At 41.5% G+C, this 68685-nt stretch overlaps 1 protein-coding gene and 2 long non-coding RNA genes across 3 annotated transcripts; 2 read left to right on the top strand and 1 right to left on the bottom strand.

The window, feature by feature from the left end:
- Positions 1-13310: 13310 nt before the first annotated feature.
- On the bottom strand, positions 13311-14679 carry LOC144994001 (uncharacterized). Its single transcript, XR_013657340.1, has 4 exons — positions 14502-14679; positions 13845-13946; positions 13619-13715; positions 13311-13491 (listed from the first exon to the last, which is right to left on the bottom strand). It is a non-coding gene; the product is annotated as an uncharacterized LOC144994001 (long non-coding RNA).
- A 10191-nt stretch (positions 14680-24870) lies between these two features.
- LOC105353666 (uncharacterized) lies at positions 24871-62541 on the top strand. Its single transcript, XM_023956999.2, has 6 exons — positions 24871-25336; positions 49718-49956; positions 52385-52571; positions 57909-58004; positions 58173-58680; positions 59777-62541. The coding sequence occupies exons 1-6, from the start codon at positions 25310-25312 to the stop codon at positions 60730-60732; spliced, it is 2013 nt and encodes a 670-aa protein (XP_023812767.1). The 5' UTR covers positions 24871-25309; the 3' UTR covers positions 60733-62541.
- On the top strand, positions 42887-43539 carry LOC144994002 (uncharacterized). Its single transcript, XR_013657341.1, has 3 exons — positions 42887-43034; positions 43140-43236; positions 43407-43539. It is a non-coding gene; the product is annotated as an uncharacterized LOC144994002 (long non-coding RNA).
- Positions 62542-68685: the final 6144 nt, after the last annotated feature.

Here is a 68685-nt window from a genome sequence, read left to right as displayed (position 1 = left end):
CACTACTGAAAATGCTCTCACACACACTACTGCAAATGCTCTCACATACACATGTGAAAATGCTCTCACACACACATGTGAAAATGCTCTCACACACACTACTGAAAATGCTCTCACACACACTACTGAAAATGCTCTCACACACACTACTGAAAATGCTCTCACACACACTACTGATACTGAAAATGCTCTCACACACACTACTGAAAATGCTCTCACACACACTACTGAAAATGCTCTCACACACACTACTGAAAATGCTCTCACACACACTACTGAAAATGCTCTCACACACACTACTGAAAATGCTCTCAAACACACTACTGAAAATGCTCTCACACACACTACTGAAAATGCTCTCACATACACATGTGAAAATGCTCTCACACACACTACTGAAAATGCTCTCACACACACTACTGAAAATGCTCTCACACACACTACTGAAAATGCTCTCACATACACATGTGAAAATGCTCTCACACACACTACTGAAAATGCTCTCACACACACTACTGAAAATGCTCTCACACACACTACTGAAAATGCTCTCACACACACTACTGAAAATGCTCTCAGACACACTACTGAAAATGCTCTCACACACACTACTGAAAATGCTCTCACACACACTACTGAAAATGCTCTCACACACACTACTGAAAATGCTCTCACACACACTACTGAAAATACTCTCACATACACATGTGAAAATGCTCTCACACACACTACTGAAAATGCTCTCACACACACTACTGAAAATGCTCTCACACACACTACTGAAAATGCTCTTACACACACTACTGAAAATGCTCTCACACACACTACTGAAAATGCTCCCACACACACTACTGAAAATGCTCTCACACACACTACTGAAAATGCTCTCACACACACTACTGAAAATGCTCTCACACACACTACTGAAAATGCTCTCACACACACTACTGATACTGAAAATGCTCTCACACACACTACTGAAAATGCTCTCACACACACTACTGAAAATGCTCTCACACACACTACTGAAAATGCTCTCACATACACTACTGAAAATGCTCTCAGACACACTACTGAAAATGCTCTCACACACACTACTGAAAATGCTCTCACACACACATGTGAAAATGCTCTCACACACACTACCAAAATCCTTACACACATCCTACTGAAATTCTCAATAGAAACGGAAGGCATTTCAGTAGAAACAAAGTTTTTTTTAAAACTTTATTGTTTGAAACGAAGTTGGTCGACCGAAGGCATTTCAGTGGAAACGAACCTGCAAAAACAACTCTAAGCTACAGAGGATGTGAACAGGTGAACAGGTAGAGAGGAAAAGCAGGTAAAGAGGCGGGGGAGGGGCTTTGGCTTCAAACTCTGTCAGACAGATGAAAACACGGGCGTCAGATTCAGACGCAGCTTTTACTGCTGGGGGTTGAAGCAGAGACTTTCTCTGGTATGATTTTATGAACTCAAACATGGAAACATGATTACCAAGTAGAACTCTTCAAAATAATAAACCTGATCTCTCCACATTCTAAGTGTCTAGCATGCATTGATGCACACATCGCTCCATGTAGCGATCAGACCATAACCTGTAGCTGGTAGCTCCGCCCACACACGACCGCGGTATCAGGCTTTAAAGAACACACTAAGAGGTGGGGCGGGTTTTGCACACCCCCAACAACAGGTTAGATGACAGTGGCCATTAGGCGTCTCTACCTGGTGCCTTCATAGAGCTTCAGTACATAAGACTCCAACAGCCACACAGCCTAACGTAGTCCGCTAATATATATTTATGAGATATTCATGGGAACACTGATCCCGCGGGATTTTTTTTTCTGCCGCCCGCTCCCGCCCGCAGCACAATTCAAACCGCTCAATCCCGCGGGATTTGGATTGCAATCCCAATGCAGCCCTCTGCATCAATCCACACTGGTTTCCGTAGAGACTTCTGGGAAATTGCTAGTGCAGGCTGCCGACACACATCACCATAGCAATGCTTTTGACTGCTTTTGACAGCCAACTTCCGTTTCTTCTGAAATGCCTCCGTTTCTATAGAAATTTTCAGTAGTATGTGTGAGAGGATTTTGGTAGTGTGTGAGAGCATTTTCAGTAGTGTGTGTGAGAGCATTTTCGATACTGTATATGAGAGCATTTTCAGTAGTGTGTGTGAGAGCATTTTCAGTAGTGTGTGTGAGAAAATTTTCAGTAGTGTGTGTGAGAGGATTTTCACATGTGTACATGAGACCATTTTCAGTAGTGTGTGTAAGAGCATTTTCGATAGTGTGTGTGAGAGAGCGTTTTCAGTAGTGTGTGTGAGAGATTTCACATGTGTATGTGAGAGATTTCACATGTGTATGTGAATGAATATATTTTCAGTTGTATGTGTAAAAACATTTCACTAGTGTGTGTGAGAGATTTCATATGTGTTTATGAATGCTAATTCTGAATAATGTCCTACACGGCACCTCATAAAATAGACCCAGTTTTACACCTTGGTAAAGGTCGTTTACCTACTCATTGCATGCGGTGCCGTACGAGAACACACCTGGTTTTGCTAGCTAAAGCTGGACCTCGTGGCCTCTTAGCACAAACCAAAATTCCTAAACGGAAGCAGCGATATACATCTAAAACACAATTTCACACACTAAATATTTTAAAAATAAATTTAGATGAATATAAGATACAGAAAATGAAATAAAAAATTTGAAGAGGAACACATCAAACCCACCAAATGTTTCAGTAACTCAAAGCAAAAACACACCTGGTCATCACCGAGGCAAAAATCCAAAAACGAAGGATTTTCAAGGTCAAACATCGTTGGATATTTTTATAAAGAAATGGAAATAACGACAATAAAATACTCTACACGCTTTTTTCCGTCACTCCTTTTAGATTCTTTCTCCCCACAGAGCCTACTCACAAGCTGTATCATTCTTCTTTTTCATCTTGTAGTTAAAATGGCGAGAGGTACCAATGATGAGGTGCAACACCACCACCTACTGTGTAGGAGTGTGAGTTGGAGTGGTGGACTACCTAACTAGTCTGACTGTCTCATGACTGCTACTAAGGTCATTCTGAAAAGAAGAATATGAGTTGGACAATCACTCCTGTGATAAGTAAGAGTTAATTGCCATCGAAGTGTGCATTATCACATTTTAACGCATGCTTTGCGTCGGACGGTTCAGGCTTCCACGGAGTGCGTTAAAAAGGGATAATGCACACTTCGAAGGCCATTGACCCGCTTATACCATGGTCACTTACAAAAGAAATAAATATTAACCAGTTTTTAGTCCTTAATTCTTGTTTTTTCTGATTTGGATCGCTTTTTTCACGAAAAGCGAAAAAGCGCCAAACCGCCGCACCACCGCTGCAGTCAAGATTCGGCGATATAAAGCGATAAATATGCTGATCGTCCTGATGGGTTGAATAAACCATCAGTTTAGTGAGAAAGTTCACCTCTTACCGCTTGTTTTTGTCCAGATGGTGGAGCTAAAGGTTGTTTTAAAGAAGCTGGCGCAGTGATACAAAACATTTAGGATATGTGACAGGAACTTCTTTTTGAGGCGTGCGGCTATCACCGTGCGTTATCACTTTTTAATGCACACCCAGTAGCCAATCAGAATCAAATATTCACCCGGACCATGGTATAAGCTGTTTTAATACATTCACTCATTCATGAATTTGTCTTTCAGACGTGCGGGGCCTTGAGGTTGGAGCGGCCTATGGAGAAGCTACCAAAGTATAAAGATGGGGTAAACCTAATGACTGTATATGGGAACCTAGTGTGTTGTCGCCCACAGAAAATGGCTTACCTCCGGTTTCAACCAAATGATCCAGCCAGCAAGGCCAAGTGGGCCCTATATGATTAAAAAGTGGGAAGAAACTATGGGCCCCAAATGGGTTTGTCTGAAGTTTCCATGGTGGTCCCACTTGTGTTTGCCCACATTGGCTTAAGAGGACACTCAGTGCTGTCCATCGGCCTGGCATCCCCCCAGCTGTGGGGATGCTATCTTGCTACCGTAGTGAGGCAGCCCACTGATTGTTCACTTGAGCCAAAGCAGACAAACACTTCCCCCTTACTCTTTTGTTTTGGATAAGCATTCAATCTGACCTGGCGCTTACCCGATGAAAGAAATTAGCATGAACATTTTGACGACAGGCTCACCAAGTGAGTAAAGATTCGTGGCCCGTACAGATTTGCCATTTTTTCATCTGCAGACAGGCTGTATCTATGTATAAGGGCAGTTGTGACTGAGGCTTTAAATGCAGACAGCTGTGAATAACGGACAACCTGAACGGGGTGTGACTGTGACAGGGGGAACACAAAGAACTTAAAAACAGAACCAGGAATAAATAAATCAAACAAAATGGCTTCACACACACCATGAGGAAAGAAAGGTAAGTGTCAAGTTTAATCACCGAAAGGCTCACAAACACAACCGCTGTGACAGACACACATTCAGAGCATAACTATGTGTCAGTTTCCTTAAGTATGTCAGCTTTTTTGATCTGACTTTAGCTTTTTTTGGGAAAAAACGAACTGAAGGAGAATCTTTCACGCAAACCTACCGAAAGCTACGTCTAAAACTAATCTCACCGTGAAACTTTATCCCTTGGAGGCAGGTTAACGTTGGGAGTGGGGTCAGCTGGACCCCACTAGACAGTGCTCTGAACCTTTTTTCTTCAATGATTTGTGATCTTCACTGGTGTCCATGGATTACATAAAATCCTCTCCACCTTTATCCACCTTTGTCATGGTAGGAATAACACGTCAATGCAAGGATTGGGGTCATCTGGACCCCACAAGATAGCACAAGAGTTAAAACTCTGGCTCTGTGTATGTCACTAACAAGGTTTTGCACTGTTTCCTTTCATGTTACTGAAGATTGATGGAGAGGAAGAAGGAGGCGAGGGGTAGGGGGTGCACAGACCTGGGAGAACAACTGAAAGTTTAAAGAGATGGAAGTAGAAGGATGCAGCGGGTAGAGAGGTAGACATGGAAGATGGCTGAAATATTCATTGCTAACTGCTGTTAGTGCTCTCAGGTTATTTCTGGTGCTGCATGACTGGATGAGTGTGTGTTTGGGTGTGTGGGTGTTTGCCTGCAGCACTTTCAGCCTTTTTATAAACGATCCATCACTCCGTCTCTAATTTCGTTTTTTGCTTTTGTGCCTTTACATTCATTCTCACTCAGCTGTGTTCTCTCTATGGTTTTGACTGTTTTAATCTTTTTTTATTATTATTATTTTTGTCTTAAATTAAATTAAGAAGCCAAATATTTATTTTTTAAAAACTGAACGTTTTTCACAGGCAAAACGGAGTGGGAAGAAGGAAAAAGATAAAAACGGAATTCATATGCCATATGATATCTACTGATATTAATACATTTAGTAGGATTCTTTATGTTTTACACAGAAGCAGAGCTTGAGCACTGTATAGAGGGTAGGGGGCAGAAGATTTTGGAAGGGTGGCAAAACACCCATTACAATGGCCATTATAAATGAAAGGATCAAAAATATGTATTTCTAACTGTTTCACTATTGGGGCTCTTATTTCATATAAAAATGTTGCTTTTGTTAATTTTGAAATGCCCAAAGAAGCTTGTATTGATGATTTCTGACAAAAGTGAAGGCCTGCAGTACACGAGAAGAGTCAGAGGTTATGGAAACATTCCTTTCTGAGCACAATTTCCACTTTTTTATAGCTGTTGCAAACCCAGTGAGCTTATAAAATGTTCATATTTATCATAGTCATACTTTTAGCATCTGTAAACTAATCTGTGAACTCACTGTTTATCCAGTTTTCTGCAAATTACAGAAATCAACACATTCCTTTGTCTTGAGATGCGGATCTCAAAACATGGTCCACAAATGGAAACAATAGATTTATTTTTTATTTGAATGAAAAATCCTTTTAACAAATACATTCTTTTTTTTTTAATTTTGTACAGGTATATTTTTTATTTTTAAACAAAAACAAAATATTTTTGACACAACAGCTTCAGACATTCAAATCTGACGTTTTGTCTTTTAGACTGTTGTGTTCTTTTTGGTTAAATAAAGTGTATCTTTTTCTTTTTAAGGTATTGTTTGAAGCACTGTGAAAAAGGGTTTTCATATGTTGAGAGCACACAACACACATCCCTCACTGTGGTTCACCTTCAGCCAATTGGAATTGACCCAACAAGCTTCTGATTGGATGTCTTTTTGCATGCATCACTTGAACATAAAAAGGCAGACAGTAGAGACGCAACAGGAGGAGAAACTGACAAAGTTGCCAGAAACCGATTATTTACTTCCTGATCAATTTTATACCTTCTTACCAGCATAATCTTGTTCGTGCATCGAGCTCTGCTGTCACTCCAAGTGCTCCATTGATTTTTCTACATGTATCTGTTTTATTATGGCCCGCAGCAGCAGTCACTGACTGCAAGGACCATATTGTTTTCGCAGTTGGAACGACGACTTCGCCGCCTTTCAGCGAGAATGTGACCCCCGCCGCATGCTCGAAAAGTCACCAAAACGTGCACACACCTGGGATAAATTGCAAATGAATTTTCCACATAGTCAACGTCACCCCCCCCCGAAGACGATGACATCACGGCCAGCGATCCCGTCAAAAAAATGAATGGGCCGAAAATCGCGTATGGGGCCCAACAAAATGTACTTCAAAATACAGTCGCGAAACCAGAACACAGGTGTCGGGGATATCCCAAAGAAGTTTTGAAATCATTACGCCGCGGCCACATGACCTACGGCTTGGCGGCCATTTAGTGGCGAACTCTGAGAATTGGCGATTTTCGTGTTTTCCCACGATATGGGGAAACGACACTTTTGTTTGAGCGATTTTCACGCAATTGCACACACTTGCTGCCAGCTCCAGTCTACAAACACCACAGGAGTGTCGTTGACCTTTGACCTTGGGAAAAGGCCGCCATCTGTAATTTTCTCAAAAAAGCACCTTTAGCACCAGATACAAACGAAAACTCGTCGTTGGAATTTTCGTCAATCGTCTCGTAACTTTTCGGGCATCAACGGCCAGCTACCCTGGACAAAATGTTGGAATTAGAAGTTGTAGAATTTGAATGGCGTGGGCGTGGCGAGCTAGTAAAGTGGCGCACTGTTACAACTCCTATGTTTTTCAAAGGACTACTGTGAAATTTGAATGCATGCAATAATGCCTGAAACTGCATAAATTGAAAAACACTGGATATGGACATATAAGGAATGTGGGCGTGGTTAGCATAAAACCACTGTTGCTAAGGACGAAAAAAAGTTTACTTTTACCGATTTGCCCGAAACTGGTGTCAACCTGTTCGTCCTCCCGAGGGGACCAAAACATAAACTGGTTGCTATGGAGATAAAATAACAAGAAAAGCCGCCATTTTGAATTTACTAACTTATGATGTATAGCTCTCACCAATGGAGTAATGGGTTTTTCTGAGTCAGTTGATGATGCTGCTCGCTATGCTAGCACTTTTAGCCACATTAGCATAGCTGGCATAGTTAGCATAATTAGCATTTTAGGTAATGTGTTTTTCTGAGTCAGTTGATGATGCTGATCGCTATGCTAGCACTTTTAGCCACATTAGCATAGCTAGCATAATTAGCATAATTAGAATTTTAGGTAATGTGTTTTTCTGAGTCAGTTGATGATGCTGATCGCTATGCTAGCACTTTTAGCCATATTAGCATAGCTAGCATAGTTAGCATAATTAGCATTTTAGGTAATGTGTTTTTCTGAGAGAGTTGATGATGCTGATCGCTGTGCTAGCACTTTTAGCCAAATTAGCATAGTTAGCATAATTAGCAAAATCAGCCTTGACTAGCTGTTAATTTGTGGGCGGTGAGGGCGGTGAGGGCGGCGGTCGTGCGTAGAGTTGGGCGTAGAAGGCGGGTTGCGTCTGCGGGCCATACAACGCAGCTTGCGGCTTTAATTTTACATCTCCTTTCTTTTCTGTCCTTGCTGCAGCTTCTAACTTTCCTGTTTTGTCATACAAACTGGTGTTCTAGTATTTTTTTTCATTTGTCCCTCAGACTTTGGTCACAGTGAGCGGCTTTTCCTCAGTAAGTCTGATTCTGTTGGAGGGTTCTTTTTACTCCTACATTAATTTCCTTGGCTACTGTTGCCTTTTGGTTGTTCAGTAAAGAGATTGCACAGAAAACCCCTCTGGAGAATATGTTGCTTAATCATATAATTTGGCCACATTGTGGAATAGTCTGGATATTTTGGAACTTTTACTTCTCTATATAAATGTAAAATATTTTATATAAGTCAACAAAACGTTTAGTGCTGGGAGCTAAACTAAGAATGTCGCTTGCCTCTGAGTTTTCACTTCTGACTATCTTGAGATTTATTATCCTTCACATCCAATAGAATGTGAAGGATCCTTCAATGGATCTTTGAGAGTTTCCATGATTGATTTTAACTATACAGATTATATAACCAAGATAATCTGTTGAAGACTAAGGAAAATAAGGTCAGGACTTCAATAAGGCTTGGATTTTATTTTTATTTTTGCTAAACTAAAAAAGGTACAGTATTATAATTTGTGTTCTTTTATTAGGATTACATTGAAATTTTGGTCAAATGTGCATAAAAACATTTTGTAGCGTCCCGTACTGAACTTGTCTGTCTCCTGCTGCCAGAGTCCCATGATGCAGTGTAAAATCCGCCCCTGGATGACCACAACAGCACTGACCTTCCCTCCAGCGGATCATGTGCGTGTGCAATAAAAGAATGTCCTGAATACAGCAGAGGAAAAGGAGAAAAATGTGGATCAGCTAGAAGAGCAAGATAAAATTGGGTAAAGAGGATGAAAGAAGCGTTAACTAAAGCTGAAAACGATTTGCAGTGACGTGACCGCGTTTCATCTTCCACCCTACCCCATCCTCCTTTCATTTCCTCACGCCAATAATCCATCTTTTCTGGTTGTTCTTGATTTTTTTGTTTGTTAATTTACTTATTTGTTTCATCATTTCCTCATCACTTTACTTATTTGTCTCCCTGCATGGTTTTAACAATGGGAACAAATCCGGTTGACTTATAAGTAAGAATTTATAAAAATAAAAAAAAGGTTTGTAACAACAACAGAGAGCTCGAAAAGTTAATACTCCACGTCTGGAAGGATGGCTATGCTGATGTAGTGCCAGTTTTTTCAAAGCCTTCTTGTCTTTTCTCACATTGTCATTCTCCACTAGATGCTGATTGTAATGTCACTGTGAGCTGAGCTCGAGAGTCTTTGAATCGTCTGCTTTATAGGTGAGACCTTGCTTATTGTAGTATTCAGCTGTACTTTTAAGGAAGTGTGTAATTGGTTCAGTTCAAATATACTTTATCATTTACTGAGGGAAAATTAAAAGTTGTATTAGTTTAAGTTTTTGATGATTGGACGAGGACAGGTTGTTAAGTAGGAATGTTGATTATCCAACAGCGTGGTAATTCTGGCGAAGTGGCTGGGAGTAGTGCCGTGGGGTGGAGTTGTGGCGTGGCGTGTAGTCGTGGCATGGCTGGAGGCTTCGATCTCTGGTGATACTCAGTTGGCTCATGTGGAGATAGGACCCAGGTCGGCACTCGTGGAAAGCTGTCCTGTAGACGAGGTGGAGAACTTGATTTAATACATAGCACGGAAAGTGTAAACTAGAGATCGTAACTTGGGACCAGGTAATGCACCATAGAGGGGCAACGAACTACCAAAGAATGCTGGAGAAGGTTCCTCTAAAGTAGAGCAGGCAAGATGATGAGGTGATTGCCAGCTGGGTCCAATCTAGAAAGCAGAGAAGGGAGGGGGAGGAGAGGACTCCCAGAGGCACCATGACAGTGCCCCCCCCCCCCCCACACACACACCCCCCAACGACCGCCGCCGGGCGGTCCAGCATGTCTGTCCGGGTGAGCTCGGTAGATATCTTGATCAGGGATGGGTCCAGGATAAGGGAACGGGAGATCCATGACTGCTCCTCAGGACCATAACCCTCCCAGTCCACAAGGAACTTTAGACCCCGGCACCGAACGTCCAACACCCGGCTAACAGTGAAGGCCGGGGTGCCATCAATGATACGGGCGGGAGGTGGGGAAGTGGAAGGCGGGCAAAGAGGGCTCTCCTGGACAAGTTTGATTTGGGATACGTGGAAGGAAGGGTGGATCTTGAGGGCAGCCAGCCACCGGAGACGGACACAGGAGGGGTTGATGATCCTGTCGATGATGTAAGGTCCGATAAAATTGGGAGCGAGCTCACGAGAGGTGTACTGGATAGGGATGTTCTGGGATGAGAGCTAAACCTTTTGACCTGGTTGGTAAGAGGGCCCCACCACCCTGTGACGATTGCAGATCCGGCAGTTGCTCTCCTTGGTGCGCAGGAGAGCAGCCATGGTCTGGCGCCAGATGCGTTGGCACCATCAGAGACGGTGTTGGACCGAGGGTACCGCCAAATCGATCTCCTGAGAACGAAACAGAGGTTGTGAGTACTCAAGGGAGGCCTCAAACGGAGACACCCCGGTGGCAGATGAAGGGTGAGTATTGTGGGCATACTCAATCCACACCAGAAAATTGGACCAGTCCGTGTCATTTTGAGCTGCATGGCAACTGAGGGCTGCCTCCAACTATTGATTAGCCCTTTCAGGTTGACCCTTGGACTGGGGATGACAATCAGATGTGAGGCTGACTGTGGCTCCTAAGGCATTTTTAATCACTTTCGGATTCTTTGACCCTTCCTGACTTGTGTGTTTATCCGCACCAGCATCATGCAGCTCAATCAAGTCCCACAATCCACAAATCCTCTTGGAAATGTAATCAATCTTAACATTTAAAGTCTGAATCCTTTTTCACCGCAGTTCATTAAACAATGGATCTTCTTCTTTTCAGAATGACAGTGTGGTGTCATGTGGGATCTAAAATCTGTAGTATTGCTCTTGAATTGGTGTGGTTCTAGTGTTTGGTATCTGCACAGATTGAGCTCTATCAAAAGAACTCCTGGCTTGTATTTTTAGATCAGGATAGAGACTGAATCACAAACATCGGGCAGACAGGGAGCATTCAATGGGTGCTTAGTGAGTTGGGGGATTGGCCTAAAAGGTTTTTACAGTTGCAATAAAACTTTGATGGGCATTATTGGGGCTAAATGTTGGCTTATAGAGATGCATTTTAATCCTGCCGCATTTATTTAAAAAAACTCTACAAACATAGATAATTATGTCTCCATGTCATGAGATCAGTCAGAGACTCTCCCAGTACGGTGAGATTCGCCATATTATAGCAGGAGCTAACTCGGGGGTCGGCAACCCGCGGCTCAGGAGCCGCATGCGGCTCTTTAGCTCTGCCCTTGTGGCTACCAGGAGCATTTTCAAAAATGTTTGAAAATGTAAAAAGATGGTGGAGAGGAATATATTTTTTGTTTTAATATGGTTTCTATAGGAGGAAAAACAAGACACGAACATTCCGAACGTTTTTCCAATGCTGTAAGAATGTGTAGAATAAATATTGTAACGCCCAGCAGATACATCAGTTCCAGCGGGAGAAACGGGAGCCAAGCTGTCAATCAACTGGCTGCTGGAGAACTGTCCGTGTCCCACACACCACACGACTTTGAACAATCTCAGGATGTAAGAGACAGAAAGAGAAGCTGAGAGTGCATTCTCCTTTCTGGCACAACAAGTCCACTTATTTGAACACACACCACATTGAACATCGCACAGCCGTCATCAACCTCTCCCCCTCCCACACTCATGGTGCAACAGAAAGAAACAACATAACAGGAAGAATAAACTAAGGTGGAACAACAAAACTGCCACATGAAAAGAAACGTAGGCAAACAGAAACGCTCATTCTGAGCCCTAATAGACCTTTTTCACACTTCCGCATTTTTTGACCGGAAATACGTCAATGACGTGTAAAACAACTTCCTGTTAGCATAGCGGCACATATGAAGAATGGCAGAGTCGAAGAGTTGCAGTTTCTGTTGTGTTCCAGGCTGTTCGTCTTCCAACCAAAAACAGCCTGGCCTCTCATATCATTATTTTCCTGTGGATCCAAACCTGAAACCCAAATGGATATAGGCGATCTGAAGAGAGGAAGGGCATAGTTTTAATGTAAACACAGGTAGCACCCTCTGCTGCCGGCACTTACTAACTTCGCTCCGGATGTGTGGTGCGGCTGCGTCGTTCGTCGCCTGAAGAGTGGTGTCGTCCCGAGTATTTTCCCTTGGAAAAACTTTACTGCTCCTTTGAGAAGGGAGTCAGTATATGACAGAACCTCAAACGTCAGTCTATGCAGCTATGCTGTGAAGATAGCGACACGGTGGCTAAGCTAAGGCAGTAAAGATGGATCAGGACTACGTGACACACCCACCTGCAGGTAAGGTTGTTCATAATGTGTTTGGTTAACGTTAGTCAACTATGTGTACCGTTATTGGATAAATGCATTTCTACCTGAAAAAATTAATGTATATAATAAAAGCTGTTCACGCTCTCACCTATTTTAATTACATGTATTTAATTAATTTTGGGTATTTTGTCATTAACCAAAATAAATGAAATGTATTTGTAATTAAATACTTAACATACTTTTCAAAACATGATTACTGTGTTGTGTTGAAAGGTAGAATAAATATATCAAGACTGATTTTTAATTTCTTTATCTTCACAGGTGCTCTGGATGAGGCTTTGGATTACATCCATGACTTAGAAGCCAAGTTCCTTTGCTGCAGCCAGGAGACGATGTCATGGCGGACAAAAGTTCCTCATTGAAGACCTCCTTACTGACAATGGATCTGAGATCATGATTCCACCTTTTAAGCTTTCAGCTCCATCAGCAAGGAGGAAATAGAACAAACCCCAGCCATTACCCGCCTCAGAATTATAGTGGAAAGAGTGATCAGTAGGATAAAGTCCTTTCACATCAGGGACTCTCTGTGCCGCTCACACTGATGGGCAGTGTGAATCAGATCTGGCTTAAATGCCGTGTTTTGGCAAATTGTCAAGGACTTTTTTGTGTTGAAGAGTGAATTAATGTTTGGTATGTAAATAATGTATAATGTGCAAATAGTATGGAAAAATTTAGTGTTTCCACATATTCTTAAAATCTAGTTAAATATAATTGTTATATTCGTAATATTTTCCTGTTGAAATGTGACTTTGACTTCACAAAAATAATTAGATGAACAAATAAAACAATTTTGGTCAAAATTGTGCCTCATTTAATATTTTTAGGTATGCGTAACAACAACTGATTAATAACAACACAAATAACATCAAAGATTTAGAATAAAAAAGAACATTACAGATCATCAACAGTAAGACAGAAGGCTGAACTGATTTTTAAAGACAAGATAAGTGTAATTTAAGGTATGCATTCATGCATTTGCTATAATATCTATCCAAGTTCTCTTTCATTCCATCTCAGAAACCCCATCCAACACAGCCATGAGAGGTTGGGGCTGCACCTGGCATAATCTGCTTCCAGATGCCATCAGATATGGATCTGGCAGTGGTCCTACACAAGAGAAACACAACACACAAAAGTTAGACATAAGTGCATAACTACATTTAAATTTAATGTAATTTTTTTACATTTAAACTTAACTTGCTCTCACAAAGCAACAAAAAGTTAAATTATTCACCTGTATATGCCTTGTACAGTGTGGACCTCAGACCGTCTTAGCCAACTGTTTTGGGTTTTTGCACCACCAGCTCACTAACCGGTTCAGGATGGATTCCCTTATAAATAAAAGGCAAAAAGAAATTACAGTCTGTAATAACTACTGGGGGTGTTTTTATAATAATCTACAGTTGTTATGGATACACATCCGTTCTTAAATCATAATGATAATTTGATCACAAACCCACCTGTGTTCTTGGTCTGTGCCATCTTTGCAAGCCACTCGTGCAGGCCAGGGGGGGGGGGGGGGGTGGATCAGCCTGCTGACCCAGCTGTGAATAATGTGCGGTCTGGAAATTAAATAGGTTAAAATTAAGACATACTTATGTTGCTACATCAATGTAACATGAAACTATAACTGACAGTAGGGTGACCAGATTTGAGTTTGTAAAAAAGAGGAGTGAAGTGAGTTTGTGAGATATTTCATCGAGAGTAATTGGTGTTCAGAGCTGCATACATGAAGCAAATATGATTACATTTCATCTATGTTCAATGTTATTTTATCATATAAGTATCGAAAAATAGGACATGTCCAGGAAAAGAGGACGTGTGGTCACCCTACTTTCAGAAAAATAATACTAATAGTAAGTGAAGAAAGTGCCGCAACTGTCTGCAGCAAGAAGAATGAAGACGCAAACGGGCACCTTAACATTTCTTATTTACAGCTTCACCAAATTTTTGGGTGTTATGTTAATCTCATGCCTTTTCACTTAAACACACACACAACATATTAACTGCGATGTGTTATACCTTATATTACAAATAACACCAGGATTTACAGTTGACGTAAACAAACACACAGAGTTACCGGTGATGCGGCTATGGCTAAGCTAGCTGAAGCTTACCTTGGTAATGGTGGATAAACTCTTCATGGACGAATTTATATCCCTTGTCCAATTTGTTTCCTTTAGTGGACGAATGCATCTTCACACTCTTCATCGCATCGGCGCTGATGAACTTCGGAACACAACTCAGGCTCTTCGAAAACACTCTAGGCTCTGCCATTCTCCGCCAGCGAAGCACAAACCGGAACTAGGTTTACACGTTGCTGACGTGTTTCCGGTTTTTGCGAAAAAGGTCTATTAGATCAGGAGACCGCATCCCACAATCCCCTGCTGCTAACAGACCTAAAACGCACATGACCGCCACTACAAATTAAATTAACATTTATGTCAACGAAGATTTGCGTCATAGCCTGCGACACACGTTTCTACCAGCAGGGTTTTTTTTGTTTTTTTTTACTTTTAGCGGACCGCTAGGCAGGTGGCTGATGTAAATCAAACCACCGTCAGTTCCGTGCATTGCTTGATGAAGTTGAAAGCAAATATTCTGTTGTCCTGCTACACAACAAAGTCCGATGGCTGTCCAGAGGTGACGTTTTGCGTCACTTTGTCGTCTGTCCTTTACATACACGTGAAAACATTCCTGAAAAGCAAAGACCTGGGGCCTCATTTATAAAACTTTGCGTAGGATTTGCGTCAGAAGTGGCGTACGGATGAAACATAGGACGTGCGTACGCACAGAAATATTCGGATTTATAAAACCGTGCGCACGCACATCCTACGCATCTTTTCCTTAATAAATCACAACCAATTCTAAATGCAGCGCAGCTTTTGCGGCTGTATGACACGCCCATAATTGCCCATAAATGGTCCGTGAAACGCCCACAAATGAATATTCATTGATTGCGAAACCATGGCAAACACCGAGAGGAAATGAAAAAAACGTAACTTCACTCAATGTGAAGTAGAATTTATCGTTGGCGAGGTGGAAAAGAGGAGAAAAGTGTTGTTTGGAGGGCACAGTGTGGGCATTACTAATGCCTAAAAGCCACGTGAGTGGCAGACGCCGTTAATGCTGTAGCCTCACAACCTCGGACCGTGGTTAAATAAAAAAGAAATGGTCGGACATCAAAGTCGAGGCAAAAAAACGTCTGGCGCTGCATCGCCAGCAGAGTGTGTCTGCCACGGGGGGGACACCGGAGCTGACCCCTCTTGATGAGAGACAAGCGGCAAGAATTGGGGAATCCCTATTAAGTGGAGTGGTGACTGAGGCGCAGGGGGACGCCGACGCGCCAGATGCACCGGGTGACACACCCCCAAAAGCCCGCAGAGGGAGTAAGCCCTGGCTGCAGCCTGCAGAATGGGTCAACATAGTGGAATGCTTTGAACGCAGAGGAATGTGAACACGCTGTGGAATGTTAACCCCGCCCACACTGAGCCCGTCTGCTGTGGAATGTTAACCCCGCCCACGCTGAGCCCGTGCATTTGATTCACCTTTGTCACAGCAGTTGTGATTGCAGGAAAGGGGAAGAATCAGTGGAGCACATTTTGTGTTATTGTGAGTTGTATGAGGAAGAAAGAGAACAGAAGGGAGGAAAATTTGAATGGTGCAATTTTTTTTATGTATCACTCAAAAAAATGATTCAAGTCCCTCTTTCATGTAACACAATAAAATTCTGTTTGTTTTATTTAAAAATATTTATTTTAAAAGATTGTATCTGCATTTAATTGACCTAACACAAAATGTATTAATATTTTCCCCTATAACTCCAGTAATCCAAAATAATTGAGTTCAAGTAAGGGGCATGCTGTTGAATGCTGTTTTCCTGTTCCTCTTTATGCTTTTTGCCGACTCTCACGGCTACAATTTTTCACCTATTTTAACCATTGAACTATTAAAATGTTCAACTCCTTCATCTAATGTAATGCCTGGTATGACTATTAGTCCTTCAAATCCTTCGACTTTTCAAAAGTGAAAACTTTAGTTCGTTTTTTCCACGTAAAAAACGAAACTGTGGCATGAAATCGTTTCAACTCGGCTTCTCCCAATAAGACGATGCACGAAGAGCGTCATTTATAGAAATAAGGAATCTATTTATTTATACCGGCGGCCCCATTTCATCACTAGTGTGTTAGCTCAGTGGCTTCGTTAGTGGGTTAATAATATAGAGGTTCTGAGTTTGAATCTGGCTGTAGACTTCTGTTGCATGATCTTTTTCCTTTGCCTTTCTTGATAAAATTGAGTTCGACTAACTCGATTATATTTCGTTACATGGAAGAATTTTCTTTGAGGTGGGGTTACTCATATTTATTGGATGGAAATCCTGCCCACAATTAAATTGAGTTCATCCAATGAGTTATTTTTTTGAGTCTGTGAGGCCAGACAGAATTTATTAACTCCCTAATACATGCACATGGAAACTTGTAAAAGGCATAAGAAGACAGGAATCACTATAAATTCTCTAATTCAATTACATTTTTTTTTATTTAGCGCAATGAAAAACAATAAAAAGGGGATCATGAATACAAAGAATCTTCTTCTTTCTCTTTCGGCTTTTCCCATCAGGGGTCGCCACAGCGAATCATCCTTTTCCACCTCACTCTATCATGAACATCTTCTACCCTAACGTTAGCCAACTTCATGTCCTCTGTTAAGACATCCATGTATCTCCTCTTTGGCCGTCCTCTTGCCCTCCTGCCAGGCAGCTCCATCTCCAACATCCTTCTACCAATATATCCACTATCCCTCCTCTGAACATGTCCAAACCATCTCAGTCTGGCTTCTCTGACTTTGTCGCTAACACAGGCAACGTGAGCCGTCCCTCTGATGTACTCGTTCCTTATCCTGTCTAACCTGGTCACTCCTAAGGAGAACCTCAACATCTTCATCTCCGCTACCTCCATCTCAGCCTCTTGTCTCTGTCTCACTGCTACCGTCTCTAACCCATAGAGCAGAGCTGGTCTCACCACTGTCTTGTACACCTTTCCTTTGAGTCTTGCTGGCACTCTTCTGTCACACAACACTCCTGACACTTTCCTCCAACCGCTCCAACCTGCCTGCACTCGCCTCTTCACCTCTTTTCCACAATCCCCATCACACTGAACTGTTGACCCCAAGTACTTAAACTCCTGCACCTTCTTCACCTCAGTCCCCTGTAACCTAACGCTTCTACCTTGATCCCTCTCGTTCAGACACATGTATTCTGTCTTACTACGACTGACCTTCATACCTCTTCTTTCCAGAGCAAACCTCCACCTCTCTAGCTGTTCCTCCACCTGCTCTCTACTCTCACTGCAAATTACAATGTCATCCGCAAACATCATTGTCCAGGGAGATTCCTGTCTTACCTCGTCTGTCAGCCTGTCCATCAGCATAGCAAACAAAAAAGGACTCAAAGCTGATCCTTGGTGTAGTCCCACCTCCACCTTGAACTCCTCTGTCTGACCTACAGCACATCTCACCACCGTCATACTTCTCTCATACATGTCCTGAACTACTCTGACATACTTCTCTGCCACTCCAGACGACCTCATACAGTACCACAGCTCCTCCCTCGGCACCCTGTCATACGCCTTCTCTAAATCTACGAACACACAATGCAGCTCCTTCTGACCTTCTCTGTACTTTTCCATCAACATTCTCAAAGCAAAAATGGCATCAGTGGTGCTCTTACGGGGCATGAAACCATACTGCTGCTCACAAATCTCCACCTTCTTCCTAAGCCTGGCTTCCATTACTCTTTCCCACAGCTTCATTGTGTGGCTCATCAACTTTATTCCTCTATAGTTGCTGCAGTTCTGCGTGTCACCCTTGTTCTTAAAGATCGGGACCAGAACGCTTCTCCTCCATTCCTCAGGCATCTTCTCACTCTCTAAAATCCTATTGAACAACCTTGTTAGAAATTCCACTGCTGTCTCTCCTAGGCACTTCCATACCTCCACAGGTACGTCATCAGGACCAACGGCCTTTCCGCTCTTCATCCTTTTCAGAGCCTTCCTAACCTCATCCTTTCCAATCTCTGCTACTTCCTGCTCCACAACAACCACATCTTCCTCCCTTCTTTCCCTGTCATTTTCCTCGTTCATCAGCTCCTCAAAATACTCCTTCCATCTTTTCTGTAAACTCTCTTGGGTTGTTAGCACCTTTCCATCTCTGTCCTTAATCACCCTTATCTGTTGCACGTCCTTCCCATCTCTGTCTCTCTGTCTGGCTAGCCTGTACAAGTCCTTCTCTCCTTCCTTTGTGTCTAACCTGTCATATAGCTCATCGTAAGCTTTCTGTTTGGCCTTTGCCACCTCTCTCTTCACTCTACGCTGCGCTTCCTTGTACTCCTGTCTACCTTCCTCAGTCCTTTCTACATCCCACTTCCTTTTAGCCAACCTCTTCCTCTGGACGCATTCCTGTACTTCCTCATTCCACCACCAAGTCTCTTTACCGTCTTTCCTCTTTCCAGATGACACACCTAGCACCTTCCTACCTGTTTCCCTGATAATCTCTGCTGTAGTTTCCCAGTCCTCTGGAAGCTCATCCTGACCACCCAGGACCTGCCTCAACTTCTGCCTAAATTCCTCACAAGTTTCTTCATTCTGTAGCTTCCACCACTTGGTCTTCTTTTCTGTTTTCCCTCTCTTCTTCTTCCTGACCTCCAGAGTCATCTTACACACCACCATGCGGTGCTGTCTGGCTACACTCTCTCCTACCACCACTTTGCAGTCATTAACCTCTCTCAAATGACCTCGTCTACATAGGATGTAGTCCACCTGAGTACTCCTACCTCCACTTCTGTATGTCACTCTATGTTCCTCTCTCTTCTGGAAGTAAGTGTTGACTACAGCCATTTCCATCCTCTTCGCAAAGTCCACCACCATCTGTCCCTCCAGATTCCTTTCCTTCACACCAAACCTGCCCATCACCTCCTCATCACCTCTGTTGCCCTCACCAACATGCCCATTAAAGTCTGCTCCAATAACAACTCTCTCTCCTCTGGGAAAACTCTCTATGACCTCATCCAACTCACTCCAGAATCTCTCCTTCACTTCTAACTCACAGCCAACCTGTGGCGCATACCCACTGACTACATTCATCATCACCCCTTCAATTTCTAACTTTAGGCTCATCATCCTGTCTGAGACTCTTTTCACCTCTAGAACACTGTTTACGAACTCCCCCTTCAGAATCACACCTACCCCGTTTCTCTTCCTATCAGCACCATGATAGAACAGTTTGTATCCTCCTCCAATACTACGTGCCTTGCTGCCCTTCCACCTTGTCTCCTGCACACACAGTACATCTACCTTCCTTCTCTCCATCATGTCTGCCAGCTCTCTGCCTTTCCCTGTCATTGTGCCAACGTTAAGAGTCCCTATTCTCAAACCTATGTTCCTGCCTTTTCCCTTCTCTCTCTGGTCACGGACCCTTCTGCCTCCCCTCTTTCTTCCACCAACAGTAGTCAAATTTCCACCGACACCCTGTAGGTTAACAGCATCGGTGGCGGTCGTTGTTAACCCGGGCCTCGACCGATCCGGTATGTCTAAAGTGTTGTGGATGATTCGCATGGTTATTTTGGCAATTTTTACGCCGGATGCCCTTCCTGACGCAACCCTCTCTATTTATCCGGGCTTGGGACCGGCACAGAAGTTACTGGCTTGCAACCCCTGTGGCTAGATTATGAATACAAAGAATGCATTAGGAAAATACTAAACTTTAACAAAACAGACTAAACTAAACTGATATTCCTGCCCTTACCCCCCCCCCCCCCTCCTCACGGTAAGGAAAAACTCCTTAAAAACCGGTAGGTGGCAATATTGCACATGGAAACTTGTAAAACCATTGAAGAAGACAGGCTAAATGTGGGCGGGGTTAACATTCTACAGCGTGTACACATTCCTCAGCGTTCCAGCATTCCACTATGTTGTGCAGTTCTGCAGGCTGCAGCCAGGGGTAGTTGCGCAGAGGTCCAACAGGACGGCTCGAGGAAGTCGGAACCGGCTCATAAGCCAGTCGTCCTCGTTTGCCAGCACGTCTTCTTGCTGTCTAAAGTTGCGTTCACTCCGAATTCTTCCATTTGCCACATCTTCTAAGAGCGCAAGATCAGCCATTGTGCGTCATTACGCATTGTGATGGGGCATTTTATTTCCCTCCATTTAATTACATCTGACAAGCTACAGATGTCGGTAATAATCGACGTGGAAATGGGAAATTGATCAGCGCAAATGTAATTTCTTGTTGCTTTCTGAATGGTTTAGACATACGCCATACATTGTTTCATCAAAAATAAAACAAACTAAAGGCATATGCATGAATACCACAATTCCGTAGCTTATGAAGACATGTTTTACTATGTAAACAACTTTCCCCAGTGGACAATTAATGCATCTCTCTCTATCTATCTGTCTGTCTAATTGCACCTATATCTGCTCCGCCAGACGGACACATTGACGGGAATATCAGTTTTGTACATTATTTCGTTCTGTTAACTATATTATTTATGAGGATGAATTGCACAACATGCCAATATTGCAGAACATTTTTCACTTTTCTTTTTGCAAATATGTGTTCATTTGAATTTCTGTTGTAATTTTCATTTGATTTTTTATTTGTTTCACTGCTGATCGATCAAACGGGTGTTGGTGTAGCTGTTAATTGTAAGACTTGCTTTGTGAAGTCTTCATGTTATTTCTGAGAGGCAGTATTGTCATTTTCACTTTCACGTGTTTCTTCCATCTGCCGACGGCGTCGCCGTTTCTCATTTCACCGTTTTTGTGCGTACGCCTGGGTCAGAGCTTGCGTGAAGGACCGCACATTTTCCCGTTAAGTTTGCTTTTTATAAATCTCAACTATTGCGTGGAGAGTGGCGTACGCCTTCTTTTGTGCATACGCAACGTTTATAAATGAGGCCCCTGAACTACCCGCAACTGGAAGATCCTGAGTGGCTGGAAAAGCTGCACTTTTTGGTGGATATGACTGTGACAAGCCACCTAAACGAGCTGAATGAAAGTCTCCAGGCGCCGCAAATGCTTGAAGCTGTTTTGTCATTCGAGTGAAAGCTGACCGTCTTTGCCAGAGATGTACAGCGAAAGAAGAGGATACTGCTGCTTTTTACCATGCACTGACTTGCTTGGCATTTGCACAGAAATCAAACTTAACTGTATACATTTTATTTTATATACTTTAACCTTTACAAAAAGCTGATGTTTTCTTTTTTATGAACGCAGGCTGCGTTTTATTGCACTCTGTTTAGTTCCCAGAGAGGGGGACGTCATTATGCACGTTCCATTTCGTTGCTTTTTGTTCGAATCCTCAAAATAAAAATGACATCATAAATCGGATTTCTTTATTGCATTTCTTTAATTTATCAAAGAAATGAAACATAATTCACTGATATTGTAATGAAGTTAAACTTGCACAACATAGCAGTCACGTGACACGTCGTTCTCCGCAGAATGCACTGCAGGACAAATAAACATATAATCATGAATGCTCATTATGTATTTGTAGCAACTTAGTCATTTTGATAGTAGGCTAATATAGCTAATATAGATACATATTGCATGTGTTGCCTTCATTATAAGGCTTAAATAGGGCTTTTAATATTTTCCAGCTCCAGACATATTTGTTTTTTGTTTTTTTCGTCCAATTTGGCTCTTTCAACATTTTGGGTTGCCGACCCCTGAGCTAACTGAATGATTGTGCATTGAAATTGAACTGGACTCTCGGAACACAGGAACTGCATTCATCGTGAACAAAGCCAAAGAGAAACCATTTTTGCCAAACGTGTTTTGAATCTCAGTTTATCTTAGTGTCGCCAGTTCACTTTGATAAAACCCATGCTGACAGAAGATCAAGTCATTAAAGCTTCTAAAATACATACTGCTCCTTCAACTGACCCCAAGACTTGTCCTGCAACCTGCCTACCAGTTCTGCTGTAACCAGTTCTTTTGCTATTGCTGCAGAGGACACAGTGATCTAAGAAGTACAGACAAAGTCCAGTGGACATCGCAGTAGACTTTGCAGACATTGTGATAGAACTGATATGTAGAGTAAAAGGACATGGGTGTTCTGTTCAGCAAAATACCTACAAAAATGCAAGTCATACCAGCTCATAAGCTGCAGAAAGTTACACAATTGTAGAAATGAATTTGTTGTAATGATATTTTATTTGATTATTTGTCAGCATAGTGATCGAAATGCAGATTACATGCAGCACTTCACAGTATTGCTGTCTAAGAAAGGAGAAGTCTATGCCATATGCTAGTCTGTGTGTGTGTGTGTCAGTGCTTTCAGATCCCGCTAATTCAATGGAGCTTAATTCCTCTGCATTAATTTGACTTACATAATCCCCTCCATCTTTCCACCCTCAAGGTGATACTCCGTAATCAACTTCCTCTCTCTCTAAGGGTTGCAGCTCTCTAGATTTAACACTGAGGATTTCTAAACACTTCTTTAGTCCAATAAATAACTCCATAAGTTGACAAGTTACCTGCTTACCACACATCTTTTTGTAAAAGGTTTTAAGCCTCATTTATTTTGTAATGTTTGATGTGTCCTGCAACAGTCTCACAGCTGTAAGCTCTCTGCACTCTCCATTCTGATGCTTCCACTGTCAAACAAATAGATCCACGAATGTCTTTGTTTTCCTCATCTGAGCTGGAATCTGGATCTAATACGTGCAAACAAAATTTAGCTTCATGCACTTAAAATCAGTGTGGTCAATGCTGCAATGTGCATTTTGGCTGTATGTAAATATGTGGGAATAACATCAGCCTTTATTTTCTCTGGACACGACTGGTAACACAAATCCATGTGATTGTTTACACGGTTTCACAAGATGCGGTCTAAAGTCACTCCTCTGCTCGGAGACACAGTTCTACCAGGAGACACGGTTCTCCTGAGTCCGGCAGCTGGCTCACGCAGGGCATGACGCGTTTTTATTCTGATCAGGCGTTTATTCTGATTACTTTTGTCCATGTAACCACAGCTATTGTCAGGCTTCTGAAGAATTTCAAGATGAGCTGAATCAGGTATGCTCAAACAGAGACACATGGAAAACAAGTAAGACAGTCGTCCTTTCCTAAAGACCAGGGTTGGGAAACACTGGTCTGCGGGAATGTTTGAGGTTGGTTTTTGTTGAAGACCAAAGACCAAAGTAAAGCAAATCCCTCAGTTTTGAAAGGTGCAGTAGACGAGTTCTTATCAGGGAGTGAGCATGACAAAAACTGCTTGATCCCCCTGTGGGTGTCAAAATTCAGGTCTCAAAGGCTGCTGCTGGTTTTCCAAATATCTACATATTAAATGTTGCTAGTTACCTGGATCAGGTGTTCTCCACCAGTGAGTGGCTGTAATGACAATATGTTTAAAAAAGAGACAGGATAACGGCCCTCAAGGTCTGTAACAGAATGTCTGATACCCCCCCCCCCCTCATACAGTGGGTAGATTTGTGTGTGTGGGGGGGCTTCAGAATGTAGAGAAAAATTATTTATTGGAAAATAGAGAATGTTTTATATTTCCAATTAATATCTATTGCATGTTTCTTGTGAATCTGTGTGAAGCTGGTGTGGCACATTTGGAGAATCGCGGCACATTTAGCAGTTACAGTGACTTTGTATTGGAAGAAAAATGAGCAAAAACAATTAAAATAAGCTAATAAAAACAAAACCAAATGCCATCCGTCTTCTAAACTCGCTGTATCCCTTTTGGGGTCACAGGGCTGCAGGACCTGGCCACGGTTGGGCGGAGGCGGGGTACACCCTGGACAGGTCGCCAGTCAGTCGCAGAGCCACAAAAACACACCCCCATACACACTCACATTCACACCTAGAGACTTAAGAGTACTCAGCCCATAAAAATGTCTTTGAACTGTTGAAGGAAGCCGGCGTCCCATGGAGAAAACCCACACATGCTCAGAGAGAACATGCAAACTCCAAACAGAGAGGTCCCAGCTTTGGCTCAATGCAGCCACGTACATTCAAGCTGTTTTACAAATGTCTCTGTTTTTTACGAAAAGTTTAATTATAACTAATCAGAGCTTTTTCTCCTGTCCAAATATTTAAGGTATTTGATGGTTATCCTCATTTTTAAAGTGATGCTTCCAGTAGAGGGCGCTAAATAGCAAACACAGTTATGAAAAAGCTGCCGTTCTTTCTGCGTGTGTTTCGCTGCAGCCACAGTACAGAATGAGCACACTCTGTGCTCTGGATCCTAAAGCCTGAAACCCAAATCAAAGACAGAATGTCAACACAAGACAAACAAAACACACACACACACACACAAGGATGACAGGCACTGCTGAGGAGAGAGAGGTGGAAAAGACACAGACCAAGGAGGGAAGCAAAATGCTGAATGGATGCTTCAGCTGTTTCTCTTCTCAACCAATCAGAGCAGCTGCTTCCTGCTTCTAGCATCTGGGCTCTGTGATTGGTCGGCTGCAGCAGAGATGCAGACAGAAGAATAAACAAGAAGGAGAAGAAACAGTCGGGCAGGGAAGGCTGTTCTTTGCACCTCTCTCTTCCAGTGCCTCATTGGTTCTTCTGTCACGTTTGCCTCCGCTCTCTGTTTGCTTGCTCATGCTGCTTCCTGAGCCAAGAGTGATGGCTTCATTTCATGAGATAAACCTGCAGCCCACCGACTGCAGCTGCTGTTTGCCCAGCGGCATCGTGGGAGTCGCATCTCCTAGGTGGCGCAGGAGGATGGCTGACGGACTGAGGATTGTGGGTCAGCAGAGTTTGGAGATGTGAGCTGGTGGCCAGACGAGGCTCAAGCGAACTCTTGCTCTCTTTGGTTGCCTCTCATCTTTCGGTTTTTGCCTCAAATCAGTCGCACATTTCTCCATCCGTGTCCCTCCTGACCTGCACCTGTCTGAGGAGGAAGCAAAATGGGCTGCCGTCTTACTCGAGCCAAGGTGAGTATGCTTCTGCAGGTGCGTAGTGTGGATGGATGAGAAGCGGAGTCAAAACCAGATGTGGGTGCACAGACGTTTGGATCTCAGTTCGACAAACAAATCCCCAAATCAGGCAGCATCTGATGACAGGAGGCTGTTTTTCTGTGAGCATGGAGAGAGAATAAAGAGGAAAAAAGGCTTGTGGAGTTTCTGATGGTTCCATTTGGATTTTTATGAAAAACATGAAGAAAAAAACTTGTTTTTGTCAATAATATTCAAAATGTAATATGAATAAAATAAATCTCGGTAATTTTTTTTTTTTCATGACTAAATTTTTGAGGATCTTCTACTTCTCTAGTGTTTTTATCATCTTCCTAAACGCATAGCTTTACATTTCTTCATTGACTCAGCCACACAAACTGTCACAGTCTGAGTTTGGGACAGTTCATCCTCCTGAAAATGTCATCAGGATGTTCTGTTTTACTCTCCACCTTTCAATTGTTTTAAATGAACTGAACCAAAAAGCAAGTGAAAATAAAGTCAAGAAGATATTAATGTCATCTAAATTTTTCCCCCAAAAAATTCGAATTAGATCCTTCTGTATTTGGAGATGAGAAAATAAAGAAAAAAAGGGAATAAAGCTGACTGTATGTCTGCTTTAAAACAAAATTAGACTTTAATAGCTCTGCACTGTATTCTATTCAGGCAAGAAGGTGCTTTGGAGGTTTTTTCAGGCAGGATTCCTCTGTTCTGACACACTGCTCCTCAGGAAAAGATTGTTCTTCTGTGAGCATTCTGGACATTTTTCTGAATTCACCAGGTTTAGGTTGAGGTCTTTATTTGTGTTAATGATCCTTAGTGTCTTTAAGTTTAAGTATTTTTTTAGTTCTTCATTGTTGTTTGTCACCTTTTTGGGATTTCATGGGTTTTTGTTACCTTTAAGTTAGTTTATTAAATGTTCAAGTTTAAACCACCAGGCCTGGTTTCCTGTATTTTGGGTCCTTCACCGCTAGTTCCTGACACCTTGTAAATGATTTGAAATGGTCAGGACTTTATTTAGGATTAATCAAAATGGAACATTTTATTTTTAAAAACCAAACCGAATGGCTGCTTTGTCTTATGTCATGAGTGTTGCTGCATTAGCTTTAGCATCAAAAGTATAGCAGTGACTCCTCAGTCCGATGTGAATACATGGGCTTTACTCTTCCATTGATTCTTTAGCAGTTCCACTGAGCGGCGTTCGGTGCAGCTGGACCTACTTTAGCAGATCTGCATCTCAAAACAATAAGGAACACTCAGAAAGTCTGCGCTGCCTAACTGTGTGTCACACAAGTTCTTCTCTTTGTGGCTGGTGTTGTTCTTTAGCAAATAAATCCGGAGTTTGAGGTCTGAGGTGAAAACAGGTTCTTCTTCCTGTTTTTCAGTCTCCATCTGTTAGGTTAGGAGTAAGCTGGACCCAAAAATGCAGACAGGGACTTGGTTTGAAATTGTGAAATTTACTATAGGAGGAAGAGGGGTTTGGCTTTGGATCTTTGACGTAGGTTTTGGGTTCTTTGGCGTTGGCTTTGTTTTTTTGGCGTTGGTCTTGGTTCTTTGACGTTGGTGTTGGATTTGGTTCTTTGGCATTAGCTTTGGTTCTTTGGTGTTGGTTTTGAGTTTTTTGGCGTTGGTCTTGGTTCTTTGGCATTAGCTTTGGTTCTTTGGCGTTGGCTTTGGCGTGATCTTTGGCGCGAGCTTTGGCACGGGCCTTGGCTTTGATCGGTAAGTCCTTCATGGAAGCAGACGAACCGTCAATGGCAGGATGGTGGGAGTACGAGGGCGACCCTGACACCTGACACCATCCTGCAGATACTTTTGGACTTCGACTCCTGCGAATGTCACTAATGCCTCTGTCTGTTTTACTGATTCATTTTTTAGCTTTATGTGAAATCTAATATTTCACATAAAAGGAAACTACAAAAACATTTTTGCATAAAAGGAAAAAAAATATTGTACAACTTCAGAACTGATGACATTTTTTAAAAAGAAATAAAAGAAAGAATTCAAACAAATGACCCTCTGCTCAGTGTTTACCAACAGTGAGTGTAGAAAAACTGTCAGAGGAACAAGAACTCTGGCAAAAAGAAAAGATTCTGAGATTCTCAGTCCACACTTGAATGGGCTATATTATGCAAAATACACTTTGTGATCTTGTAATTATATTATAAAATTGGGTCCTCACTATAAACAATCCCAAAGCGGTATTTTGATTCCTCATTCCTGAGTATTCCTCTAAAAACCTAAAACGAGTGGATTCTCACATTGTGACATCACAAAGTGAGGAACAGCCCCTTCCAGACTGCAATGCCAGCACTGCAGAGAAACACTGATTAAATCAGGGTATTTTCAATAAATTCTGGGGGACTCATCTCTTCACTGCCCACTTCAGACACAGAGCTCTGCAATTGTCATAAATTCTATCTTTCCATCTTCCTGAACACTAGGCCTTCATGTTGCTTCAAAGTGTTTCTTTGGATCAAACTGTGAATCTGTCCTGATATATTTTTTCAAGTGGCAGTTCATTACTGGAGAATTACTGTGCAGGAAATCTGTTTTTATTTACCCTCGCAGATGGTCTGAAGCTAAAGGAGACAGTAGTCTAACCAGTTTGTTTCCTTTTTCAGCCTCTGACACCTGGAGGAGGATTGTTGTTTTATTATTCAAATCTATGACTTAAATATTGAGGGACTTTTTCTTTCTGAAGTGGACAAAATTTTCCTCATCTCTGGTTTTCTCATTGATGTTTGTTAGTCTTTGTGGTTGATGACGTTGCCATTCTTCTTCAATGCTGCCGCACAAAGTGGCGTCGCTGTGATTATTGTCAGTTCTCAGCCTGTACTCCTGCAAATGTTTCTTTCCTCTGACTCAGAGTCTTTGGGAAAGAGCTCGACTTTAGCCTTGGAAAAAGCAGGGAAAGCAGTTCTGCCTTACAGTCATCCCAGAGCGCTACATGTTGGAGGTTTTGTCCTCCATGGATGGGTGTGTGGTAACACGTGTCATTTAACACAGAGACACAGAGAACTCAGAAGGCTGGTAAATCTGTGGCACAGAAAAGTGAAAAATGTGCAGCGACAAACAGAGCAGGGAGTCATAACGCAATGTGATGGCTGCTGAGGTGACCAGAACTGAGCACAACATGCAGGACGGCATGTTCAGTCAGTCACTGCACACATCAGTCCACACATAATGGAGCCTCACGGGAATCTGGAAGTAAAATGTGGGGAAGCACAGGCTGATGAAGTAACCCTCTACTTTTCTTTAAATCTTGTTTAGCTGTTAAACCCAACATTTGAGCTCCACTTAAAGAAGCCATGTTGCACTGTTTGAAGAAGTCTTTTTCCTACATAGTTTTAACTATTGAGTCATTTTTTGCATTAGTCAAAACAGTCGCATTGAATGTGAACTCGTTCTGACACTCCCACTTCTCCATGTATGTTTTAAGCTGTTTCAGGTGATGCCCAACATCACTGACACCGAAACTTCTCAGCCTGCTTTTACTCCTCATGCTCTTTAGGTCCACCATCACACCTGTGCAAAAGTTAGAACCGCACAGGACAAACAATTGCAATTGTTTGGGAAAGATTTCAGACTGGTTCTGTATTAAACAAGGTCAAACTTAATCCTCTTTAAATCCAATGCAATTCCATTTTATTTATAAAGCCCAATATTACAACAATAGTCGTCTCAGTGGGCCTCATACTGGTAATTGTACGTGAAATCATAAAGAACATGAAGTCAAACTAAATAGGTAATGGCTAAAATAAACTAAACTGGGCATCCCTCCCCTGATGCTCTCCTTCTCAGTAAGGAAAAACTAAAAAAAAAATACAGAGTGAAAAAATGTTTTTTAAGCCTATAAGTGTCTTATCATGTTCAGACCTCTCTATACCCCAAGGTGGTATTTTGATCCATTCATGCATTTATGAGTTTTCCTTTAAAAACCGGCTCTCTGAGCACCAGCCCCTCCCAACCCACAAAAACGGCCCCCTCGAGGAAGAATCTGCGCTGCCAGGTTAACACACACGCCCACTTTCTCCTTGGAGCTAGCAGTGATCGGCAAAACACTTCTGTGAAGCTCCACAATGTGCACATCCATCTTTGCAAAATGTTGTTTGTTTTCATGGGCAAAACGCAGACACGCTGCTGAGGCCGGCTCTGGGATGATGTCATGAAATGGGCGACACCCACAAGAAAGGCGGGGCCTCAGAGATCGAGTCGTCTTACTTACGGGCTGGAAAATGAGCTGGAAAAACAACTCATCTTTATGAATGAATTTGTTTTTTAGTGAGCTAAAGGTAATATATGATGATATATATGGATATAGGTTACTCTGAAACACTTAAGGAAAGCAGGATTCAGGATTCAACTGCTTCTGCACAGGAACACATTCTGGGAGATCTGAAAAATTTAAAGCTGCAGTTAAATGACATCATTAATAAACGAACACAATTTCAAATACAAAGGCTATGACTTGAAAGATTTGAAAACTCTAATAAATCTGGCAAATTTCTGATTAATCAGCTTAAAATTAATAGAGAAAAATCCTCAATCACCTCTATTACGGACCAAACAGGAAATGTCACTCATGACCCGGTCAAAATTAATAACGTATTTGAAAACTTTTATAAAAACTTGTACACACCGCAGATCAATCCGTCAGAGCAAAGTATTGACTCATTTCTTTATAATGTAAACCTACCCAGGCTAAATGAGGATCAAATCACAAACTTAGATTCTCCGCTCTCGCTGTCTGAACTTCATGAAGCTCTGTTACTTATGCCCAATGGTAAAGCACCAGGGCCTGACGGCTTTCCTGCTGAGTTTTATAAAGAATTCTGGGAACAACTGGCACCAACATGTTATAAAACGGTCACATCTATTAATGAGAGCCAATCAATGCCACCTAACATGAACTCAGCCAACATAATTCTTCTTCTACAACCAGACAAAGATCCCACTAGTCCTTCAAGCTATCGCCCTATTTCTCTAATCAATGCAGATGTAAAAATTATCTGCAAAGCACTAGCACAGAGAATAGAAAAAATCACTCCTCACATAATTCACTTCGACCAAACTGGATTCATCAAAGGCAGACACTCGGATGATAATGTCCGTAGACTAGTTAATATAATAGACTTTGCCACCATTGAAAACCAGGAAATGACTATACTATCACTGGATGCTGAAAAAGCCTTTGACAGAGTAAATTGGAAGTTCCTTATTGCCGCCCTCCATAAGTTTGGTTTTGGAAAAGCATTCATCAATTGGATCAAAATATTATATCACAACCCCAATGCATCAGTTAGAACTAATAAACAGACTTCAAACAGGTTTTTTCTTGGAAGAGGAACCAGACAGGGCTGCCCACTCTCTCCTTCTCTTTTTGCTATATTCATTGAGCCTTTAGCTGCAGCAATAAGACAGAATGAGAGCATTATAGGAATAAAAACCAAACACAGCCATCAAAAAATTAGTATTTATGCGGATGACATATTACTGTTTTTAAGGAATTTATATTCTGTAAATGAAACAGCAATGATCATAAATTAATTCTCCTCCATATCAGACTATTCCATTAATTGGAATAAGTCTGTTTTATTACCACTCAACAGGAATATGGAACAAAGACTCACAATTCCAGTTAAAACAGGAAATATCAAATATCTGGGTATCTACTTTTCCCCCAAAATATCAGAACTGGTGCAGCTAAACCACACCCCACTACTGAAAAGCATACAGGACGATCTAACACGCTGGACCAACCTGCCTCTGTCACTTATGGGCAAGGTAGCCACGGTTAAAATGAAAATCTTACCCAAGGTTAATTATCTCTTCTCAATGATTCCCACACAACCGCCATTAAAATGGTTCAAAACATTAGACTCATCCATATCAAGCTTTCTATGGAACAACAAACCTGCAAGAATTAGTCTAAAAACTTTAAAATCTGCAAAAAGCTGTGGAGGATTAGAATTACCTAACTTCCACAAATACTTTCTTGCAAATAGATTGCAATACATCTTAAAATGGTTAAAAAATAATCCAGAAACCAACTCATGGTTAGACTTGGAACAGGCGTTATGTGGGAAGATCAACCTGTCACAGCTACCATTTATTAGCCAAACAGTTAAAAAACAGGATTGTTTCAAAAGCATTAATATAAATGCCACTTTAACAGCCTGGTGGGAATTTCTCAAAATATCAAAATCATCAATTCAACCGTGCAAAATGACACCCATCTGGAACAACCCGGACATCCTTATTAACAAAAAAATGATTCACTTCCCAGCTTGGCAAGCAGGGGGCATAAAACAACTAGAGCACGTAATTATTGATAGAAGATTCATAACTCCCCAGGAACTTCAAGACAAACTGGAATAAATAACTTCTTGGAATACTAGCAACTTAAATCAAGTATTACTAAAAAGTATAAATTTAAAGAAGACGATTTAAAGCTACCAGATGTAGTTACCACTCTGATTAATTTTTCAATGAATAGAACTCTCTCCAAAATATACAAACTTTTATGTAATTTAGATAACAATATTGCCCTTCCAACAAAAAAATGGGATGCAGATTTGAGCATCAGCACAGATGAAAGCTTCTGGTCAGAACTCTGTCTAAACACCTTTAAACTGACAAAAAGTCCAAATCTGCAGCTAATCCATCTCAAAACTCTTCACAGAATTTACTACACTGGACAGAGGATGTTCAAGATGGGTCTCAGTAACTCAGACATTTGCGAGCACTGTGATAATAATCTACCCGACAGCTACATGCACGCGCTGTGGTTCTGCACTCCTGTCCAGGCTCTCTGGCAGCAGGTATGTGCTGATTTATCAGTCTGGCTTAAGGTTTCAATCACGGCCTCACCGTCACTTTGTGTGCTTGGTGACATGAGTGCCATCGATATAGAAGAAGGATTAGCATCTATCATTTCCACAACTCTTTGTAATGCCAAAAAAACTATTTAATAAATTGGAAAAACAAGAAAAATATAATCATAAGTCAACACAGAAATCTGCTGTTTGATCATATCAGCTTGGAAAAAATGTCAGCCCAAAGTTCAAGTAACTTTGAAAGAATTCAGTCTCTCTGGTCTCCTGTGGTTGACTCCATGACTTAGGGGGTGAGGGGCTTGGTCGACGCTGCTCCGTGCCCTTCTGCCGTGGTTTGGGGTGGGGGTCGGGGCCTCCGGTGCCTGGCGGGGGCGGTGGGGGCTCCGTTGGTCGGGTCCGGTGCCTGGGTGGGGCGGGCTGGGGCGCTGCGTGGTCCTCTGGGCTTGGGTGTGGGGGTGCGTGGTGGGGGGGTGGGGTGGTGTTCTGGCTTGGCTTGGGGGGGTGGTCCCTTTGCCTGCGCTGGAGGGGTTTGGCGGGGGGCCCTGCTCGGGGGGGGGGGGGGGGCAGCGGCGCCGGATAGGCTGCCCATCTGCACCTGGGGCTGGGATCGGCCCTTCCCTGGCTCTGGGACGGGACGGGACAACCTTCTCGGGGCCCCCGTTCGCTCTGGGTGTCATCCGCTTCGGCTGCGGGGTCTGGGGTGGTGTGGGGTGGGGGTTTGTCGGCCCTGTCCTGTGGGGGGGCGTTCTGGGGGGGAGGGGGGGGGCATTATTGGTACGGGTCGGGGGGGCTAACGGGTCGGGGGAGCTAACGGGTCGGGGTCACCGCTGAGGCAATCAGTGGTTGCCTCGGCTGGTTGGCCTCCTCGGTCCCGTCAAGGCCTGACCAGAGCTCCTCTAGGGCCGGCGTCTGGGGGTGGGGGCCTGGGCTGGGTGGCCCTGGCCCCTTTGCTGGGGGGGGGGCTGGGGGACAGCTGTTTGACCACCGGGGGACAGTCTACCAGCTGTCCCCAACTTACCCCCTTCCTCATATATCCTCATATTAGGGTGAGGGGGTGGGGGGTCTAGCCTGCGATGCGCCTTGAAAGCAAGGAGCCCCCCTCCTATGGTTGCCGTATGGAGTGGGCCCCCCCTCTTTCGGTTTTATTTGCACCTTAGACATGTAGGGTCTTGGTAGGGGGGGTGCTTGGACATCACTGCAAGCAAGCAGCAGATGTCCTCCTGGCACCCTACCCGCCAATTTTAACCGCACCTTAGACATTTAGGGCCCCTTGGTGGGGAGGGTGGGGGGACATCACTGTGAGTAATCAGGAGATGTCCCCTTAGTGCCCTACTCGCCAATTTTAACTGCACCCCCCTTAGTACACACACCCCTCCCCCTTCAATATATACATTCCAACATAAACACACACACATGCACACACACACCCTCTCAAACACACATACACGCACACACATTTTGCAAGGAAGGGGGGGACCTGGGTCCATCTGTCCCCTACCCCTTCCCTGGTGGGGGGTGTGGGCCCCTTGGCGATGGGGGCCGTGTCCCTTGGGTGCCAGCTCCCTGGGCCCGGCGGTGCTCTCTCCACACGGTGGGGGGGTTCATGTTACACCTGAGCCGGGGGTGTTCGTGTCCCTGGGGGGTGGGTCCTGGTCCTTGCCCCTGAGCGCTGGGCCCTGCCAAACTTCCAACATGGACGAGCCTGGTCGGGCCATATTTATAACACCCCTTGTGGGCCACCATTTTTCCCCGGGGTTCCCCCCTCCTGGGCGGGGGCGGCGGGCCCCTGCCTTGCTCCTCCCTGGACCAACCGTGGGCCGGGTGGGTGGCTGCCTGGAGTGCGGAGCGGGTCTCCCTTGGGGGGTCCTGGCTCGTACCTGGGGTTGGGGCGGGGGGATGCCGGGAACTCCTGGGTGGTGGTGGGGTGCTCGTCTGGGTCTGTGGGCGTCCTTCTCCGGTGGGGCCCTGCGTTGGGCTCTTCCGGCGCGGCGGGCGGGCTGCTTTCCTGGCTGGGCTGGGGCGGCGCTCTCTTTCCCTCCGCGCCTCCCTGCTCTCTGGCTCTGGGGGCCTCGTGGCGGTCCTGCTGGCCCTGGCCTGGGTGGCGGTCTTGGTCGCCCGGGGGGCGGTTGTTCCCTGCCTGTTCCCGTGTGGCGTTGGGGGAATTCCGGCTGCCGCTGCTGCTGCGGCGGGGGTCTGGGTGAGGGGGTGGCTGGGCGCTCCTCCTCCTTCTTTTCACATTCCACCATCCATTTTAGAAGAACATAAACACTCACCTGAGCACAGGTGTTAGCTCACCTTTGCACTTATAGTTTGCATGATTGAATGAATGAAAGATTTCACACTAGTTGGTTTAAAGGCATAAGTATGCGTGTGTGAACACTATCTGTTTTGTGTACATGTTGACATGTGAACATTTCTTGCAGCTAGCAGGTGTGTTGATAATATCTGAGTGTGTATGAACAGGCCCCGCCCTTTTTGTACTACATTTGAACTGTACCGTAACGATAAACAACCAGTAAACCTGTCTGCTCTATGCTGCTTCATGGTCTTACCCCCCCCTCTCACTATCACCCCCCCCCCCCCCCCCCTCTGACATCACTCCCTCTTCTTCCCTTCTTTCCTTTTCCGTCCGGTCCAACACCAAAGATTTTCAATCATGGTTGAAATGAATAAAGTTGGGCCTCAATTACAAAAGGGGTTTGTTCAGTCACACCTTTGGTTTGTCTGAAGATTAATAACCCCTCTTGTTAAAGTAAAATATGTCCAACACAAGAGGCCCTCAGCTCTCATCTGCCTGCCTAGCTGTTGGACAGGACAAGTTAAAAAAAAAAAAAAAAAGGAAAGCAGGATTCAGGCCCTTCAATTAACGCAGCCAGCAAGGCTGTCAGTCTAATGAAGACGAATAATGCTAGAAAAGGAAAACAGAAAAATAGCCCTTAGCTATAAAGAGAGGTGCTGTCTTGATCGATGCTTCATTTAATTATTTTTCAGTAGACTCCTGGATAACTCTTTACAACTAGCTTTAGCTCCAGTGTTATAACTTCCATTATCGTGCCTTTTTAATCATTTGCACAATTAATGTAATTCCAACAGATTCTCGAATGCAACGCTTTATGTTAGTAATGTGTTACATATTGGTGGATAGCTGAAATGAAAGCCACTTTTCTTCACATAAGAATGATCCGCTGATTCACAGTGGTTGCATGAATGGATGAAAGGTGTTTGGGTATGTCAAAGAGCATTTGCTATTTAGGTATCACCGCTCAACATCTCGAGTGTTTAAGGGTTAAACGTGCTCTAAATTGGAAACCGTATCAACAATGCCAGCCTCCGCCTCATTGTGTGAGGACTTTGCAGACCACTTCGGGAGCAAGATTGATTCTGTCAGATCTAACGTCATAAATGGACAGAAAAGCCTTTTTATTGGAAATGATGGCTTGATTTTACCCGAGGAAGCACTAGACAGTTTTGACCTGCTGAAGCTGCAACACTTGGTCGAGTTTTCTCCCAAGTTAATCCAACAACCTGTTTTTTAGATCCCATCCCTACATCACTTTTTAAATCCTTTTACGGGTCTTAAATATCATGAACTCCTCTCTACAGACGGGTATTTTTCCTGCTGCCTTTAAAACGGCAGTGGTGAAACCGTTACTCAAAAAAACTAATTTAGACCTTTCCGTTTTTAATAACTACAGACCTGTGTCCAACTTGCCATTTTTAAGTAAGGTTTTAGAAAAACATGTTTTTATTCAGCTAAATGAGTTTCTCTTACAAAACAACATTTTTGAGATAAACCAGTCTGGTTTTAGAACGAACCACAGCACAGAGACAGCCTTGTTAAAAATCGTTAATGATGTCAGATGTGCCTTGGATTCAGGTCAGATCTCAATACTAGTTCTGTTAGATCTAAGTGCAGCTTTTGATACCGTTGATCACCTGATCCTTGTAAACAGACTTAAAAGTCTTGGCCTTTCAGGGACTGTGCTAAAGTGGTTCGATTCTTATCTCATGGAGACAAACTTTATGGTAAGCATGGACACACACTTTTCTGGGGTCCATGAAATTAATTGTGGTGTGCCTCAAGGTTCCATCCTTGGCTCCTTGCTTTCTAACATTTACATGCTTCCTCTGGGGAATGTCATCAGGAGCCACAACATCAGTTTTCATAGCTATGCTGATGATACCCAGCTGTACATAGCTATGTCTCCTGATGACACAAGACCAATAGTAGCACTTTTTAACTGTATTTTAGATGTGAAATTATGGATGGCAAATAATTTTCTGCAGCTCAACCAGGAGAAAACTGAAGTTTTAGTTATTGGTCCTGAAGCCAAGAGAGAGAAACAGTTTCTGAAGCTGCAGCAACTTTCATTAAGTCATTCAGAAACAGTCAGAAACCTGGGCGTTATCTTCGACTCTAAGCTAACTTTTATCCCCATATAAAACAGGTGGTTAAAACTGGTTTTTATCATCTTAGAAATCTGGCTAGAGTCCGCCCACTGCTCTCTCTTGCGAATATGGAGATGCTAATGCATGCTTTTATCATGAGTAAAGTTGATTATTGTAACGCCCTGCTTGCCGGTCTTCCAAAAACAAACATTAGGAACCTTCAGCTTCTCTAGAACTCTGCTGCACGAGTTCTTACAAAGACCAGGAGGCGAGCTCACATCACCCCAATTTTAAAATCCCTGCATTGGCTCCCCATATGCTTCAGGATTGATTTTAAGATACTTTTAACCGTTTTTAAATGTCTTAACGGTCTTGCGCCTTCTTATTTATCAGATCTTTTAGTAAAATATGAACCCTCGCGGACCCTGAGATCCTCTGGCACTGGTCTGTTGACCATTCCAACTGTAAAAACTAAAACCTACGGAGAAGCTGCATTTCAGCACTATGGTCCCCGTTTATGGAACAGTCTGCCAGAGGACCTGAGTGCCGCATAGAGCATTAATGCTTTTAAGAAAAGGCTCAAGACCCATCTTTTTAACCTGGCTTTTAGCTAATTTTTTACTACTTTTATTTATTTATTTATTCAGTTATTTATTTATATGTACTTTTTATTTTATTTATTTATCTATCTATCCATTTTATCTTGTTTTATGAACTTGAACCTGATTTTTAACGCGTTAGTTTAATTAACCTTATTTAAATGTTTTATTGTTTTTATCAATATGTTTACTTTTTTATTCTAATTTTTATTCAATTTTATTTCCGGTGCTTCCTCAGCTGGATCCTCTCCCTCTGGGTCGGCTGCTGTTCAGCCAGTGCGGCTCTAGATGGGGACCTGCATCACCGCTTAGCTGTGGTGGAGCGGTCCCCGCCTGTGATGCTGCATTTGGCTGTCTATGCGGCTGTTCACGGTGGGGGAGGTTTCAATTATCAGCGTTTCCAGCATCCTGTTTTTGTGCTCAGCCTATTTCTTATTGTCCTTTGCCATCACTTAGGGGGTGGGAGGTGTGAAAGGAGTCGGGGGCTAGGTACGGGGAGGGGGGCCCTATTTATTTATTTATTTTTATTTTATTTATTTTTAATTCGTCAATGCTTGTTTTTATATTTTGTTTTTTAATGTAAAGCACTTTGTGTTATATTTTTATATGAAAAGTGCTTTATAAATAAAGATATGATTTGATTTGATTTGAACACAAATCCAGGCTCAAACTGAGTTTTATTTTAGAGAGTAGTCCAAACAAAACCACAGAATATCTATTTGGAGGCTCATTTTTTTATTTAAAAACAAAACTGACTACTCCTGCCCTTCCACTAAAGCACAATATTACTAACAAATGACTGTTCTTAGGCTGTTCTCAGCCAAGAAACTCATGAGATCAAGCAACAAACTCTGATGTGTGATGCACTTCACCCAGTAGGGCCGGTCATGGTGCAAGATTTCCTGACGTCAGGAGTTCTCAACATGCCTTCAAAAACAGAAAAAAAGGAATTTAGGCCATTTTGGGTAGAAATAAAAAAGGCAGGCAGAGCTACACTCATTCTTAACATTTAAAGTTTATCGTTAGAGAATTTTTTATCCATTTTTGACCCAGAATGCTTTAAGTTCCTCCCAATTTATGTACCGAAAACCTTTACCTTATATTTAGGAAATCCAGCCTTTTAGTCTAATGAGTATCTTGTAGTTTTTTTTTTTTTTCCAAAGATCATACATGTTAAGGAACACACCTGCAGTGACTTGCTGCACATAATTACATGGAGGGCCTGAACATAGTGGACAACCAACCATTATATTATTTTTTGATATGGGCCACTTAATGATCATCTTTGGCATCGGTAAAAATGATTCATTATTAGAAATGATATGTGACATGTTTTTTTGCTGCAACCAGTGACTCTGCCCCTCCCACACATAGCTGTGGCAGGGCGTTATATCAACCGTTTGCACTTAAAACTACAGCTGCAGGTAAAGGGGAGAAATCATTTAATGCAATTTCTTTTGCAGAAAACCCCAAAGCTCACATTGTTGTCCCTTTAACAATCTAACTTAAACAAAGTCAGTTAAAACTGTTTTTTTGTGCTGGTTATTGTCTTGGGGGAGTAAGAGACACAAGCAATGTTTTGGTGATTTGAATTCCAAATAGGCTCTACTGTTTGAATTAGTTGGCAGTTAAAGGATTATAAAGTTTTGTTTTTATTGTTGGTTGATTTTGGTTTGAGTCACAAATTTCCAATGACAAACTTTAAATAATGTCAAATGTAGCACTCCATCCACTGTCTCTGCAATTCCAATTTTTCAGAGCGATGTATTTATAAAAACTTGACATTTGCATCACATGTCTGTATCTCCAGGTTTTGAATGTAAAACCACATTTTACTAGATTAGATTTAAATTGGTTAATCAGGTCTATTTTTTTTGGCCGTTGTCTATTATTGTGCGTCTGAGATACACTAAACAAGGTTTGTCAAACTTTTTATAATCTTGCCAACAGGCAAACAATACAACATCAGTACATCTGACAGTGGTTTCGATTTTCTAAGTAGCAAAATAAGTAGTGTTTTCACTTAGATAAAGCATTAGAGATCTTCTTTTCATGTGCTAAAAATGTAATTGCTAAATCTGTTCTGTAAAATCATGGTATCAGAGATTGTAGACATAAAGTGTGCAGATGAATCTTTTATTGGAGGACAGCAGAACAGAGAACAAACTGTGACTGCACAGAAACTGGCAGTTTGACATTAATAAGTTGTGATGCATGGAGGGATGATGGCTCTATGCATTGTTACTTACAATAAAGCTCTTTGAGCTCATCAGAAATGCAAACAACATTCTGAGAAATTATTTTGGTAGTTTCTCATTACCATCTGATGCAAACCAATGTGCCTTGTGTTCATCCACTTCTCATTGTGCAGGAATAAAATAAAACGTGCACAGAGCAGAACATTTTAGGCTTTTGTTCAATTTTTCAATTAAAGCTCACACTCTTTGTATGAAGCAAACAAAGGAAAATGTGAGTCACTCCCCATTTTTCAAAAATTCCACATCTTTTTATTTGTTGAATAATACTGTATCTGTTGGAAAACCACCACCATAAGCTGTAAGAATTCTGTCACTGTCCGACTTTTAAACCATCTGTTTCTTTCAACTAAATACTGTTTTAAAATTTTCATTTTGGTATGTGTTGATTAGACATAAAGATGTTTTCTTTCTATTTTTATTTCTAAGCCAAAAATCTTAGTGGTTAGATGTTGTCTTTGGTTAACTGCAACTTTGGCCAGCTGGATTATTGACATTTTGTGGGGGGTTTTCAATCAGTGCTTGAACTGGTTAACACTGCTATTCAAATGTTTGAACATTTGTATTAGAGAGGGGATATGCTCACATATTTAACTGCACCTCTGCTTTACATTAGCTTCCTCTAAATGTTAAAAAGAAGAATACATAGATTAGGTTTGGATTTCTCCAGCTGGAGTTGGGGGCCCGCATGCAAATGCATGTTATTCCTTCGGACTGTGCCCGCCACCAGCAGGAGAGCTTAAATGGAGTTGGTGCAGTGTGAGTTGGGCAGCGGTCAAATGGGGGTGCCTCGGGAGCCCATCCCCTTCCATGGAATCTTCTCTCTGGAGGGAAAAAATCCTGGGTTTGTGGAGAAGGTTTTCCCTAGCTATTGCCTAAATATAGCTGGGCTCACCTTTAGGCATGGCTTGTTCTCTGACATAAGTCGAACCCCAAGCCTTTGGGTGTCTGACTGCAGTTTCAACCTACAAGCTGAACACCCAGTCTTCATAGGGTCTTTCAGAGGGGTACTGACAAGTCCTCTGACAGGGACCCCCATCACCTCATGGTGGTACTTCATTATCCTCCTAGGGGAGTGTAACATGGGCAGTCCTCTAGTGATTGAGAGGAATATCTTCCCTGATCTGACCCTGAGGAGTGTCCTGTTGTTGGACATCTGTGTTTATCACAGTTTGTCAATAGCAAGAAGAAGAAGAAGAAAAAAAGAGGCTTGCTTTATCCAGAAGGGAATTAAAATAAAAAATAAAAAGAATAAAGCCATACCAAACCATCAATATTGAAATCTATTTGTTGTAAATAGTAAAATATTCGAAATTTATAATAAATCCATAAAATATTCTAAAATAGAAATCTACTACAGTGAAACCAGAAAATTTCAAAAATGAAAACTCACCTCTTGATGCTCAGTCAGGGAGTTGTTCTATGCTATGGCTTAAGGGACAAAAGACATCCTCAGTCAGTCTGACAGTAGTCTGCTGCTGAACACGCTCCTCCTCCAGGTGAAGGCCTGGTCCAGCGGGTGTGAGGGATTGGTCACAATGGCCCTGAACTTGAACAAAGTCCTCTGCTCCGCCATGTCAGTGGGGCCAGTTTCCGTCCTACTATGGAGCTGGCCTTATGGACTTGAAACGCTTTGTTTAAGTACAAGGGAGTCCAGCAGTGCACATGGGATCGGGATACCCTAGACAGGAGGTCGGTGGTTGATTTTGAAGTATTTAAAGGAGACTTTTGGTTGTGTGCCTTGAACATGTGGGTGGAGGTAGGGACACAGCTGTCAACTGGTGGTAAGTCCAATCCCCTGGTGGGGGATGAAGACTTCACAGACCCAGTCACACTGTGAAGGTTTGAATAGGTACTGATGGGGGCTGGGGACACAAGATAAAAAAAGAAGTCCATCCAAGTCTGGCTAGTTTAAGGGACTCTGGAGGAAGCTGACTGTCAGTTGTGAAGGCAAAAACTTTATCCTGGGAAGAGTTCAGAGCAGGTAGAAAGATTATGACTTTGACTACAGTTATTGCTAGGGAGTGGAAGGAATGTTTCAAGGATCTTCTCAACTCTACTGAAACAATTGCTGTTAAGAGGCTGAGGAGTCCAGGCTGGAGGTGTCTGTCAGTCAAGTTGAAGTCACAGAAGTAGTTGAGGAGCACCTCAGTGTCAAGCTGAAAGGGGTGGATGAAGTCAACACTGAGCGCTTGAAGTCTCAGAATGCTGTGGGGTAATCTAGATTGACATATCACTGGAGTTACACATAGCCATTTGGGACAGAACAAATGAATTGGCAAACTGAGGTGACGGTTCCCCTTTTTCAAGGAGGATCAGCAGGTGAGTTACAAGTACCAGGTATTCTAACTCCTCAGCCACTCTTGGAAAGTCTATTCCGGAGTACAGGAAAGGAGAATTTGGCCAGTAGTGGTTTCATGAAACGGTGAAGCAGCTGTACACTCTCCACGGGTATTGGAAGGTTGGTGGGAGTTTGCTTATCTAGTCCATATATGCCATTATTATTTATATCTATATATCTATATCTATATCTATATAACGGTTTTGGAGAATTAAGTTTGACCGCATCACCCTTCCTTTGGAGTGTGCTCTAGGAGTATGCGGTCCGGGGAGCCTTATAGACCTTTTTCGCAAAAACCGGAAAGACGTAATCAAAGTGTAAACCTAGTTCCGGTTTGTGCTTCGCTGGCGAAGAAATGGCAGCTAGCCTAGAGTGTTTTCGAAGAGCCTGAGTTGTGTTCCGAAGTTCACCAGCGCCGATGTGATGAAGAGTGTGAAGATGCATTCGTCCACTAAAGGAAACATGTTGGACAAGGGATTAAATTCGTCCACGAAAAGTTTATCCACCATTACCAAGGTAAGCTTTAGCTAGCTTTAGCCATAGCCGCATCACCGGTAACTCTGTGTGTTTACGTCAACTGTGAATCATGGTGTTATTAATTTGTAATTTAAGGTATAACACATCGCAGTGAATATGTTGTGTGTATGTTTAAATGAAAAGGCATGAGATTAACATAACAACCAAAAATTTGGTGAAGCTGTACTAGTAGGTAAATAAGAAATGTTACCGACATTCGAAGTTGCCCGTTTGCGTGTTCATTCTTTTTGCTGCGGTTGCGGCACTTTCTTTACTTACTATTAGTATTATTTTTCTGAAAGTAGGGTGACCAGACGTCCTCTTTTTCCTGGACATTTCTTCTTTTTTGATACCTTTACAAAAAAATAACATTGAACATAGATGAAATGTAATCATATTTGTTTTATGTACGCAGCTCTGCACACCAATTACTCTCGATGAAATATCTCACAAACTCACTTCACTCCTCTTTTTTACAAACTCAAATCTGGTCACCCTACTGAAAGTTATAGTTTCGTGTTACATTGATGTAGCAACATAAGTATGTCTTAATTGTAACCTATTTAATTTATTGTGTCTAGATATCACTGGATGCAGAAAGTGCCAACCTGAAAGCTTTCTCCTGCAGTTGTGCTGCTGGTAAAGGATTCTGCAATCACATCCTTTTGCCATCCTGTTCCAGACCGCACATTATTCACAGCTGGCCTTCACAAGTGGCTTGCAAAGATGCCAAGAACACAGGTGGGTTTGTGATAAAATTGTCATTATGATTATGAACCGATATGTATCTGTATGTACTGTATGTACTATATGTACTGTAATTGCTTTTTGCCTTTTACTTATAAGGGAATTCATCCTGAACCGGTTAGTGAGCCGGTAGTGCAAAGACCCAAAACAGTTGGCAGGGACGGTCTGAGGTCCACACTGTACAAGGCATATACAGGTGATAAATTTAACTTTTTGCTGCTTTTTGAGAGCAAGTTAAGTTTTTTCTAATCTTATGACAAACCAAATTATGGTTATTGCAGATATAATGAATAAAATTTAAATGTAGTTATGCACTTATGTCTAACTTTTTTGTGTGACCAATAATCTTGTGTTTCTCTTGTGTAGAACCACAGCCAGATTCATATATGATGGCATCTGGAAGCAAATTATGCCAGGTGCAGCCCCAACCTCTCATGGCTGTGTTGGAGGGGGTTTCTGAGATGGAATGAAAGAGAACTTGGATGTATATTATTATGGCAAATGCATGAATGCATACCTTAAATTACACTTATCTTGTCTTTAACAATCAGTTCAGCCTTCTGTCTTACTGTTGATGATCTGTAATGTTATTTTTTATTGTAAATGTTTGATGTTATTTGTGTTGTGATTAATCAGTTGATGTTACGCATACCAAAAAATTAAAGGAGGCACAATTTTGATTGTTTTATTTGTTCATCTAATTTTTTTGTGAAGTCAAAGTCACATTTCAACAGAAAAATATAAAGAATATAACAATTATATTTAATTAGATTTTAAGAATATGTGGAAACACTAAATTTTTCCATACTATTTGCACATTATACTTTATTTACATACCAAACATTATTTCACTCTTCAAAACAAAAAAGCCCTTGATAATTTGCTAAAACACAGCAGTTAAGCCAGATCTGATTCACACTGCCCATCAGTTTGAGCGGCACGGGAGAGTCCCTGATGTGAAAGGACTTTATCCTACCGATCACTCTTTCCACCATAATTCTGAGGCGGGTAATGGCTGGGGTTTGTTCCGTTTCCCCATTGCTGAACTGAGCTGGAAGGCTTAAAAGGTGGAATGAAGAGCTTAGATCCAATGTCAGTAAGGAGGTCTTGAATGAGGAACTCTTTGTCCGCCATGACATCGTCTCCTGGCTCCAGCAAGGGAACTTGGCTTCTAAATCATGGATGTAATCCAAAGCCTCATCCAGAGCACCTATGAAGATAAAGAAATTAAAAAACAGTCTTAACATATTTTTGTTACCTTTCAACACAACACAGTTATCATGTTTCAAAAAGTATTTTAAATATTTAATTACAAATACATTTCATTTATTTTTGTTAAGGAAAATACAAAATGACAAAATACTCAAAATTAATTAAATACATGTAATTAAAATAGGGGAGAGCGTGAACATTTTATTATAAACATTCATTTGTTCAGGTAGAAATGCATTTATCCTATAACGGTACACATAGTTGACTAACGTTAACCAAACACATTATGAACAACCTTACCTGCAGTGGGTGTGTCACGTAGTCGTGATCCATCTGTACTGCCTTAGCTTAGCCACCGTGTCGCTATCTTCACAGCATAGCTGCATAGACTGACGTTTGAGGTTCTGTCATACACTCACTCCCTTCTCAAAGGAGCAGTAAAGTTGTTCCAAGGGAATAGGCTCGGGACAACACCACTCTTCAGGCAATCCGGAGCGAAATGCCGGCAGCAGACGATGCTACCTGTATTTACATTAAAACTATACCCTTCGTCTCTTCGGATTGCCTGTATCCATCTGGGTTTCAGGTTTGGATCCACAGGAAAATAATGAAATGAAAGGCCGGGCTGTTTTTGGTTGGAAGACGAACAGCCTGGAACACAACAGAAACTGCAACTCTTCGACTCTGCCATTCTTCATATCTGCCGCTATGCTAACAGGAAGTTGTTTTACACTTCATTGACGTATTTCCGGTCGAAAAATGCGGAAGTGTGAAAAAGGTCTATTGAGGCCTGTCCTGTCTTTGTATCAAATCAAACTTTATTGATCTAGCACTTTTCCTATGAAAGCATAACACAAAGTGCTTTACATTAAAACAAAAGAAAATAAATAATATTAAAACAAACAGAGAAGAGTCCCCTCCCTATACCCCCCCCCCCCCCCCCCCCACACACACACACACACATCCCTTTCACACCTCCCACCCCCTAACTGATGGGGAAAGACAATGAAAAATAGGAAATAGGCTGTGACATGAGCAGGAACTTGGCTTGCATAGTCGGCAGTAAGTCAGACCTGTTCCCAGTGCATGGTGGACTCTGGCAGGGCTGCCCTTTATCCTCCATTGTCGGTTCTGTTTTTTATATCTATGGATAGGATTTCAGGTCGAAGCCAGGGACCAGAGGAGGCCTGTATTGAGACCACATAATTTCATCTGCTTTTTGCAGATGGTGCTATTCTATTGGCTTCATTTAGCCAGCACTCCCACCGTGTGTTGGGATGCTTTGCAGCCAAGTGTGAAGCAGCTGGAATGAGGGTCAGCACTGCCAAGTCTTAGGCCATGGTTCCTGACTGGAAAAAGGTATTTTTTCCCCTATAGGTTAAGTGCTCATGCCTAAGATGGCGTTTTTTAAGCATCTTGGAGTCTTCCTCATGAGCCAAGGAAAATTGAAGCCTGAGATTGAAAAGGCCGATAGGCCTCCACTGTCAAGCAGTGTTAAAGAAAGTAAAGCTTTCAATTTACTGGTTGATCTTTATCCCACAATTCATCTCTGGGTCCTGAGCTCTGGGTCATAACCCAAAGAACAAGTGGCCAAAATGCGCTTCCTCTTGGAGGATGGCGAGGCGGTCCCTTAGAGATATAGGGAGGATCTTGGTCACCTCGGTGGAGCTTTTAGTAGAGCTTCTCCACATGAAGAGAATTCAGCTTGACTACTCAAGCATCGCCACACATCCCTTGGGATTGCCCTGGAGGAGCTGGAGGAAGTGACCAGAGAGGAAAGTCAGGACATCCTTGTTTAGACTGCTGCCCCGGATGAGTGGAAGGAAATGGAATGGAGATGGAAAGATTGATATTATTTTTTGCAGTTTTGTCTGATCAGAGTTAATTTGCCAAGTACTAAAAATATATGTGGATTACTGATTTAACTATGGAATTGTTTAAATTTTGAGCAAAACTGGTTAAGTGGAACTGACTTTGACTAAACTCTGAGAAGACTCAGATTGTGATTACTGCTCCTAATTCAACTAATCAAGTAACACCCTGGTTTCTTTGGCTCTACAGTCCCACTGAGCCTATGAGATGCCAGCATTTTTCCTTTGAGACATATATCCTAAAAAGGGACAATTTAATCTAATGTTGACCTTGATTTCCTTTTTCATTTAAGTAAGTAGAAATCTGAAGGGGAGGTGTATTAGAGCAACACGCTAAGTTTACATAATAATAGCGCATAAACTACGTAATTTTCGACCGACCAAAAATTTTTGAAGCTCAAAACCAAATTCACGTAAAGACTCATTGGCTGAAACCCTCGACGGACATCTGTGCACATCGATGAATGAGTTACATATGTCACCTACGTGTCACAAGAGACTAAAATTTCATCTGTAGAAAAATACTCAAAATGTCTTTCTGTGTGACACAGCTTTTATTCATTTGAAGGCGATAAAAACATGTTAATTGGCTGAAAAATGGCATGCAGTTTGATAATTGGTGGATGATTAATTGGATGATTGAAAAGTTCAAATGAAGGCGGTTTAGGATTCTTGGAGTACAAATTCATTTGTAGATCTCTTTTATTGGAATAGCTCCCTAGCTTCACTTGAACTACTGTAACTCTCTTTACACTATTTTCTGAAAATGTTGAGTGTTCATCTTTTTAACTGGTCCTGACACTGTCTCACTGTTCTAACTCCGTCTCAGACAAAAAACAAATGTCATAGATTGTTTTGTTTAAAACCTTAGTAACTTATCAATGGCTAATCTTTATTGTAGCGAAAACAGAGCAACAGATCTCTCTCTCATTTACTTATCCATCATTCAATGACATTAAAAAGTTAAGCTAGACAAAAATCATGAGTCATTGGAATGTATAAATATCCATACACATATTTTAGAAAAGTAATTGACAGACAAGTAAGCGCAACCAACACCGATAAAAACTCAAGAATGGGTCAAATTTACTTTCTAGTTGTAAAGATGTAGGGTAGGCTGCCCAACCGCAGTCCTCCACATCTATCATACAGCCCGTTGTCTTGTTCTCTGCTATGCTTCTAGTGAATAACTGGATAAGGAGTGTTCTGTCATCAGAATAATGTAAAACCTGAGTCTAGTAGCATACAGGTCAGGAAGAGGTGGAACATGAGTGGTAAATCCCAACAACCCTGATTGAGGAGCACTGATGTAGAGGGCGTCTGCCTGCTGGACCTTTTTAAGTATTTAATGACATGAAGGGCCTTGAAACGTCTATGAGAAGTGAACCTCCTCTCCCTGTCGGAAATAGCATCAACAGTCTCACTTCTTTTGGCATTTTTTGTGAGCTGGCTGTGATTATGTGCTGAGAACGAGGAGTGTCACATTTAGTGAGTTTTGCACTTTTGGACTCAGTGTAAACTGAGTCAAAGCATCACAAACAACAGTGAGAGATAGAAGAGACAGATGAAGAGGGAGAAGCAGAGAAATCAGCCTGAGTTACTGTCAAAATGCAGTAGAGCGCGACACACTTCTCCAGGGTACAGGATATCACTCTTGACTGTTCTGTGTGTGTGTGTTGCTGACTTTGTGTGCATGCTTCTGCATGTTTAGAGCAAATTTCCACATGTATGAACCTTTATGTGCTTATCTGTATTTGTAAGCATGTATGCAGTCAGAAGACAATGGTGGATTCTGGGGTCAAAGGAGACTGAAGCCTGACCTACATGGTTGGTGCTGCGTCTGGAACCTGAATGCATCCCAACTCTCAACAGTATCACACGAGCTACCAGCATTAGGACTCAGTGGACAGAATGACTGGCTGGCCTTCAGGGCGTGAGCTGTCCTTTTGTGTTCTTAGTCGACAGAATGATGAAATGCTCACATTTTTTCACTGCGGATCCCATTTTTCTCTTAAGCTTTTCTGAGGCTGATGACTTTTCATAAAGGGCGTAGGCAAAATGATAAAATTCCTTAGATTAGGGTTTATAAGAATATATTATTATATTAAGAATATATTTATGAACATATAATCTCAATGAGAATTTTTGCAGTTCTATGAAGTAGTCAACAGTTGTGGTTCTCTCAAGAAAATAAAAGGATTGTCTTTACTGTATTGAAATAATCTAGGTAAACAACAGATCACGTCAAAGATTTTCTTATGTAACCCCTTTACTGAGACAACAAGGGACAACCGTGGACAGGAAAACTCCCTCCAAACAAAAGATCAAGTAGAAGTTCTGCGGTGGAGACTGAGAGCTGCATTCTTATTTGTTTCATACATACCCTGCACTGGCATGCTGTAATTGGCTGAAAACACCTGATCCAGGTGATCAGCCTCAAGTAGGGCAATGATGTCTGGAAAACATGTAGACACACCAAAACTTAAGGCCTAGAGCTCCCCACGCCATCTATAGCAGAACAAGGAGTACTAATGAAGAACATTTGTAGTGGCTGGTTGGGGTCTGAAATGGCAGTAAAGGAATGTCTTTTAGAAGACAAAAGGCAAGTGTTGGTTTCTGTAGGGGGCAAAGAACATAAGTGAAGATGGAAAAAAAACTCTAAATCCCTACAATTTCTGTTATGAAATGGAAAAAAGGTACTCATTGCAGCAGAGAAAGACAAGAACCAATTCACTGTCATCTGCTATTGGACAGAAGAGTTAGTTATTACTGCATTGACAGAACTGGAAACAGTCAAATACACAAAATCACAGAAATTCAGTCACGCCTTAGTCCCAACAGCCCTTGGCATGTTGGCTGTCTTCGGGCAAAAAATGGGCAAACCTGTAGGGGACACGCAGGTGGCCCATTCACACGAAAACCGTGAACCCATAGAGAGAAAATGTTCATGCACCATTTTTCTATTGGCAGGACATAGGTTAAGGCAAAATTATTACAACGCAACTATGGTTCTTCTTTTTTCTGAAAGTGGTAGGTACTTTATGTACTGTAAAAAGAGAATCATAATCTGGGTTTGAAAAAGGTTTCAGAGGGTAACAAGATGAAATATTAATTTTTCTTTTTGAAACTAATTTTTTGAAATGTGTTGGAGTGGACCTGACAAAACAAACTGTGTTTTGTGTGTAAAAATGTGTCATTTGGTTCTGAACGCAACTGTACAAATAAAAACTTCTGATCTGCGTCTTCCCTTTTCTCCACTCAGAGATCCACATCCACTTTCAGCTATTAAGCCTGTGAATGGAAACGTTTTCATCCACCAACATTGGTGGATGTTGGTGGACTTTGAACAATCAGACGATTATTACTCTTCTCTGCAGTGGTGCTTTAATGACATAAGTAATTCAGGGCCTTGCTTAACAAAAATGTTTCTTAAAGAGGATCAGTGGTAAGTGTATCAGTCTGACTGCAGACATGTGCAAGTGTTTAACCATGTCTCTCATATCTTTTAATTTGTGCAGATATAACACAAGATATAGGTAATACTTTCTTTTGGTCACCATTATAAAGTATTTATGTCCTCTTCCTTTTTGCCAGGCAAAGGCAAAGGCCCGTGAACCTTCCCGGCATCACCACAGAGAGCAGTTGCACTTTGTTGATGAATATGGCCAGCCAATCACTGTGCAACTGGAGGACCAAAGGGGGCATGCTCACAGAAGGCGACACTCCCGGCGTGCGACTGAATGCAGTACCACAACAGAAAGACAATGGGAAGCCTTGAGAGCAATGGGATTGGTGGAGGGACAGGAAGTTCAAGAAGACAGCTACAGTACAGGGCAAGTGCTGATGGAAGTTCACCCTTGTTATCACAAAACTGTTGATCTTGACCAAGTTTAGGACTGTACTGCATTTTTCAATTAATCAGTTGGTCAATCACTTAATTTAATCAGCAGAGTTATTGTCACATACATTGGCATACTTAGTACCACATGCAGTGAGATGTGTTGTTCAACTGAAAGAACCATCATGATAGCAGCCAACATTCTGGTGCCATCTTCTTAGATAGAGCGAAAGGGGGAGGGGGGTCCATAAGAGGGAGGATAGGAGACAGTGCTGGCAAAAGGGAACACACATCTGTACTCTCCCCTCCGCAGAGGTAAGAAGTGGCTGAGTAGCCAAGATGCAGCATGTGCTGTTCAGAAGAGCCAACGACAGAGCCAAGGCTAAAGCACTCAGCACTGGGGAGACGGATTAGAAAAAAAATTTAAGGCGTCAACAGACCTGCTTTTTTGTCTGCCAGCTTAGTACTTGACTGGTTTGACAGTCCGTTGAGGTGCTTTATAAACAGAATACCGAACAATTTCATTTCAGTTTCCCCTTGATTTGGGAGAGTTGCTTCAAGTGGATATCCCTTTTCCAAAAGTTCAAGCATCAGAAGAGGCAAAGAGCATTCGATCAAATTCTGATAGTCTTTCAGACTAACAACGGTAATAAAAGATCCACACGTGGCTCTGGAGTCTCAGGTAGCAGAAGTTCTGCAAGGTTCTGTCCGGGCAGGAGGGGTCCACTTTTTTCGTTGTTCGAATTCACACACCATCTTCTCAAAACCCTTTTTAGTGTGAGAATGGCACCAGGGTTGGAATAGGAGAAACAGGTTTAAGGGGTAAGGCAGGACAAAAGCCTGGACACAGGAGGAAAAACAAAAAGTATGTGTGGCTCCAGCATATGCAGGAAGAGAAATCTATTAATCAAATAGGAAAATGGATCAAATAAAACAAACATGAAAGTTAAGTCTATTGAAGTTTTAGTTCAAATGGATAAAATCTCAGTTGAGGGCTATTTTTAATAGTGCATCTTAAGTTTCTTTGTAAAAGATACCAATTTTCTCTTGCCCTAAGCTGTTTAGTAGAAAATCAATAGTGAAATGAAGTTTCTTTGTGTGTTTTATTTCTAATTTTTATTAGGACACACTGGTGACTACCAAAAGTTATCAAACTCTGCATGACACAGAAAGATGTTGTTTATATTTGAGTTTGGTGTATCAAAAAGAACCATTTGATGGAGAATAAGGACTCAAGTGCATTTGTGGCACAGCTAGATACTGTTTAGCTAACAAAAGCGTAATCAAATGTAGTTCAACAGAAGAAAGATAAGAGCTTGAATACTTGAGGTTATGACACAAAACCTTTTTTTTATGACACCAGAAAATAACTCAAATTAAGATTGTTTCCTGTGTTGTTTTCTCTTTTTACCCAATTTCTGCTGTGTAACTCATATACAATGTCACAAAAGTGGAAGATGTAGAACTGCAGAACTGTAGTGAATGTACCCAGTTTAAAGCCAGGACAAACAAACCTAAACTTTGCTGTTTCAATAGTAGGTAAAAACAATTTTTATGTTACACACCTTAAGGTGATGGGGGAATTTGGGTAAATATTTGCATCGACTTGTTTACCCCAAGATTGAAATGGAGCTCAACCTGTTTCCATTACAAATCTGTAAACTAAATATAAAACATTTCACCATCAATCCCAAATGTTTTTCTATTTGCTATCATAGCTAAGTGTTCATCGAATACGTTAGAAGGACCAAAGATTTTCCTCCAAAAGAGACAGAAACACGAAAAGAGCCAAGAACTTTGAAGTTTTCAAAAGGAATTGCTATCAGAATAGTTAACGTTTTAGCTCAAATATAGAGTAGATTCTAGCAAAATTGTTATAGGCGTGGGGTTATTTACTGTAGGCTGACTAAACAATTAGAATAGAGGATCAACATTGAGAATGAGTCTCAGGGATCAATGTAAAAGAACAGCTTAGATGTGAAGGTATATAAGAGATGTGTTTGTCTCAGAACAATGTCTGTAATTTGAAGATCTCTGTTAATTAATGTTTTCCATGACCAACTGAACATAGTATGTTACATGGGGGGCCATTGTTTACATCGCAAGGCACCATGATGTAACACTGAATGTCCAAATGTTGTCATAAATATTCATTTTTGGTGGAGTGCTCTGCTGAGGGAGCTGTCAGTGCAGGATGTGCCTTCATTAGCATGCTAATGGAGACTGAAACTATTTTTGGAAAGAAATGTGCATCGTTTTAGAAAGTAGAGTGCTTATCACATTGGTTCCCAGACAAGCAATAAATCTAGAACTTAGATGACTCTAGAAGATGAACCTAGAAGTCTGGATAACAGATGTTCTCGATGCACTAACATCTCTTTAACGCTGCCTCTTTGTGTAACTTGATCTTTTCCACTCAACAGACCTTATTATGGACACATGTCCGTGTCACCTGACCTCTACCCTGCCAGTAATCATATGTTGATGCAACCCGAAGTGTACTCATCTAACGGCTACATGCCCACATCATCAGATGAACGACATCCGTGTAACAGCTACCTGCCCAGTGTCTCATACAGCTTAGACCACCTGGACCGACTTGATTATCAAGTGAGTTGATTTGTAGAGCACTTTTCTACCTGGGTGTCTTTACTTTATGTTGCCCTTTTGTGTTCTGTAGATTTTCTTAAAAGCACTTTGTGTAACTATGTGTGAAAAGTGCTAAATAGAAAAACATTGATTTGATTTTGAAAAGGGATGTGTCAAAAATAACTGCTAATAACTTACAATCAATGTGTCACAAGTTTCTTGGATGAGGTGTACTGCCTAAACGAGAAGCTTCATATCGATGCATTTGAAATACTTAGATACTGTGTACTTGGTAGAGTATAGACTGCTTATAAGGTTGATATTTTCTTATTTTGTCAGTTAATCAGCAATCTATTTCTAAGTTAAATTGCATATGGAGGTAGATTTTCAAGGGTGAAGTTTACATAATAAAACCACCTTCACCTTCTACTCTCCAGTTCACCACTCACACTCTTGTTTAGACTATTTATTAGTTAATAAATCTCTTTTAAAATATATAAAAAGTTCCAGCATCCATCCAATTATTATCAGTGATCATGCATTAGTTTTTTGTAAATATTTTTGGGGAAATATCCACATCCTCTGGTACAAACTGGAGGTTTAATACATCTCTGTTAAAAGACCAAAAAATTATTCATTTCTTCAAATAAGAGTGGGCAACCTTTTTAGAATTTTTACAATACTCCAGACATGTCACCATGTCGTCTTTGGGAAATAGCTAAAGTAGTGATGAGAAGGAAAATAATTTCTTATTGAACAAAGAGAAAGCAGATTTATTAGAATTAGAGCATAAAATCAAAACCCCGGAGGCTGCTTCTGCTGCTTCAGCACAGGAACACATTCTGAAAGATTTGAAAAACTTAAAGCTTCAGTGAAATGACATCATCAATAAACAAACACAATTCCAAATACGAAGACTATGACTTGAAAGATTTGAAAACTCAAATAAATCCGGGACATTTTTAGTTAATCAGCTTAAAGTTAATAAAGAAAAATCAACAATCACATCTATTATAGACTAAACAGGATATGTCACTCATGACCCGGTAGAAATGTATAAGATATTTAAAGATTTACATAAAAACGTATACACATCACAGATCAATCCATCTCTCATTTCTTAATAATGTAAACCTACCCAGACTAAATGAGGATGAATTCACAAACTTAGACTCACCGCTCTCATAGTCTGCACTTCATGAAGCTCTGTTACTTATGCCTAACAGCAAAGCTCCAGACCCTAATGGCTTTCCTGCTGTGTTTTAGAATTTTGGGAAAAGTTGGCACCAACGTTTTATAAAATGGTTATATTTATCAAGGAAAGCTAATCAATGCCACCTAACATGAACTCAGCCAATATAATTATTTTTCTAAAACCAGACAAAGATCCCATAAGTCCTTCAAGCTGTCGTCCCATTTCTTCAATCAATGCATATTTAAAATCAATTTGCAAAATTTGGCACAGAAAATAGAGAAAATCACTCCTCACTTAATTCACCATGATCAAACTGGATTCATCAAAGGCAGAGACTCGGATGACAATGTCCGCAGACTCGTTAACATAATAGACTTTGCCACTATTAAAAACCAGGAAATTACCATACTATCGCTGGATGCTGAAAAAGCATTTGACAGAGTAAACTGGAAGTTTCCCATTGCCCTGCATAAGTTTGGGTTTGGGGAATCATTCAATAATTGGATTAAAATATTATATCACAACCCAAATGCATCAGTCAGAACAGACTTCCGACAGGTTTTTTCTTGGAAGAAGAACCGTCCTCTCTTTTCTGTATATGTATTGAGACTCTAGCAGCAGCAAAAAGACAGCATTTCATTTATTTGTTCCTTTCATGAAAATCATTGATTGTCCAATATGTTTACATGTTTGTCTTACAATATTGAAAATTTTCATGATTGGAAAGGAGCAGATTTGAAGAATACAATTCTCATAATTGTCTGCTCCCTTTTAAAAATTGCATCATATTTACATTTCTCACACCATCACCTGTGTGAGAAAAGTAAATATGATGCAATATTTAAAAGGGAGAATGTTTAAAAGCATGAGAGCATTAAACGAACTAAAACCAAACACAGCCATCATAAACTTAGCCTCTATGCAGATGACATATTACTTTGCAGGAGTTGGACTGCTTCAGGAAAATAAATTATAATACCTTAACCATTGGAGATGTCACCAGCGACTCCTCATGTAGTAAATAGTTGCATAACGATGCTAAACGGCATGGATAAACCACATGGATTATGTGAATTATAAACGATTGAAGTATCAGACCAAAGAATGTCAGCACTGGAGCTAAAGCTCCGGTGTAAAAGGGTTAGTATCTAATTTGTCCATGCACTGCTTAGGTTATGCCTAATTTAAATAATGTCCCATTCACCTAAACTGCATTAGGTTTTCATGCCTCTTTTATTAATTATTGGGGAGATAAGCAGCAGTTTAAAGTTTTCTCCAGCAGATTTAGTAGATTCTTGGTAGAATTAAGAATATTTATGTAATTTAAGTGTCAAACTCTTAGAAAGCTGTTTCCTTTGGATCCCCATGAAGCCTGACAACGTCATGAGGGGTAATTAAAAAACTGTGTTGTGTCGAGCCAAACAGCAACTGGGTTGATGACCTTTAAGATGGCAAACAGTCAGTAAATGTTCAAGGGTTATGTTCAAGGTTAGGTTTTGGAGTTAGGTTTAGGGTTAGGGCTTGGGTTAACCTTCTCGTGCACGGGGCTACCGGACTGGGAGATTATTTGGAACAAGCCGGGGGTGTGCTTTTTTTTTAGCTTTAGGCTCTCGTCTGCTTTATGTAGTGTGGGGTTGTGCCGCCTGGTCCAGTGCTTCCTCTGCATCAAACTGTTGGGAAAAGGAGAGGATTAGGTCAGGAGAAATTACACCTACATTGGGAATTTTACCAATTTGCATAGTTGCACAGGCAGGTAAATGGGTCTTGGTAGGGGAGGTGGATGGATTTGTGCCAAGAGTGGAATAGTTGCCCCTGAGTGTGGCAGCTGTTTAGTGAAGGTAACTGTTAAAGCTGTGGGGCTGTTGAGTGTTAGGCGGTCCCCCTTGGCGGGGATGAGTCCCCAAGTAATCTTCTTAGGTTGAGTAATTGGGTTGAGTGATTGTGCAACTTTGTTGAAGGACTTTCCTGAGGGGGGTTCCCTTTAGATTTAGAGGAGTCCTAAGGGGGCATTTTTGGGCCCCTGGGTTGATGATACGGCAGGGGGTTGGGAGCAGTGGAGTGGACCCCTGGACGGAATTCTGCTAACATCTGGGGAACGAAATGCACAGAAATGCTGCCATTTTAAATTTGGTGTAATGTGTTTCTGCTCTCTGCCCCTCGTCAGAACTCATTATAAGGGAGGCTACTATCCTTATGTTGCTAAGAAAGGGGAGAAACTGAAGAGTTGACCATGGAGTTGTGAGCATATTTGATCCAAGGAATTTGAGTTAACGGTTATATGCTCCTGCATGCCAGGAACATATGGCAAGCAAAGTGGTCTCAAAGACATGGATGGATAACTCTACTTGGTTGTCATTCCAGGACCAGAAATCAATCTTGGAGCCATCCTTCGAGGTGGTCTCAGTTCGTTTCCAATCGGACTGAGCTTCGATTTGCTCTGAGATTCCTCAGTTTGAATACAATCTGTTCCCAGAGCGGAGCAACTGAATCTAATTGGCCACCGTAGTCAACGTAAACAGAGTAGGAATGAACAGATGAGCCATGGACAAATGTAAAGGAATGATTAGCCTGTTATCAAACAGAAGAAATTTTCTAATTGTTTATTTGTTAAACTGTTGATTATAACACGCGGCATGTGCCCAACATGATGGGATGACGATCTCAGTGGGGTTTCTGGCATCTCTTGTTTCTAGTAATCCTCTGCAGATCAGGTGTAAATTCAGTTGTAGCCTCTCTGATCGGTTCCTTTACACGAGTGTTGGTCAGAACGGACCGATGCCTTGATTTCACGTGTTTCAAGGTAATAAACCGGGACTGGCAGACATATTGAGGAGAACGTCGACAGCAGCTTGAGAGCAGCTCTTTTACACACGGGTATTTTTCCGTTCTCCAAAACGTAACAGGGCCTTCTTTCAAAGAGATTTCAGCTCATTTATCTCCAGTTCGCTCGTTGGCTCATCAGTGACAAGCGGGGATCTCAGGCAGTCAGTCTCTGCATTAAAGAATCCATGAGAAAAGTGATCTGCAGTCGTTTCTGCTGCAGGTCCTCAAACCGCAAATTAAAGTTTTCGTCCATTTGCGCAAGCAGCGCCACGTACTGCGCTTTATTCATTTTGATTGCAGCTTTCTGCTGTGAGCTCCACAAAGACGGAAAGTGGGACAGATTGACGTTTTGAATGTGCACTTTGAAAAGCTTCAACTTGTTAAAAAGGAGACAATTTGTGTCAGATCAGGAAGTTTTTAATTTTGTTCTTTTCTGCCATGAACAATTTTACTGCTTCCAAAAGCTCATAATTATAAAAATAGTGACTGGCTGTTCCATTCAGTGAAAAAGCAAGAATCTTCCCGTTCTTCCAGAAACGTCCTGTGTTCATATTTATACTCTGAATTTTGCCATTTTGACCATGAGGGTAACAGTCTGCACGCCGATTCAATGTTTAGTTTTATTTATTTTTGTTTTAGTTTTATTGGCCGTAACCCGTGCAAATGAAAATATGAAGAGACGCAAAGAGCAGAATGCTTATTGGCCGAGAGCTGCATGCGGCTCGAGAGCCAACTGTCCTGCAGCATGAACCGCTGTACCCAAGTAACAAGTAAAAGGTTTTGTTCCCCACGTTCAAAACTGGTAATGGAAATATAAAGTTTTAATAAGTTAACTGTCCTGAGAAGGATTGTGAAGTGCAGCACGTCCATCATTGCCTTGTTGTTTTGACCCGCCCTCGCAGTTCCAATGACTGAAGAGATCTTTAGTTCACGTGGTTTTGTGGCTTTTTTGGCTTGATGCGAGTCTGAATACAGACCAAACGCAAGGTACAGGACTCAATCCTGAACAAATTAAGCGGATTAGATCCAGAAAAAAGGATTTTCCAGTCTGGATACACCCTCAAACTCTTGCTGGTAAATGACCATGCATCACTGCAAGGCTGGTGGGAAACCGAGTGGGCTAATTTATTTGATACAATTGAGTAACAATGCTTTAACAGCTAGTGCATAACTAGTTATTGCATATAAGTTCAATAAAGTTCATAGTGTCTGTATCGATAACTGACATCTTAGGTTCTTCTATTATCGGACACAGTTGTGTTTTTTCACAGACCTTACATGTCCTCCGTCTTCGTCATGTTACTTATTGCATATGTTTTGTGTGACCTTCTTTTTTCAAGGGTCCAGAGATGTTGCCTTACGAGCCTAACTCAGACAGTTGTCTCATTGGCTGCTATGGTGGAGAGGAAATGGAACCTAAGAATTTCCCCCGACAGGTAGTAAACCGCTGACTTAATCAGACTTTTGTTTTCCATCCTTTTAGATTTCAGCCTCAAGTGTTTTTGCAACAATATTCTGCAGCTTAAAATATATTTTTCTTAGATTTGGGATTTTTCTTTTGCACTTTAATTTATTTTTGCAATTTAATTTAATTGTATCTTTAGGCAAACTATCATCCTGCCTGGAGGTCTGATCGTCCCCTAGGATACCTTCCCCTTAGCGAGCTTGACAGTGGCTTGGGATGTGGCCCTGACAGCCCACATCACAGAGTGGCACTCTCCGAAGCCGAGACAGATGCCATGTCATCATTGCCAGGGCACACCCCTTCATCCCAGGGCTCCTCCTCCTCTTCAGAGTCCCTGATTTCCTCAGAGCCCAGTGACTCTGGCTTTCACAGCGTCAGCACCGGGGAACACAGGCGACTGCACAAGATACATGGCAGTCACACTCAACGCCAAGCCCACCTCCTCCGCTCAGGCCATTCCCCTCGAGACCAGAGAGGACGCTGGGATCTGGAGTCCATCCCTGAAACAACCCCAATGATCCACAGCGGAGCACCACGTGCATCTCAATGCTCAGTTGGTAACAGCACAACCACTGTGGTTCACTTTCACAGAGCTGAGAGGAGCCCCACTCTACCACGACACCTGTCACCACCGTCGCCCTCCAGTGGTGAGTCACATCATTTGAAATGTTCATCAATCATTTATTGATTATAAACAATGCAACTTTATATCAAATCCAGAAGTCCAAAATATAACCATTAAACATCGAGTTCAGTTTCGAAAGGTTTTTGAATATTTTATGAAAAATCATTTACAAATTCTAACTGTATTTTAAAATAGTTTACACCAGTGTATCTTGACCCTTGAACTGCGTCCTGGATGTTCCCCTGCTTAAGCACATCTGATTCTGCTCATCATTAAGCTCTGCAGAAGCCTGATAATGGCACTCACAAAAGGCAATTATGTTTGAGCAGGGTAGGTTAAAACATGCAAGACAGTGTTTCCAAGGGATCAGGGTCAGGAAGCAGTGGTTAACAGCAGGGGTGTCAAACTCCAGGCCTTGAAGGCTGACATCCTGCTGGTTTCCTCCTATGAAAGGTTAGTTGGAAAAGATGTAGGACACCACTTTATAAAGTGAAGGCATTAAAGGTGAGAAAAATGGCAATAAAATACCAGGCAGACCTTTCTTAGCAGATTTTTGGGTGATCTCCACAAACTATTGGATGTTTGGTTGTCTTTGTAGTCTTTTTGGAGAGCTTTTGCACAAGTGTTCATAAATTTTGTCACATCCACCAGCTGTTTAAAAAAAAAGATTTATTAAAACTGTACTTTAACATATTTTCTGCCTCTTTCTTTGCCCCAGCCCTCAACATTTTTATCGGTCAGGCAATAATTGTCTTACAGCTGACCCAAGCGTGACTTGGTTGAGGTGTCAAAAAAAAGATGTTAGAAGTCCTCGTTTTACACTGCAAAACCAAAACAAAAACATAATTTTCCAGCTGCTGTGTATGAAATTAACCATCTTGATATTTGCAGAGTTTATTGAAACCTCTATTCAGGTATGGTAAACCAACAAACAGTTGTATACAGCCACCTGCTTGAGACAACGAATGAGATGGGCAAAAAAAGCATGTCTTGAAGTTGTCCTGAAAAATGTACTGTTACAGATTGCTTGGTGTGACTGTGCTCTTCGAAACTATGGCTGGAAGTTGCTCGTCTTCAGATCTTCTTCTTTGGGCTTCACTGTACCTCACTGTCTGCAGGTTGTCGGACTGAGCCTTGCCAGCGTAGGGCGCTGTGGTTGGAACAGCAGCACCAGCTCCAAGGAAGAGGCAGGACAATGGAAGCTCCAGGGAGGAGTCGAACAATAACAGATCTGAGTGAAGCACAGAGACACCGGAGGGCAAGTCACCCCGATATGATCTATTCAAACACTCAGAGAAATGCACAGCAAAACATCTGTGCAGGCACAACTAAAAACACAATGGGCCCCAGGAGCAGGGCCAGTTATCCCAGCAACTTTCATCCCCCAAGTCACCTCAGTATAGACAGAACCAGTATCACCAACTATCAAAACATGTTCAGAAACAGCCGGAGCTCTAGTCGCAGTAGAGAGGAGGATTCTTTGTCCAAGAGTCCTGGATCTGGCTCCAGTGGCATGCCAGAGTGGCGAGGCTCTCAGACTCTTGGAAGTCGCACAGAGAAACCCAAAAGTGTATCTGTTCCTTGTTACAGCACACTTGGAGCCCCTCAACCAGGTCCTCGATCTCCACCCTCTCCCCGCTCTAGACTGTCCAACCAGAAGTCCGTTAGGAACCAACTGCTCAAAGCCAGAGCTTACCGACTGGCTAGAGAACGCAGTGAGGTCACAACAGATGAAGAAGTAAGAGGAGATGGGGCAAGAGAAGGGGACGAGGAGGGGGATGATGGTCGACGAGCGGGACGGTACTGGAGTCGAACAGAGAGAAGGCGCCACTTGGCGCTGTCGCGGCAACACAGAGAGAGAAGGGGGGGGGCAGAGGAACAGGTGGGGATGGGCCTGGGGCCTTTGTCTTCTCAGACGGTACTAGAGCTGAGCCACATGAAGCAGAACCGCCTGAGGAACAGTAAGTTACTTGATGACTGGACAACAGTGGAGGAGCTGCTGACACATGGCACACGAGTGGAGAGTGACAGTCAGCTTTGTCCCAGCCCTCTTTTGTCAGTTACTACTGTCTAATGAGAGCTCAGTCTACTACACCTGCTTTACGGTTTTACATCAGCTCTTTGTGAATGCTCAATGGAAAGAGCTCAACTAAGTATTCATTTATGTGTTTGCAATGCACTTTGCAATAATACCATCAAACAGTATGATTGCAACAGGCAACAGACTTGGTTAGCTTGGCGCTAACCAAGCATGCAACAACTCAGCACAATGTCAGAAATTTAAACTGTGAAGAGGCTCCTGTCCTCTGCCTGGTTATACTGCTGTCATATTAAAGTCTGCATTGACGATGATGGACATGGAGTAGCATAGGTTGCACATCATGATTTTTTGTCGATACTCAGTGTATAGTTATTAATGACTGGAATTGAAAAGGGTAAAAAAATATGTAAAAACAATAGTGAAATGAAGCAGAGCTGAGGAAAATACAGGGAATCTAATGCTACCAAACAAACTGATCAAAGCTGTTATGACCCGTTTCAATCCAACTCAGAAAGTAGACAGTCTACAATACTATCAGGAAAATAAAGGTCCCAAATTGTCTGTTTAAAGCAGAACCCAAAAAAAGGTTGTTATTGTAAATACAACAAACATCTATGGTCTAAAAAGACCAGATTTATCAAAGTTTTGTGTTCCCTGAATGATGATGACACAATCAAAATGGTTCAGGAAGGTCTTGTGAGTCCACTTCAAATTCTTCTGATCAAATCCATAAATATTAGTTATTCCCGTTGCAATGATTATTGGATTTACACAACATTTTTGAGTTTTTAAAAAATCCTTAACAAGCCAGTAACAAGGTCTCCACAAGCCCCCAATGATCCACCGGTGTAATATTTAATTATGTAAAAGCTACTATAGGGAATTTAAGCAAAAGTTAGAGAATAAAAAAAACCATGAAACCAACATATATCCTAGAAATCTAGGATTAAATGACTCAGCAAACAACTTGAATGCAGTAATCCCTGTTCAAATTAGAAAGTGCTGCCGATTTGAAACCATTATGGGGCCCAATATACATAATGTTAGAAAAATATGAACCCAAGCAAGAAATGGAATAAAAGATTTTCATGACCCAATTCATTCTGAACACATTCTGTTTTTCTGTTCTTTTTAGATAATTCCAATTAGTGAAATGAATGTAAGGGGAGCCTTTATAAATGCTGTACACATAACAATGAGCAATCTTTGTGTATTCTTGTTACATAGCATGACACTGGGGAACTGAAAAGAAGAATGACTTACCATCATTGGATGACTTGAAACAAACTACACTTAGTTGGATGGAACATCTACTGTGACCATTTCGGGTCCAAGACGCAGAAAAAAGACAGGGAAAAAAAACTGGAACATCTGTCATAAATTTGGATGACATTACAAATTTATATCTGCAACAATCACATTGATTCATGAATGATAAAGAGAGCAGACACAGAAATAGACTGCAGTGAGGAGTAAAGAACAGGCCTAGTTTGGGTTTGAACACCAAAACCTTCGGGTCTGGAGCAGGATAACTAAAGGTATGGTACAGTTTTACCCAGGCCAGGCTTAATATAAGGTAATTAAAAAAAGGAAAGTTTAAGGTCTAGACTTTAAAGATAGTGTATGCCCCTTAAACTGAACTCCTAAACTAAATTTGAGAATTTGCATGTAAATATGAGGAGTTTGAAACCCAAATTTAAAAGAAAAAAAGAGCTTTATTTATTGATTGATTTGATGCATTGATTGGAGACAATACAACAGGAATTGACACATATACATAAAACTCAGTGCTAAAATAATTAAATGTTTATTTCAAAAATAAATACAAAAAAACAAGAAAAATTAACATAAACATAAAGAAACAATGTAATTACTTATAAATAGAGATTTTTGCAATGATTCATACAATTCACACTTAAGTCACATTATATTAACTTAATATGATTATAAACTAAAGTCAAGTAGAGTTTGAGTTATTGCTTGCAAAGGAGTGGCAGAAAGTGTTACACGACTCGTTTCTCATCATCCCAGGTAAAGTGCAAGTGGTCACATGACCTACACATCCATACTGATGTTTCTTAAAGTAAGCAATGGAAACAAAAAGCAAAGTATTTGTTTTGTAAAGACATTTAAACTAGATTTCCTGTGCAACTTTAGTCAAATCTGGATCTCAGCTGCAGTGACAGACTTTTAGCTGACTAACCAACCTGAGGAATGTGATCGAAGCTACAAATGAAGTCCTAATTGAACAATTCATACTTTTAACCAAAAGCTAGAAAATCTATTACAAGCTGAACCTTGCCACAATTAGAAAGGCTGCTTCACAGGAGACTTTCTGCATGTCAGTATGAGTTGAAGGAGTGAAGATCTGCAGGGATTTCTTCACACTCCAGACCGCCTGTGACTAAATGTCACACAAGTGCTTTTGCCTTGTGGAAAAGTTGTTTACTGCCTTTGCTTCTGTATTTGTTGCAGAAAACTTTAAAGGAGAACTGAACAGAAACAGGAAACTGTTTACTCCGGTCACTCATTGGAGGACTGCTCCACAATCAGAAAACTTTTGTCTCCTCTGAGATGCAGATTCTCCACGGTTCCTCTTTAGTTTGTCTCGGCTTTCTCCTGAGACTTTTTTTTAAAAAATCTTGTCCCAAAGAGATGGAATGTGTAAATACACAGGCATCAGCCTGGAGAGACTCCACCAGCTTGGCTTTTTCACCTTTAGTGGTTTAACTGTCAAGTCTTAAACACTTCAGTGCTGGAAAACTTAAAAAAAACATGTTTTACTCCACACAACCCCAGAGTTTAGCTGAAATCTACCCCATTAGGCTTTAGCATATTTACTGAAAAACTTGAACAAAGGTGATTCATGTGAACAAAACAGCTGACTCAGCAGAGACGGGTTTTGCCCTTTTTAGGTCAAAAATCCCAAAGCAGCCTCATAGAAATGCTTCATTGTGAAACCACAAACAGCAATAAACTACATTTCTGTTGTGGGAGATGAACTGGCAACTGTGTAAATAACAGTTTTATATGTTGAATTCTGGTAAATTCCAGTATAGGCTTTTTTCCCTAAACCACCACCAACAGACTTATGACATAAAACTAAACAAACGTCTGTTCTTTGCACTTTTTGTATACTGCTCAGTGTTTTGGGTTTAAAGAACAATATTTAGCTGTAATCTGTTCCTTTCTCTACCTCTATGCCGGTCCCAAGCCCGGTTGCTTTGAGAGGGTTGCGTCAGGAAGGGCATCCGGCGTAAAACATTGCCAAGTTTCCCATGCGACTCGTTCGCTGTGGCGACCCCAGATGGGAAAAGCCGAAAGAGAAACATTTAGCTGTAATCAGATGAGATTGATTATGGGATGGACGGAAGCCAAGCAGACAATCAACGAACCACTTTCACACTCGGCTCTGCAGTTACAGATCTGACTGGCTTTGGTTGAGACGTGTGGTGCTGTGAGGGTTTTGACTGCAGAGATGCATATAAAAAAGAAGACGGGAGGCAGTGAAGAAAGACGAAAGTAAGGCATCCGGAAAGTCAGAAAGGGAGTGTGGGAGGGGATATTAGGTTACGATGGAAAGACAGAAGGAAGAATTGATGAAATAAGACAAATGAAAGGTGATCTCACCCTAACAACCCCTTGTAATCCAAAAAACATATTTCCTATAATTCAGGGTTTCAGTTACAAAAAGCAGTCAAATATTCACCTGTGTCCTTAATGTAGGGCAAAAAGCTTAGTTAACTAAGTGCTGATGGTGGCTGATTAAAAATTCTAGGTTGCAATGATCAACATAATCTAGGAGAAATGTTTTTAAAAGACATGGAAAATCGTAAAGAAAAGATGACACTGCAGTGAGGTCTGTAAAACTGCCTCAGATAAAAGTTTTGAGATGCTTTGGAAACCTTATGGGTCACACACCCCCTCCTCCTGTGATTGTCACTGCAGCACCGACTGTAAGCAGCAGTTGCAGTCGGATGAGACATTTAGACCGGTAAAGTGCAACCAGGAAAAAGAACTCTGCACACTGGTGAACATAACCGACTCATTTTCACGTCTCCGCAGAGCTGCTGGACTGAATCCGCTGTGAAGGAAACAGTAAAACATTCAGGATAAGAGACCTGTACTGGGAAAAACTGACCTACTTAACAGCTAAGCTAAAACATTTGAAATAGTGCTGTCACTACCCGATTCGTCCCTGCATGCGGGAAATGCGTCTACTTCTGCTAAAGCAGCTAGCTAGCTCTTGAGATCCTAACAATAATAATTACCTCATAAAATCGTGACAATGATGGAACATTTTATTTTAATGTTGACAAAAAAAAGAAAAAAGTTACACTTCAGGACTCCTCTTTGCACATGTGCAAATGCTCTTCTTCTGCTGCTTCTTCGTTGACTCCCCAGTCTACGAGGACTCCACCACTTTATGAACTCAGTTCACACAGACACGTTAACAGTTCATTTAGCTGAAAGCGGCTGCAGTAGCCAGAGGGCATCTCCTCAAAGTTAAACGCTCTCAGTTCTCCTCTTTTCCAGTTACCAGCATAGTCTGTAATAAAATAAAACCTTGAAATAGAGAGAAGAATGGCTCCAAACTATGTGGCTTTGATGATTTATACATAATTGTGATTCATTGTCTGTAATGACAACGATATTAGAGTATACAGTGTTGCATTGAGGCCACATTCCTTTATTTTAAGATGCTGTAATCTGAGTTATGTGCTGTTTAAATGCCTCGAACAATTGTAAAGGAGGCAGAACTGTCAGGAAATGCTACCACAAATGCTAAACTGTGGAAAAGTTGGCAACTAGAGGAAGTAACGTCCAATTTGTGCGTGTGGGGTACTGATCGGGTTTCCAGTCCAGATTCCCTTTGTTGTGGCTAATGGCTGTTCTTGAAACATGTATTTTTTTATATTCATTTTTTTGTCATGCTGAAGTACAACAAAACTAACATGTATTAAAGAGACTGTAACAGGTTGCATTGCATCCTTTTATAGATATTTTGATAGGGTCATCATTTCTTCTTTTGACAAAACTAACATTGTGACAATCCTGTGGCCCAATCATGTTTGGAGGTGAAGACCCAACAAGTTCACCATCAGGCTCTAAGCTCTCGGAAACAACGCATCAGTGGGGACAAACATAAAGGAACGCACACATTCAAAAAGGAAAGAAGAACGAGACTCAAAACCAGATTCACAGGATTTCTCTGAATTTTTCTATTCATTTTACAAATAATCAGAAATTACATTTAATTTCACAAACACCCGAAGATGTAGAATAGTTTTGTTTATTTTTGTAATGTAAAAAATAACTTATTTTTTTAATGAAGCATAATCTTAAACCACGTTGATCCTTTCCAGCAGGACATTTATGGGATGTAAATAGTTCCAAAACTGAAACTAGTCGTTTGTGAAATAAACTCAGAGGAAAACATGCAGGTGAAACTCTGCTGATAACAAACCACTTTAGCATATTTACAACACATTTGATCCACTTTAAATCATAAATAAATATGTTCAGTTCAGATCAATAACAAGAAGGTGAAAATCCACGAATGCATCACACAGAGATCCTTCCACCAGAGAATACAACACAGAGAAGACAGAAGCAGGCTGTCGAACAATGTGAGAAATGTTTGTTAGAGCAAAAGACTGTGGTGTAACCATGTACTGCATTCTGAAACTCTTCAATGCAGCTCTGTAGAGATTCATGTCTTTTTATTTTCATATTTCTAATGGATGGAGGAAAAAAAAAAGAAATGCATCATGGGAAGAAATTTCAGAATCGAGCAACAAATATGTAAGAACAAATATATTTAAGGATTTTTTTTTCTCTGAACCTTGTGTCTATAAGACAAAGAAAGTTTGATACTAACTTGTTAGTATTGTATGACCAAAGCTATTTGGGTATGTGGAGGGTGTGGAAGTATATTTTCATCTTGTTTGTGATATTTTTTATATATTTTCTTTCCCCTAAATGGATTTGTTGCTTTTCAGAACCATCCTGCTACACCTGCAGTCCATGTGGAGACCTTTAATCTCAAACCAAGCCTGCTACTGCCTGATTGGTGGAGAAAAATAAGACACATACACTATTTTTTGCACTATAGGGCGCAGCACATCATAAGGCGCACAGCCAATGAATGGTTTATGTACAGACGTGTCATATATACGGCGCACCGGACTATAAGGCGTGTTGAGCGAGACAAAAGAGTCAGAGAAAAGTCAGTCAGTCAGACTTTATTAACTGCATTTACAGTAACTCTAGAACTGGTTTGCAACACACTACACGTTCGCCACGTTAGAAGCATTAACCATGTTAGCGTTTTCACGATACCTGTTACTCCCAACCTTGTTTGTAAAAAAAAAACATTACTGTGACTAACGACAAACCATGTTAGTAATAGATAAAAAAAAATATCAGACACCACTACAAGTTAATGTCACGTACCCACTATGTACATTTTGCGCATTTTCCACGTATGAAATTTTGGTCTTGATACGTGCGTGATATACGTGATTCATGAGTGTTTCTTGCGTTCGTCATTCGTTGATGTGTGCAGATGTCCGTTGAGGGTTTCAGCTGACGGGTCTTTACGTGAATTCGGTTTTGAGCTGTCCAACATTTTTGGTCGGTTTACGTGTATTTTAGATAGTTTATGGGCAACTATGATGTAAATAATACACAATTGTGTGTGATTTTTGTAAGATGCATATGCTATTTTTGTGGCTTTCCACGACCGTCCCACGTATGTATAATGGACTTTTCACGCATGAACCACCGATGTATAACTTTTATGACGTGTATAAGGCGCATTTAACACGTTGAAATTATGTAATTGACACAAATCACTAATGAAATGCATTTAAACAGCACAATAATCACGTATGTGATTACGTGTTATTTGCGTGGTTTATTCATACTCCTGTGATTTTAACGTGGTTCAGCCGTGATAAAGACAACAACTTTTCTCACTCCTTCCACGTATATTCACGTATGACCAATTTTCCTCCGTGCAAGATGCGAAAAACGTATGTAGTGGCTGTGCGACACGACCTATAGCAACACTGAAAACATGTAACACGTCAAAAACATTTCCATCATTGTCAGAAACAGACTTGACAAAACGCTGAGTACCTCTAAAAATCTCTTTGACATCAGTAAGCACAACCAGAAAAAAATCAAAATGTAAGGCGCTTCAGATTATAATGTGTACTGTTGTTGTTTTTTAATTAAGGCTTTGAAATGTGCCTTATATTGTGGAAAATACGGTCCATCCCCCTGATCAAATGTGCATTGGTATTTTCCTCCCAAACACACCTCAGATGACTCCACAAAGCTAAAGATGAAACTGTTCTGTAGATCAGACTGCTAAATTCCAACAAAACAACAGCGGGTGTCAGTTCGGTGGTGGGAGGAAACTCCATCAGCAGCTTCTTCAACACCAAAGACACAAACAAAAAAGGGAAATAAGTTATTCTGAAGGACTTCAATGCAACTGTGATGTCTTACATGTTTCTGAAACTTTGTTGTGTGAAATCTAGTGTGAATTTTTACAGAGTTAGGTACAATAGAAGCTCCTGCGTTTGTCCTTTCAATGCCCCATGAGCAAGAAGGAGCAGACAGCAGGACGGCTGAGCAGCTTGAACTAGAATCAGCGGGTGTTAAGCTGCACATATTCAGAATGAGTTCCTATTTAGAGATGACTCATGAGATGGATGCAGATTATCAGATGTTTGGGAGAGTCCAGCTGTCCGTGTGGCCACTTTAGAGTAACAGCATTTCATCCTATGAGTGTTCACACAAACCACAGACTTCCTTATTGTTTTAAACTCCAAGTTTGACTAAATAGAGGAGTTTTTTTTCCAATCAATAGAAATAAAATTGAAGATTTCAAATCAAATCAGCAAATCATTTATTTACAACAATTTGCAGTTTAGAAAATTGATATCAAGTGTTTTATAAAATGTCACACCTTAT

The sequence above is a fragment of the Oryzias latipes genome, chromosome 7, assembly GCF_053564925.1.
Source record: "Oryzias latipes strain Hd-rR chromosome 7, Olatipes_Hd-rR_3.1".
Lineage (NCBI taxonomy): Eukaryota > Metazoa > Chordata > Actinopteri > Beloniformes > Adrianichthyidae > Oryzias > Oryzias latipes.
Note: the sequence above shows the minus strand (reverse complement) of the source record. Positions and strands in the feature narration are given on the sequence as shown.

Bases quoted from the DNA above. Each gene is read 5' to 3' on its own strand.
- LOC105353666 (XM_023956999.2), top strand. From the start codon at position 25,310: ATGGGCTGCCGTCTTACTCGAGCCAAG. The intron at 49,957-52,384 runs GCAAGTGCTGAT...TCCACTCAACAG, and splicing joins GAAGACAGCTACAGTACAGG to ACCTTATTATGGACACATGT. The intron at 58,005-58,172 runs GTAGTAAACCGC...TTGTATCTTTAG, and splicing joins CTAAGAATTTCCCCCGACAG to GCAAACTATCATCCTGCCTG.